Raw genomic sequence first — 70,570 nt, 5'->3', positions numbered from 1 at the left:
AGAAAAAAGAAATGAATAATTTACAATTGAAACCTGCAGTATTATAAGGAATAAGCAAAGCATATTATCATACCTAACAATGGAGTCCACAGAAGCAACATTTTTCTTTTCTAGACTTAGCAAGGACTCTTGAGCATTCTTCCATTGTTGTTCACCCATTTTTGCCTTGTTCAAACTGCACAATTTGGCTTGGTATTAGTCACTAAACTAGAAAAAATCAAATAGCAGCACCATGCCAAGACCAAAGTTTAAATCCTTATATCAGTATATGTACCAATTCTGAAGAACCTCCTCCATGTCTTTCTTTCCACATTCCACAGCAGATGTATCTTCCAGGTAATGAGATTCTGTCTTTTCCATGTGAATTGTCCATTTTGCTTTGATAGAAGAAGTAGAATCTTGCATGGTTGACATTTGTTGCTGTAGCTTGTTGGTTCTGCTAGTTGCACTCTCCCGAAGGTCATTAACTGCTGTTTGGACCTAAATATAGATGCAGAATGTTATTAATGCGAAGCTAAATAAAATGTTGTTACTGGAGTAAACCCCAGGAACCAAGGCATGAGGAAATCACTGCAAACTTGAGAACAAGACATACCAGTCTTTTCTTCCTAGCATTTGAACTTGCCAGCAGCTCTGCCACTTTTTCTAGCAACTGCCTTTCTTCATTAGCAGCACACTCCTACAGATATATATAAGAAGGAAAAATTTAGAATGCAAAAAAAAAAAAAAAAAAAAAAACAATACTAATAAGATAAGGCTACTATCAATGAGAACATCAGTTAGAAAAGTTGCTATCACGAGCCAATCACCTCAAACTTTTCTTCAAGCTCAGACAGTTTCTTATCATTGACAGTTTGTGCTTCTTCCACAATTTGGCTTAAACTGGATGCATGCGTGTCTAGAGTCTTGAAGAAGTCCACAGTAACTTTAGAAACTGACCGTGCCATTTGCACTGCTCTGGCATGAGCCTGTTATCAATCAGAGACCCAATTTTTACTCCAGAAAAGAGAAATTTGATTTAATTTTCAGAAAACATAGTAATTGAACCATGAAAGGAACAATGCACTACGAACCTCACGCTGCTGTTGTGCATGTGCGCTTAGCTTCTCCTCTTGCTTGTGAAGATTACTTTGAAGATCATTAAGTAATTCATCAGCTTCTGAAGCAATTCCTTTGAAGAGCTGATCATATAAACAAAGTCAAATACAGAAATTGGAAGAAAAAAAACTGAAAGCTAAAATCTAGTAACTTAATACTTACATCCTCCACTGCAGAAGAGTGGTTAGAAACTTCAGAATTTAGATGACAAAAAGTTGACTGAGAATTTCCTTCAAGGTCCACCGCTATACCATCCAGTGTCTTGATACCAGAACCATACATTTTTTTCAGCTTTCCTAGTCTTCCTCGAAGTTCTTCGGTAGCCTTCAAAAGGTATACCCAGAAAATTAAGTTGGGTTAGAGTAGACTGACACAATCAGATATCAGGAATGCATACAAAGACAATTAAGTTCATGTCTGGATCTTACCTCTGCCTTTGTGGATACAAATGACTGCATATCTTCTTCCATATCCTTCAACTGCTGCTCCTGTTGTGTCACTGCAACGGCCACTGTCTTATGCAAGATTTCAAGCTGTTGAGTTAGCTGTGACTGGAATTTCTGGACCAGTATCCGATTCCCATCTTCAATTTTATCCTTGCGCTCTGGATAACAAGCCATGATCAGCAAGAAATACCAGAAATTTCCAGAAAGACCTAAGAAATATATCCCAAATGATGATGCATACCAATTTTGGAAAATAAATTGGACACATCTGATGCAGCATTCTCTAGCTCTGCTCGAAGCTCAAATGCACGCTCAACAAGTGATTTCTCTGAAAGTTAACAAGTTATTGTTTAGTAAGATAGTTATTATCCAACCATACCGAATTACCGATGCACTTCAGTGTAACATCTAGACCTCATGAAATTTAAAACACATATAAACAAGAGTAAGTTAAGTGCAGGTGTAGAATTAAAGTCAGTACAATAGCCCTTTGATCCAAATTGGATCAAATATTGGTCTATACATACTATTCTGACTTTAAGAAACGCAGAGCAAGAGAAGTTGAAAGGGTAATTATCAAAATCTGGTCGGAATATTTAGAAGGTCCGAATATGTTCTTACCAGATTTGAGGAGATTTGATATTTTTAAAGTCAGTACAATAGCCCTTTGATCCAAATTGGATCAAATATTGGTCTATACATACTATTCTGACTTTAAGAAACGCAGAGCAAGAGAAGTTGAAAGGGTAATTATCAAAATCTGGTCGGAATATTTAGAAGGTCCGAATATGTTCTTACCAGATTTGAGGAGATTTGATATCAGAAATTCCTTCTCTTTAATGGTCGCATTTGCCTGCCGATGTTTTTCCTCAAGATCATCCAATGAATGTTCAGTTTCCTCGAGCTTTTTCTGCAAAACAATGTTATACATTTGAATTTTACCTAGGATGCGCAAAGAATGAGTAGATACTCTATAAGTTGATATCTTACCTCAGTTTTTTCAAGTTTATCAGTCAATTCTGCAGTCAAAAGTTGCTGAGAATTGTAAAGTTCCTGAAGCTCCATTGATACCTGCTCTTAGGTCACACCATATTTAATGTATTACTTCTTGAGTCACAACAATCTGAAATTTAAGCAAAGGAATGCAACCTAAATATACCTTGTCTTTGGATTCAGATTCAAGTTCCATGCGCTCTATCTTTTCCGCCATTGCCTAGGGTTAAAAAGGAAAAGAACAGTTAGGTCAGGGAGAAGAAGAAGTATTCCACCATTTAATTATATATATGGCAAGAACCAGACCTTCTTCTCGGCTTCTTCATGAAGATACCGATCCCGTGGTATATAGATTCCATTCTTCTCTCTTGCAGCATATACCTCTGAATGAGCATAAGAAACATGTCATACCCACTAAGAAAATCTTAGAGAGAGAGAGAGAGAGAGAGCAGTCAATGATGTAATGAGTTAAAAACCTTGCTTGAGACGATCAATTTCAGTATATAAATCCTTGATCAAAGCTGATTTCATCATCTTTTGATTAACCTATACCAATAAGCAACAAGAAAGCATTAGAAAGACAACAACAATAGACAATCCAACTATACAATTTGTGAGAACAGGTGAGTTGCCTTCTGACCTCTGGTTTATTCTTTATATTCTTGGCACGGTGTGCATAGTCCAAGGTGCTGAGTGTTTCTTCCAAACAATGGATGGAGGGTGATATGGTAGCTATTATGCATGTCTTTGTTTTCCCTCCTAAGGAGTCCCTCAATAATCTTGTTAGTTTACTATCCCTGATATTTAACAATGTCATAGTAATTAACTTACTTTCTGGGGCTTACAAATACAGTCAAAACCTGAGGCAGTTGTTGAAAATATAAAAATAGTACCTATATGGAATATGACCAGAGTGCTCAACTAGAGCATTTATGACACGACCAAGAGTAAGCAAGCTTTTATTTATCTCTCCAGCTTCCCTTGCTCTGCCCTGCAAGTGGAAAGTTCTTTCAATTAGATGAAACTTCTTACCCTATCTGACAATCAATGAAACTTTTTCCTTTGCTTTATCCTAATACACTGTTTCTAAGCCTTACATCTCTTGCACCAGAGCGAGAAATGTTCTCTGAACCAGCAAGGTCAACAAGATTCAGCTTCCCACACTTGATCATTTCTTCACCCTCTGGAGTACATTCCTTAATGTGGATTGTGATTGAAAATATAGAGTGTGAACGACTACTTTGCTTGTTGAGAAGAGTCTCAGCTGTACGCCTTTTTGCAGATCCTTTCTCCAAGATTTTATAAATTTCATTTGCTGTGCACACTATCTCTTCTTCCAAGCCTCTCACAAAAACACCACCTTTTCCATCTTCCATGAGAGCTATCGGTTTCTTAGTTTTTTCATCTATAAACTTTGTGCTCTCCTCTAAAGCCAACAGATCAGTTATCTCCTCATTATACAGCTCTAAAAAAGTGACTTTCATGCTATACTCAGCAACCTGAGCTTCTAATATGTCAAAAATTTGTTTCACAGCTCTTGGGATAACACCAGCATCACTTGGAAACTCCCCATTCTACAAATTCACAAAACTCGATCAGCAGGTGATGCAGAAAAATTCAGAGCAGAACATATAGTTTAATGCCTAATAAAAGTCAAAAACACGGAACCTTCTTTCTTGCTCCTCCTTCCATTGTGTACGTCTTTCCCGTCCCTGTCTGACCATACGCAAAGATAGTGCAGTTATACCCCTCAAGTACTTCGTTCACAATAGGAGACACAGCCTGATCATACAATTCCTTCTGTTCTGATGCTGGACCAAAGACCTAACCAACATTATCCAATTTTCTTGTCATTTCCCATGGCAAAAATAGAAACGAAAGGTAGCATTACCAGTCAATCTACTCCAGTTTTATCTTTCACTAAAATTTGCATCTTTTTTTTTTTATAAGGAGGCACCTCTGTTCTGCCGGAATTTAAATTTTGCTTCGTTTTTTACAAGAGTTTAAATCTTGTATCTTTAGGAACAACACAAAAACCCATTGTTCTCATAAGCCAAGAGACCCTAAGGGCAACAATAATTCATACCAAGCAGTTTCACTTTTCTTAATTTCTAATACACGAACCTTATCGAAGGCAAAGGTTCTATCAATCTGCTTGTTAGCAATATTCTGAACTGCAGCCACTTCCCTTCTATTCTCATTGCAAGAAATCACAACCGGCGTATGTACCCTAGTTTCATCTTCACTCAAAGGCCTACACGAAATTGCAAAATTCAACTCATGAGCTCATAACTCCAACAAACAACAAACAACAAACAACACACACCTCATTCAATTCATGACTCCAAAACAACGACTCACCTGCAACGCACAAGAACCTGCACATTGACGCCCTTCTCTTTCTCATGCCTGTTCGTCGAATTCGAATCCGCCGATCGCAGATCTCTCGCCGACTTGTCGCTCGACCGCGGCGTCTGCGACGGCGATAGCGACACCAATCCTCCTCCTCCTCCTCCTCCTCCTCTTCTCTGCTGCGACTCCATACCTCCCGGAATCCCTAACCTTCAGTCATAATCAAAAACACCGCAAATTTGAATCAGTCAACGCAGCTCTGATTCAAACCAAAACAAACGATCACAATGCAACTACGAATTCACACACACTGTAAAACCAAAACTCTACAGAGATTCACAGATGAGATGGAGCAGCGATCGAAACCGAAATGTAGAGAATCAAAAACCGAAGCGTCAAAAACGAAGAAGAAGAAGAAGTAAAAAATAAAAAATGAAACTTACTGCGATCAAATCGGAGGGCCGGCCGGCCTGCGAGCACGATTGCGATGTGTGAGAGATTCTTGAAGCAATGTCGCCGATTGCGATTTCTAGAGAGAGAGAAAGTAGTTCTAGAGAGAGAAAGAGAAGAAGAGACTGAGCACTGTGTCTGAGTGTGAATGAGAAAATGGCTTTATTTTAATCTCACAGAGAAGGAGCTGAGAGAGAGAGCGAGGTGTGAGAAACAAGAAGAGGACTATTGGGGGGTTTGGATTTGGATTTAAGAGCGGAAAAATGAGATTAAATTAATTAGTTTAATTAATACTGATATTTATATTGGAACAATTCTTAGAGAGACGTTACGTTACGGGGCGTTTGAAATTGTAAAGGGGGACGGCAGTTTGACGCCGTCAGAAAGAAAGATCCGTTTGTTCTTGCTGGGGAGAGAGATGAGGATAGTAATTTCCGACCGTTATAAAATCGACAAAGAGGTCTCACCCGACTTTGATCTCTTTTCTTATTCAAAATATTTTGAAACGTTTGAATTTATGGCCCTGGCTCTACCAGGTATTACGGAAATGCCCCTCCTCCTCCTATTTATTTATTGAACCTGTTTTCTACTTGAGTCTTTATATAAGTGTCCATTTTTCAATTAATGTGTGTGCATTTAAATAAGGAAAGGAAGAGTGGGTTTTTTTTTTTGGTAAGGACCTGAGGTGGGGTCCACTGAATGAATTAAAAAATTTGGGCCATTCAATTATTTGTCACAAGGTCTACATAATTTGTTTGGGTTTGTTGTGCTTCCCAACAAGAGAAGACACAAAAGGGAAAGAAAGTTTGAACTTGATTGTTAAAATTTTGAAAAGTGTAAATTGTATAGGTCTATAAGAAAGTTGCTCCCAACTTTATGGAGACATCAGAGATAGGTGGTGGTGACTTGATTAATAAGTAATTTGGTAAAAAATGTGAAAGTTGAATGTGATTTAAATAGATTCAGGCTTTTTAAAGTATAAAGTTTAAAATCCAAAACATGAAATCTTATCAAAGTTAACTGCAGTGTAGCACTACTACTCATTTCAACATATTAGAAGGACTAGCTAGAATGAACTAAAAATTAATGTAATCATAAGCTACATGAAGAAAAATTTGTTGATAGAGAAACATATATAAAATGCTAACTCAAACGAGGGAGAGAGTAAATGAGAAAGATGATAAACTTTATAGTATTTCTTCTATTTTGCCACATAACTGTTTCACCAAACATGTATTCGGATTAACAAGCTTTTGATGGTATATCTAGTATATTTTATATTTAGGGGACCTTTTTAAAATAAAGACATGATAAAAAAATTTAAATAAACGATTGGATGACTCATCCAGTTTAAATTTTAATGCATCAATTAAAATTTATAACCATTTATGTAAAGTTCTTACTTAGTCTGTATTCTAACATCTTTATTAAAAAAGGCTCAAATGCATATTACCATTAGACATACAATACATAGAGATTCTTACGTAGGACAAACGTACCACGTGGCTGGTAGGGCTGCCCAATTAGTAAACATGCAAGGAGATGTTTTGGGTATTTCATTTTAATAAGTAAGGATAAATTCGGAACTCACTTAAAATTTCTTGAATCTTGATTGGACTGCCCCACCACCACGTGGTATGTTTGCCTTACGTAAGAATCTCTCTACAATACAATACTCATTTATTTTTGGCAAATTATGCATACAAAGACCAATAAATTTCTCAATCCTAACATTTTTCATGAAGCATTAAGTTAATTTATTATGATCGGTTACTATTAATTCTTCTAGTTATCAGAGTTTTAGTTTAGTTTGATGGTTAAAAACTCTTACATGTGAAGTTCAATGCCTAAAACTATTTTACCCTTGTATCAGAAGTTAGTTCCCAAGTGCCCCTTCCCCATTTATCCTTGTACAAAGATTAGTAGTTAAACATAAGTTAAAACTATCTGCCCTTTATATTTTAAGTTCTACTACTTTTTTCTTCAATGTCAATAAAAGAAAATATATTTATTTCACATAAAAATAATAATATAGTTGGAAACCAAATTATGATTCTAGACTTTATAAATGTAGACAAAAGTGTATACCAAAAGCAACAATTTTTTTTGTCAATTTCTTTACCAATAGTTCACTCAATAATTCATTAAGCAATTCGTGGATTTGTTTAGGTAAAGAAGAAGAAGAAGATGATGATGGAGAATAAGAAGAAGCTCCACGAGTCACTATTACAGTGATTAGCGAAGTGGGGTGAGTTAGTTAAAACGTCAAAAAATAGGGGCACGAAGGGAAAATAAAAAAATGGAGAAGATGATGAAGAAAAGGGGAAGACAAGAGTGGGTTGATATGTGGTGGCAAAGTTGCCCCACGTGATAAAGAGTGATGTTGAGATAGGCACATGGTGTTGGTGCCTAAACACATTGCCTTGTGAACACGAGTTGTGATGTCAAAATTATAATTGAAAACATTCCATTTCTAATTAATTTCATTTCCCCTAAAGTACTATATATGTATGTTTAAAGCTTCATTTTCTAAGTAGAGAAAGTGTATGAACTTAATTGGATCATTGTTTGTAGTAGGATAATTGGTTTGTCACCCAAAGGGTGACCATTGGTTGGTGCAATAGTGATTATTCGTTCCTTTCATGGAATATTGTACTAGCTAGCTAGAATGCCACTCTGGAATTATGAGGGATTTTTTTTCTTTTTTAATGCATGTACAAGTTATCAATACAAAACCTATACAGATTCTCTTGTTGTATTTTCCATGTTGATACTATTTTTTATTTATTTTTCTAAGAAATCTCAAATTTATAGATCTATGGTTTTATTTTTCATGAAAGTAAGACATACAGAAACACTTTTTTTTTTTTTTAATAAACACAAACACTTTTTAACATTTGCAAATTACACACACTTTTTAACATTTGCAGATTGAAAACAAACCGTCAACAAGTTCACTAATAACAAAAACAGAATTGAAAAAGCTTGTACTTAAATTAACCAATGTTACAATGCATTTTTGCTGTTCGTAGATTGACTTAGATTTTTACTATGAAGAACAACAACATTAACCCCAAACAACTTATGGGGTCATGTACAAATGCTAATCAAATGTTGATGAACCATCAATCATTAGCATGAGTGAATCTTGTAAATAGTTGAGTCGCAAGCCTGATTTGATAACACAATTGTTCACGCATGCCTACATAAAAAAAACTATCGGTTGTAGACATATTACTGAATGTTATTACTAAAATTGCTCGATATACTTTTTTTTTTAAGTTAAGAATTCATTTATTTAATTAATTTTAAAAATACATTAATCTAGCGATACATCAATATGTAAATCAAAATATGCTAGTGCTGGCACTATCCGACTATAAGAATGGCATGGAGTTGGTCAACTAATGGAAGTGGAAGGTATTAACAGATCTATTCCTGCTGTAATCTCAAAATGGATCGTCAACCAAATCCGGTGTACTTTCACGTTCTCTCTTTAGCCAGCTATGCTTTGTATCCAAATCACGTGTTAACTTCTTCACCTAAAATGAATGAATGGATTGCTCAACAAATCTCACAGTAATAAACAAAACAAAGTAAGCCAGATGTCATTCATCTCGGACCTGCACGCTACCCCATGTGAGCTTAACCCTATTGGATTGCCCCCATCTTCAGTCTTCTTCTTCTTCTTCTTCTTCTTCTTCCTTTCTTTTTCTAATTTGCTTTGCTCTACTGCACAGCCACTGTATCAGACTATCAAGGTAGCTAGGTTAAGTGGGACTTTTTACTTGGGTCGCACTCCATCTCCATCTCTATGCTGCGTGGGCTTTACTGCTCTCACTCTCTACTGACATGTTTACTACTTTGATTTTGATTCTTTCCACTATGGAAAAGGAAAATCATGCCCCATTGCCTCTCCTACTTCAACCACAACTAGTCGAGGAGTAAAGGTGTTGAGGAAACTGTTTGCATTGACTTGCAGGTTTGCAGGTCATGGTACTTTGAGTCTCGAATAATGCTACCTATAGTCCCACATGTTTGATGTTTTGGGGTGGTGATATTAATATCGCATATCTTACGTCTATATGATGAATAAAGAGAAAAGACAAAAATGAAAAATAAAATTTCGTAAGCGATTAAATTATATGAATATATTCTTTTATCAAAAAGTTCAGCGTCCATCAGCAATAATGTATGAAGCAAATAATGCTGGTTGCAATGGGGGGAAGAAAAAAATTACTTTAGCTAGATGAAATTATTACCATAAATTAAAGAGTGAAATATGTGTAATCAACTGATGCAGGAAAAAGTTTATGGTGTCGATGAAGCCCTAAAGCGCTAAAAGGCTAAATGAATAGAAGTGTCTCAAACTATAGCACTTTCACCTATCAACTGCAGGGATTTGGCTTCTCTGCTAGAACTATAATTTGCTAAAAAAAAACTGCAAGGGATGTACTTAAAGTGACTTCTTGATGCTTCTTGATGTGGCATCATCTTGCCCTTAAAACTATATCTGACGGTTGTGAGTAAAATCTAAGCACATTATAGCATGTCATATTCTAGCAGAGAAGCCAAGTCCCAATTGCAGATGCTATGGTTAAGATTAGAGAATTGAAAACACAGTACATGAAGAGAAAGTAAACCAATTAATTTTTGCTCAGAGTAAATTCTCCAAATTCAAAAATTAGTTGTCTACATATATGAACCTTTAGGTCCAACAATTCCATGACTTATGAATTAATTGTGCGATATTTTTAATTTATTTTACATTTATATTGTAGTATTTTAATTGTGTTTACATTGAGTGGAACAATGTAGTATTATTTTAGATAAACTTATTTTACCACGACTGCTCTATGACTATTAATAATTTTTATTTTTAATTTGGGTCGCAAAATCTAGTTCTCGGTTGAAATATTTATTTAAACAGCTTCTGAGTACTTAGGTTTTGTTAGAATAATAGTGCATGAATTTCCTAAAAGATAGGTGTACTATGGATTGTGGAGTTTTCTATTTGGTTAGAATAGGTTCTCTGTAAGTCCTAAAGAACGACTCTTTATTGACGACTCTATAGGGGTGTGTCGTTTGGTACTGCTTGCTAAATTATAAAATCAGGTTGACCTCTTTCGATTAAAAAAAAAAAGTTTCTTTATAATGATTTTAAATTGGAAATAAAACTGTCGTCATTCTAAAATAGTGTACAACCTAGTTAACAAGATTATTTCTGTTTAAGGAAATCTCTTTTATGTGTTTGGCCCAAACTCTAGGTTACTTGACCTAGTGGTAATAGGGTTAAATTAGAAGGATCTAGATTCCTATTCAATGTACGATTACTTTCCTTGTACGATTGAGATTCTATGCATTGTAATCCTCTATATAAAGAGGCCCCTATTATCAATGAGAAGACACAGCAAATTCCTCTCAAATTCAGTTTCTCTAAAACACGTTATCAGCACGAAACCCTAACCCTGAAAACCCTAATTTCGTAACCTTCAAAATCCTGAAACCACCGCCCCACATATCGAAGCCCTATTCCCAAGGAGCCCAGAACCGGCGGCGGAACCACCGGAACCGGCCGGAAAATCCCTGAACCGGCCGTCAGAAAAATCGGACCGGCCCCTGCCTTGTGCCTGCTCTGTGCCTGCCTTGTGCCTGCCCCTGCGAGCCCTGCCGAGCAGCTGTCGAGACCTGCCGAAGCCATCTGCCGAGAGCTGCCGAGACACCTGCCGAGTCCTGCCGAGAGCTGCCGAAGCCTCCTGCCGAGAGCTGCCGAAGCCATCTGCCGAGACCTGCCGAGAGCTGCCGAAGCCATCTGCCGAGACCTGCCGAGAGCTGCCGAGACACCTGCCGAGACCTGCCGACAGCCCCTGCAAGCCTCCTGCCGAGACCTGCCGACACCTGCCGACAGCCCCTGCAAGCCTCCTGCCGAGACCTGCCGACAGCCCCGCACGCCCCTGCGCAGCCACTGCCGACAGGCCCTGCACATCCCCTGCAGCAGCCCTGCACAAGCCCTGCAGCAGCCCCGCACGCCTCCGCAACTGCCCTGCACCAATCTGCCTAGCTCCGGCCACCACCTCCGGCCACCTTTTTCCGGCCACTTTTCCGGCGACCTTTTTCCGGCCATCTTCAACGACTTTTCCGGTCAAGATTTCCGGCCATTTTTCAAGGTAAACTTTTCTAAAAGTTCCCGTTTTTGAAGTTTTTCAATTTCTTCTTCTTTTTCTCGGGGACTTCCAACATCCCTTCTTCTACCCCCCCTTTCTTCTTCATAGGGGAGACCAAAAGCCGAACTGTGGGGGTTCGTGCTCACTCCAAGCTTAGAGCTTGTAGAGTCCTCCAAACTTAGAGTTTGTTGAGAAGTTATGATCGACCACAAACACATCATTGTTTCGATCTAATCCAACCCCTCTTGGAATCGAATTTCTTGGAAGCGACTACGCTCGGAAATTCCTAATTTCTTGAAAGCGACTACGCTCGGAAATTCCTAATTTCTTGAAAGCGACTACACTCGGAAATTCCTAATTTCTTGGAAGCGACTACGCTCAGAAATTTTATATGTTTTCGTGGTAGCCTTTCACGCTCCGAAACTAACCCTAATTTCTTGTTCTCTTTTAGGATGAGTAACCTGAACAAATTGGACTTTGCTCCATTGGGAACAACTGGCTCTGAATATCACAGGTGGGTTCGTGATGTACGCCAGCATCTCAAGGACGATTGAATCCTGAATACGATTCTCGAGCCTAGCCAGGACGTGCTAACTGTTGAGCAAGCTCAAGCTTTGGAAGCAAATAGAGCAGCCTTAGAGGCAAATCAGGCGAAAGCCATCATCCTAATGACTCGTCATATGGATGATTCGCTCAAGTACGAGTGTATGAATGAAGAAGACCCCAGAAAGCTATGGGCCTCACTCGAAGAAAGATTTGGCAATGTCCGTGACTCCCTGCTTCCTGACCTAGAAGTGAGATGGCATAGCCTCCGCTTCTGTGATTTCAAGTCAGTTCTTGACTACAACTCGGAAGCACTTCGCATTAAATCCTTAATGGAATTCTGTGGTAAAGAGATCACAGATGCGATGTTGATTGAGAAGACTCTCTCTACTTTCCCCGTCTCTGCATTGATGGTTGCTAAGAACTATCGAATCGATGTTACTGCAAGACGAATCACAAGGTTTCATGAGCTCATTGGAGCTATGAATGTCGCTGAAAAGCATGACAACATCCTTGTGAAGAACTATAATTCGAAATCCGTGGAAATAGAGCATATTCCGGAATCCAATTATAGTCGCGCCCCTAAGAGAAGGCGCCAAGAGCGAAACCCTAACCTTAGGGATACCTCAGGACGTTCTGGTCCATATAATCGCTCTACTTGGGAAGGTAATCGCCAAAATAGGCAAACACGTAACCGAAGAGGTCAACGTGGAAAGAGAGAGGGAGGCAACGCCTCTGGCCATGTTGGTGGCGCCACCAACACTAAGAGCCATCTAAATGACGCTTTCAAAGCGCCTCAATCAATGGAGTTCAAGCAAAGAGATGTATGTTCTCGATGTGGAGTATCTGATCATTGGACACACATTTGTAGAGCTCGTGAAGAACTTGTCACTGCCTACAAAGCATATTGTGAAGCAAGAGAAGCTCACTATGTGGAACAAGAAGATCAAGAAGATGATCTAGAGTGAAGGGTTAAAGACTACGAATCTGGCTGGGATCAATAGATCGCCAATTCTGTTTAAGTCTTTATTTTCCAAGAGATGTAGGCAATTGCCATATTATTTTTGTAGTAGATGCCTATGGTTTAGTCTTTCTTCAAAGTAGGCGTACTCAATGTAAATGTGATGTCTAGGAAGGTTTTGAGATAAGTGGTAATTAAGCGAGCTTTGCTCCACCGACATCTCTCTACTCACCTGGTCACATTTGCGTTGGAATTACCGAAAGAAGTTAGACTACTACCATTGTTTTGCATTAGCTAGCATTTGGATTAGATTCTCCTAATGGTTAAGAGACAATGATGTACTCCGTTGGCTTATGAATAAAATTTTGAGTTCTTTTCATTATGACTCCATTTTGATTCATGAGCATATTACTTTGTGACTACGATGGCTGGGCCATCAGTATTAATTCAAGGACATGGAATAGCTCAAGTTCTCCTTGCCAAATGGCACCTTGATTAGTGTCACAGAAACTCTCTACGCTCTTAGGGCAACTCGCACCTATGGATAGCCAACGGATTCCATGCGAAAATGCATGTAGAGAACAGAAATGAGTTCCTTTGCAATGCCTCTAATGATTGCGAACGAAGGCGCATCTTAGAGAAGTTTATGTGTCTCTCTAGTGGACTCTATGTCACTATTCGAGCTCTTAAATCCAATACAGTTATGAGAGAAAATCTCTTGGATTTAGACACATATTGGCTTTGTCTCGACAGGATAAGTCACCCTGGTCATGATATGATGATCCGTCTACTAAAGACTTCACATGGACACCATCGAGCGAAATGAAGCAAGAATCAAAAATTGGTTCCTGGACTTAGCAAGACCGCAATAATTGCAGCATCTGGCGCTGCAGCTGTCTTGGGGCGCCATATGGCCGCCCAAGTCCCTTGTGACAACGCCATATATGGCGCTACCCATGGCCATGTCGCCATGGATGTCAATCCCCATGGTTATAACGCCATGGATGCCACTTCCCATGGTCATGACACCATGATGGGTGATGTAGTCACAAACTTTGCTTCAATATGCGTTTCAAACGCTCAGGCCCAACCAAAACTCTCATTAGTTGCTTCTAAGGCCTCTCGCTCATTTTACAAAGCCATTTCCTTAGGAAAATTAGGACTGAGACCGTCCTATGCAAAGGATATGAAAATACTCATTATGTTCTCACATAGAATCCGTAGGGATTCTGTGGACTGATTCCACCAACTTGCGGACGTTTAAATATCTCATGATGTTGGTTGATATGCAAACACGCTGGTCACGTGTTGTGCCATTATCCACTTGTAATGCTGCTTATAAAACACTCCTAGCACACATCATATGACAACGGGCTCACTCCCCGAATCATCCTATTCAGTCAATTGGATTTGACTATGCTAGTGAGTTTACATCGAAGACTTTCGATTGTTATTGCATTTGGGACTGATGTTGGACATCATATTCCCATGAGCACACCCAAATGGTCTCGCGGAAACGACTACGATGGTAGTCCGGACATTGGTAATGCGCACCAACCTCCTTATATCCGCTTGGGGTGATGCAATATCGCATGCAGCTATGCTAATTCGTCTACGACCCACTGCCACTCAATCTACCTCTGCGTTACAGCTAGTGACTGGGTACAAATATCGTACTTACGCATATTTGAGTATGCCATTTCTGTGCCAATTGCGCAGTCACAGCGCTCTATGATGGGTTCTTACAGACGAATAAGCAACTCAGTTGGATTTGAGACTCCAACAATCGTCCGCCACTTCATGCCCTTGCATGGTGATCTCCTTCCCGCTAGATTTGCGGATGTCACTTTGATGAGACAGTTTTCCCGTCATTAGGGGGAGATAAGAACACAGATGTTCAGCAGGAACGACAGGAATTGTCGTGGCCTGTCCCCACTATGTCTCATCTCGATCCCTACTAAAGTGACGAGATCACACAAATATGCTGCAAACATGCCTGCAAGGATGGACGTCCCTACGAGAGGACGTAGCGCCACCCTACACAGAGGTAGGCATGGCGCCAACGCCATAGAGAGTGGCACTTTGGCATTACAGGCCATGGCCCCAGCTAGAATGCATGGGAGGCCAGTGGGTTCGAAGGATACTTTGGCACATTCCAATCCTTTGATCATCGACACTCAAAATCCGTCTCATGAGTATCTTCCGGGTTATGGTTATTGTTGGGGGACGCCTCAACGTTAGAACCCTATTCCTGAGAATATAGAGCTCTATGAAAATTACACTAGTGTACATGAGACGTGGGATAGAAACTCCATCATAATTGATGATGTAGTTGCGCATGAGTTTGTTGAGTCCGATGATATCGAACCACGCTCCGTTGATGAATGAATGCCAACGTAGAGAGATTTGGCCTAAATGGAAAGATGCGATCCAGGTTAAGTTGGATTCTCTAACGAAGAGGAAGGTTTTCTGAGCTAGTGATGCCAACACCTCCTGACATAAAACCTATTGACTAATGGGTCTTCGTTAGAAAGCGTGATGAGAAAAAGAGATGACAATCTCGCCTTATGGCGCAAGGCTTCTCACAAATCGCCCTGGAATCGACTACGATGAGACATACTCTCTCGTAATGGATGTCACTACACTCCACTACCTTGTCAGTTTGGTAGTTTCCGAATAACTGAACATGCAGCTTACAAATGTGGTCACTACGTATCTCTATGGGGATCTAGATACGGAATATACATGAAGGTTCATGGTGAACTTCATTTACCCAAGTCAAGTGGCTCTAGACCACGGAGCGCGTTTACAAAGAAGTTGAAACGCTCACTAATGTGACTGCTTGATTGGGAAGGGATATGCCCACGCGTTTCTATAACAAGTTTCGGATTCTATCGCGGTTCATGTTGGACATGATCTTCATTAGAAGCCCTTAAAAGAGTTAAGGGAAACCGCTGAACACTAGAAACCCGAGTTTGAGATGAAGGATTTTGGGAGAACACGATTATGTCTCGGTTTGGAACTTGAGCATCGTGTTGATAGATGCTTAGGCATTTTGACAAGGTCAAGCCTTCAAGCACCCCCATGATCGTTCGTAGTCTTGATCCTGAAAAGGATCATCTTCGTCAAAAGGATGATGACGAAGATGTGCTAGAGGCAGAAGTGCCTTACTTGAGTACAATAGGCGCATTATTGTACTTAGCTCAATGCACAAGACCGGACATCTCATATGTTGTGAACTTGTTAGCTAGGTATAGCTGTGCGCCAACGCGATGTCATTGGATTGGTGTAAAAGATATCTTTTAGTACTTGAGATGTATGATTGATATGGGCTTGTTCTATCCCTACAGAGAGATGATGGATTCGGACCCATCACATACCAAGAAAGCCGCCGACACTAGCTTGCGTCCCCTCCCCCCATCCCAAAACGAAGTTAGCGTTTTGGAAGGTTTTGCTGATGCTGGGTATCTCTCTGACCCACACAAAAGTCATTCCCAAACTGGTTAAGTGTTCACCATGGGTAAAGACTGCGATATCTTGGAGGTCTACAGAAATAGACCCTAGTCGCTATATCTTCGAACAATGCAGAGATCATTGCTCTTCACGAAGTGATTCGTGAATGAATATGGATTGGATTCATAGTTACGCATGTTCGAACAATTGTGGTTTGAAGTCTACCATAGATGAGCCTACGAGCATTTAGGATAATGCAGCTTGTTTTGAACAAAAGAAGCAAGGCTACATCAAAGCGACAACACCAAGCTTAATCAGCAACAACAGACTCTCCTCAAGATCAAAATGAACTAGGTTCGATCTGAGGACAGTGTGGCAGACTTGCTCACTAAGTCATTGCCTAAATTCCACTTTCGAGAAACATGTTGGTAGCATCGTTTACGGAAGTTATCCGAACTCCTATGACCGTAGTCATCAGGGGGAGATGCAGACATCAGGGGGAGATGTCTACATGTATGGTCTCGAAACGTGAAGGGTGTGTTGTGCTCTTTTTCCCCTTCGACCGAGGTTATTTTTGTCCCACTGGGTTTTTGTTACTCGGCAAGGTTTTTAACGAGGCAATGAGAGAAGCACCGCGTTTGGGCAACACAAGGGGGAGTGTTTAAGGAAATCTCTTTTATGTGTTTGGCCCAAACTCTAGGTTACTTGACCTAGTGGTAATAGGGTTAAATTAGAAGGATCTAGATTCCTATTCAATGTACGATTATTTTCCTTGTACGATTGAGATTCTATGCATTGTAATCCTCTATATAAAGAGGCCCCTATTATCAATGAGAAGACACAGCAAATTCCTCTCAAATTCAGTTTCTCTAAAACAATTTCTTCTTTTTCTTCATAAAAGGGTACGTAACCAGGCATTTAATTTGCCAAAAATTTGACAAAAATCACAAAATTTTCTTGTCAAAGTTCCCAAAATGATAGTCTAGAATTTCTAGAAATAGTGAAATATACATGTACCCTTGTTTCAAATGCATGCACCAACTTTCAGTAATTAAGCCTAGAAAAGGATAATATGCTAATAACTCTGACACATTCATATGCATATACACCATATGGTCTATCTGTTAAAGGAAATGATATGACATGTTTAATACGTACCACACACTACTGATGATATAAAATGCAACAAAACATGAAAGGAAAAATAGTGGGTCAGCTCTAATATTATTGCTTGTAAGATAAAAAAGATGAGGTCCCATGATTTTATCTTAGCCTATGCTTTTGTACATCACAGCAAAATTCCCATCATTATATCCATGTTACCTAGTAATTATGTGGTCACACTCACACAGCCCGAGTTCAATTTCAGTAAAGAGAGAAACATGATTAAGTATACAATATAGAAGGGCAAAATCAAACATGATTAAGTATACAATATAGAAGGGCAAAATCAAAAATCATTTTAAACACATTAAGTTAGATTCTAACATGCAAAATAGTTTTCTAAAAAAGAAAAGAGAAAAAGAAAAAGAGGGGAACTGGCATTGCATCCCACTTTATTCTCCTCCCATAAACTTTGCAGAAGGGCATGTGTAAAAAAGAGCTCTTCAACTTCATTGAGCTAAAAAGTTAATGAGCGGGAAGAGAAGCTACTCTCTATCAGAGCCAGGTTTCGATCCTGGGACCTGTGGGTTATGGGCCCACCACGCTTCCGCTGCGCCACTCTGATTGTTGAGAATGTAATCAATTATAAAATATTTAACTATCCAAATATCACCACCTTAGCAAAAGTTGTGGGCCAAGTTAGTGTAACTTCTATAGTTGGATTGAGAGAACTATGAATCTAAAAGCCCAAATTTCTTTTCAGTATTTGTTTCGTTCTAACTTCTGACTAGGTTATTTCCAAAAAAAAAAAAAAATCAACATGAAAAATAGAGGTACAATAGTATGACACTGAAAATTACATTATAGAAGAGACTACTATTTTGTCATCTGCTACTCCGCCAAGACAAAGATCTACATGAACACAACGTACAACTACTGCTTTGCACACAACCAGATCAATTAGCTTATTCCACAGATATGCATATTCACATCGACTACCCTTCACACTTTACACTATAAGTAGAGCAGCTTACAATGTTCACTTCACACATATCTACTAAGCCACACAAATATAGTAAACTCAGCAGCAATGGCACTTCCAAAACTTAAGCTTATCATCACCCTTGTGTTCATTCAAGCCCTCATCATATCCCACACATCGATCCAAGCAGCTCCAGCAAACTCAGATATCTTCCGAGAATATATAGGAGCTGAATTCAACAATGTCAAGTTTTCTGATGTCCCCATTAACCCAAATGTTGAGTTCCACTTCCTTCTCTCCTTTGCCATCGACTACGACACCTCAGGTTCTTCACCCACCAATGGAAATTTCAACGTCTTTTGGGACACCGACAACCTCGGCGCCTCTCAAGTTTCAGACATCAAGAATGCCCATTCAAATGTGAAAGTTGGCTTAAGCTTAGGAGGGGACAGTGTCAATAGTGGCTCTTGTTACTTCAACCCTTCCTCAGTTGATTCATGGGTTTCTAATGCTGTTTCTTCACTCACAAGTATCATCCAGCAGTACAATCTAGATGGGATTGACATTGATTACGAGCACTTTAAATCCGATCCCAACACCTTTTCCGAGTGCATCGGAAAGCTTATAAAAACCCTCAAGGACAATGGTGTCATCAAGTTTGCTTCCATTGCCCCTTTTGATGACGATGACGTTCAGAGCCACTACTTGGCCTTGTGGAAGAACTACGGCCAGTTGATAGACTATGTGAATTTCCAGTTCTATGCTTATGATCAGAGCACCACAGTGTCTCAGTTCATCGATTATTTCAAGACTCAAAGCTCAAACTACAATGGTGGGAAGGTCTTGGCGAGCTTTAGCACCGATGGGAGTGGTGGATTGTCCCCTGAAAATGGGTTCTTCACTGCCTGCCATAGGCTCAAGAGTGAACAAAACCTTAATGGTATCTTTGTTTGGTCTGCTGATGATTCCAAGAAAAATGGTTTCCGCCATGAAAAGCAATCCCAAGCTCTTCTGGCAATTCCACACTAGCATTGACACACAGTCACGCAGTTGATGATTAAGATTCAGGACCTGGGATTGAGACGTTCCAGGGTATTGTATTAATACCATGCATGTACTTTTATCTAGTAGTTATACATATTTCGGAGTATCATCTATACATGTGTGCTAAATGTTTATTTATACTATGTTAAGTTTAAGTATAAGCATTTCAAAGTGTTCAACGCTTGAAATATTCTTTTCATATATAACACAACCATCAAAGAGAAACAGATAATTCGGTCACCAACTGTGAGCTATGAAGTTTTAGCATTTACCATCAGAAAATGGTGATCACAGATTCTTTTCTGCAATCACTTGCTGAATACAACCTGATTCCTTAAATATGCTATGGCTTGTTTACTGCTTCTTAAATTACATTAAAAGGTATGGCAGCAGTTTCATCCAATCACACATTGAGAGAATTATAATACTGGCCAGTTATATATTAATTGGAAGGTCTAAATTTCATTAATAACCAAATTATCTTTTAATTAATTGATCTAAAACACATTACCCTCCTGCCTAGCTCACACCTCATTCTCTCTCACAAAGGTTCGTCCATAACCATATTTTCAACATGGGCTTGACAAACCACTAAAGGATCCACATGAAATTGAAAGTATTTGTTCGGCATTTTTACAGGATCAACATGAAGATAAAGTATAAGTAAATGTCAAAAGGATATTTCCACCGGATTCTGTTTGATGATTTCGAGTGGTTGGAGGGCTATATTCCAGGACTACGTTAATTACAAAGACAGTTCCAAGCACATTCCTAAAAGAATTTATAAAGGGTGAAGCATGTTGTCAAGCTTAGCAATAAGCTCTATATGGATAATCAATCCCAGTTTTAGATCCACTGACATTTTTGAGTTTGAAAATAATACAGAGATTGACTACAATTTTCCTTTATTTATTTTTTAATTTATCTGATACAACATTGTAAGAGTTTATCTGATGCAACCAATATATGTGGCAACAAGTCAGTAATAGTATTAGTACCTGAGAGATTTTCCGCTTCACATAGAGAAAGAATTGTCTGATTGAAGAAGAAAACAGAGACTGCATGACCACCTGATATTATTAAATGGACTATAGCAACTTCAATTGTCATTTTCTTTTCCTGCCGAGACAAAGATATCCATGAATAAAACTTAAGGTAACCCCTTGGAATTTCTACATAGACATAATCTGTATATTCATATATCATATTCCATACTGCACAGCATTACTAGAAGCTCACAGTGTTGTTGATCATAGACACACAAACCAAGCTAGTACTATCCAGTAGCAATGGAACTTGCATTTCCATAGAAGACGTACTACTATTGCTAAATGTATGTTGGTTATTTTTGAGAAATGTACTAGTGTATCCATACAATGCCTGTGTTATTTTTGTAATCAGATTGTTGAAATATCATTCATCTAGAAGTAGAAGAGTTTATTGCAGAGAAGTCATGAGATACACAATTTGAAAGCTCTGAGTCCCTTCCTCAAGCAATGAATAAAGCCCTACTCCATTAAAGAGAACTTTGCAAGAGCATGAGCGACTTCGTTTCCTTCCCTCAGACAGAAGGAATAGACAGCATATATGTTGAACCAACCCCCCCCCCACCAGGCCCAACAGTAGTTCTTATCCTTGATCAGTCTCACTGCTTCAGATGAGTCATCTCAATGATTAAAGAGAGGAGATTGCAGTCAGTAGAAGAATTGGCTCCCTGCAGAATGGCCACAAGTTCAGCTTCTAGAGGACTACCCTTACCAGTCCTTAGAAAGGCTAACACATCCATTAACTCTACCTTATGGTTTTCGATCACTGCTCCAGCCCCTCTCCATCCAGCTAAAGCTCCATCAGTATTAAGTTTGAATAAATGTTCAGGAGGAGGTTCCCAGATGACCCTACTTCTGCAGTTAAGTTTCCAGGCTTGGCGTTTTCACTGTGCAATTCTTGGTGGTAGTTTACAGCTCTGTAAACAATGGATTTCTACCGCTTCGCCATGAAACACCTCCTTTCTCTCTCTCCACAACAACCAACAAATATGCGCAAAGAATTAAAAATCATATTTGCAAAGATATAGAGAGCCAACAATGCATCTAAGGGTGTCAAAGGTGCAGCAGCTCCAAAGTTCCTTGTGATACTTGGAAGTTTCTGCTTCAGAGATTCAAATCAAACTGATGATGAATTTTTTAACCATGCCAATAAAGCAGGATCTACTTTACCTTTAGACAATAGATCAACAATCAATTCCATGGTCGATGAATCTGCAGATAATCCCCTCTCCACCATTTGTTGAATAAATCTGATAGCTCTTGGTATCTCATTGTTATTGATAAATCCTTGGATAATTGTGTTATACGTCCAACCATCTGGAGAACAGCCTTTTTCCTCCATACCTCCAAGCAATGTTTCTGCTTCACCAATTAGGCCCCGAGCACAAAGTCCACTAATCATTATGTTATATGTTCTCACCTGAGATGGAAGTCCCTTTGATGATAAGCTGAAGAAGAGGTGTCTAGCAGATTCAAGTTTTCCAGCTATGCACAAACCTTCAATAAGAATATTGTAAACTACAATATTTGGCTCCACCTTCTTGTCTCCCATTCCCATTTCTCTAAACAATTCTATAGCCATATCAAGTTGTTGGTTTTTACATAAGCCATCCAGCAAAACGGCATAAGTTTGAACATCTGGAAGTTGGCCACAACCTTGCATCTCTGAGAACAACTTCTTTGCATCTCTTATCCTTCCCATTTTGCAAAAACCATCCATAAGGTGTGTTATATGTAACAGTATCTGGAAACAATCCCTCACGAGACATTGCCTCAAATAGCATCACAGCCTCATCGATATATTTGTGCTTACAATATCCGTTTATCAATATGGTATAACTATGAGCATTCACCATTGAGCCCTTGCTAGCCATTAGATCAAAGACCTTCCTTGCCTGGTCCATCTCTCCTCTCAAACAGTATCCATCCATAAGTGCACTGTATGTAACTGTATTAGGTTCAATATCTCTTTCCATCATCATTTCAATGACGTCTTTTGCTTCCACGACCATCCCCTCCTTACAGAGTCCATTTACCAATACACTGAACGTTACATGCATCAGCGATTAACGTGTCCTTACAAAGACTGTCAATGACGGTGCTATAGACACCTAAGTTGGGCTTACAATCTGGAGATCGTTCCATCTTCCTGAGAAGTTGAATTGCTGCACTGCTGTTGCCCTTGATGCACAAGCCCTTTATTAGTGTGCCAAAAGTAACCACGGTGGGCTTACAAGTACCTCCTCCGTCCACCATTTTTCTGAAAATTTGTGTAGCCTAGCTCGGCGACTCTATTCCGGAGAAGGAAGCCATTGATCAAAGTGGTGAACGAGGCGGCATCTGGTTCAAGACCAGATTTGAAGAATCGTCCCAAGACAGATAAACCAAACCCCATATATGGTTCAAATGACAGTAGCAGTTGATGATGATATTTAGAGTATAATGAGTAGGTGCATTTGATCATACAAAGCAATGACATCCGAATAATGCTTCAATTTCACGAGTTGACCAAACGGATAACCCAAGGCAGAGGACGCCTTTGAAGCATTTCATCGAACAGCATCCTTGAGATTACTCACTGATTTGGGTATTTCTGGGTCTCTCAAATGCTTCTCTAGATTTGATGGGTTTTGAGGGTTGCGAATGAAACGAGGCTAAGCTATTATTATTGGAGAAAACAACAGGAGTAGAAGAGTGAACCTCTGCAGCTGTAACTATAGCAACAAGAAGCAGTGCTCCGTAGCATAATCAAGTCTGAGAAACAGACACATACTCGTCAATACCCAAATCTTTATGTGTTTGGTCCCTAAAAAGCCCACTATTTTTTTGTTCCTGACGCCTTCAAATTTTTTTTTTTTCCCATTAAAATTTAAAATATACTCGAGATAGTAAGAATTATTTATTTCTTTTGGGCTCAACTATTGCTTTATGGTTTATGTTTTTACTTTTCCAATAACTCCCTATTTTTGGGCAGATAGTGGGCTTCGGCCCAAGAAAGGCTGGCTAGGCTTAGTCAGCATAAGTCTGCACGATTATGGTTTCTTTTTACACCAAGTTAATGACTCTCCTAGAGTACCACAATTGAGTGCATTGACGAAGGGAGATTCAAGATAGTTTTCTTAGTGTAAGCTGAGATTTGTAGTTGTGTAGGCTCTTGTATAAGTGAGCTTCATTGTACTAGTGGATGGTACCCGTATTCCCTTAACTGCTTGACCACTGATTTAGGGTACAAGTATATAGGGCTTATTTGTATGTGCCGTTCTGGCTTTGAGATTAAATGAAATCTCTATTACTATGTCAACAAAAAAAAAAAAAAACAGTAAGAATTATTTTTTAATTAAATTTAGCTAAAATTGTTAAATATAGCTATTGATTTAACAATATTGTTCCAGCAGTAGTAGTTATTTGTAAATAATATACTATATTTTATCGAATCATAAACTGACATGTGGACAAAAGAGGAGAGAGAAATATAACTTTTGCTTTAGGTATGCATGATTATTTAGCTAAATATAGCTAGCTAATTTAGCTAAAGCTAAATTTAACTTAGCATCTATTTGTTAACTTAAGAGTGACCTCTTTGAAATAAAAAATCGACGAATTATACCAAACTTAATTGACTGAAAATTAATCGAAACCGAACTGAATGAGTCGGTGAGTTATTAAAATCAAATCAAATTAATGCCTGGGCATAGATTTTGAGTAACTAATTAAATATATTGAAAAAATTGGAAGTACATGATACATGCAGTGTAGATTGGTAATTACGGTATTAGAAGGATCGGTTTGAAGCTGAAATATATTACTCCCAAATTTAAAACTTTTAGTCGGTATGAACCATGTTGCCACTTTACAGTTCGTGTCATTCTAAATCATTTGGTTCTCTATACATATAAACTAGATTGCCCCCATAGTCACATACTGCCTTGGTTCAGTATGAAACGTGTATAATTTCGGTTTTGTGGTTTTGAATGCCCACCCCTTAGATGGGAAAGGTAATTGTTACTCTGCTAATGTGAATAAGATTACCTCAAATTTGTCTTCTGCTACTCTGCCAATACAAAGTTCTGCATAAACACAACGTACAGCAACTGCTTTGTGAAAACAACCAAATCAATTAGCTTATCTCCGCATAACCCCAAATGTGCATATTCACATTGAGTGCACTTCACAGTATATAATTGGAGCAGCTTGCAATGTTCACTTCACTCTATCTATACTAGCAACTACTCGATCAGCAGCAATGGCAGTTCCAAAGTTGAAGCTTATGATCAGCCTTGTATTCATTCAAGCCCTCATCACTTCAAACCAAGCAGCCCCATTAAACTCAGATATCTTCAGGGAATACATAGGAGCTGAATTCAACAATGTCAAGTTTTCTGATGTCCCCATTAACCCAAATGTTGAGTTCCACTTCCTTCTCTCCTTTGCCATCGACTACGACACCTCAGGTTCTTCACCCACCAATGGAAATTTCAACGTCTTTTGGGACACTGACAACCTCGGCGCCTCTCAAGTTTCAGACATCAAGAATGCCCATTCAAATGTGAAAGTTGGCTTAAGCTTAGGAGGGGACAGTGTCAATAGTGGCTCTTGTTACTTCAACCCTTCCTCAGTTGATTCATGGGTTTCTAATGCTGTTTCTTCACTCACAAGTATCATCCAGCAGTACAATCTAGATGGGATTGACATTGATTACGAGCACTTTAAATCCGATCCCAACACCTTTTCCGAGTGCATCGGAAAGCTTATAAAAACCCTCAAGGACAATGGTGTCATCAAGTTCGCTTCCATTGCTCCTTTTGATGACGATGACGTTCAGAGCCACTACTTGGCCTTGTGGAAGAACTACGGCCAGTTGATAGACTATGTGAATTTCCAGTTCTATGCTTATGATCAGAGCACCACAGTGTCTCAGTTTATCGATTATTTCAAGACTCAAAGCTCAAACTACAATGGTGGGAAGGTCTTAGCGAGCTTTAGCACCGATGGGAGTGGTGGATTGTCCCCTGAAAATGGGTTCTTCACTGCCTGCCATAGGCTCAAGAGTGAACAAAACCTTAATGGTATCTTTGTTTGGTCTGCTGATGATTCCAAGAAAAATGGTTTCCGCTATGAAAAGCAATCCCAAGCTCTTTTGGCAATTCCACATTAGCATTGTACACAGAGAGTCACACTATCCCTGCTGCTATGTAGATGATTAAGATTCAGGACCTGGAATTGAGACGTTCCAGGATATTGTATTAGTACTATGCATGTACTTTTATCCAGTAGTTATATCTTCTATACATTTGTGCTAAATGTTTATGAATACTACATTATGTTTAACTATAAGCATGCACTTTAAGCATTCAGTTCTGTTTCAGCTTGTTCAAGGCTTGAAATATTCTCTTCATATATAACACAACCATCAAAGGGAAACGAATAATTCGATCACCAACTGGGAGCTATGAAGTTGTACCAGACGCCCAGTACAATCAGAAAACGGTGATCACAGATTCCTTTTTGCAATCACTCGGTGAATACAACCCAATTCTTTGCTTATGCTATGGCTTGTTTACTATTCTTCTTAAATTACATTGAAAGGTATGGCAGCAGTTTCATTCAATCACACATTGAGAGAATTATAATGTTGGCCAGTTATGTACTAATTGGAAGGTCTAAATTTCATTAATAACCCAATTAACTTCTAATTAGTTGAGCTAAAACCCATTTCCCTCCTGCCTAGCTCACACCTCATTCTTCTCTCACATTTCATCCAGCACCATAATTTTCAACACTAATATTATTATTCCACAAGATATGGTAAAAACGACCCAGCAAGTCCACAAAAACCAATCCACTATACCAATAATGCTTCTGCTTTTGCGTTGGTTGAAAATGTAGATGGAATCCCTATTGGTCCTAAGGCTAAGGGAGTGAATTACATCTACATACTGCTTTGACATCTAAAGCTCCATCAGTATTAAGTTCAGGAGAAGGTTTCACTACTTCTGCAGTCAAGTTTCCAGGCTTGGCGTTTTCACCGGGCAATTCTTGGGTAGTTTACAGCTCTCTAAAGGATAATCTCTACCTATACCTCCTTCAGAGAAAACATAGATGCACATTATAGTGTTGTGATCATCATCACAGATAGTACAACACTTGAGAACATCACCACGCACAAAAGATAAAGGGAAAACCAAACCTTTATTTCCTCAAAACACAACACAGAAGCCTACAAAAAATTCAGAATACCTTCACCAGAAAGCCTAACACAGAAAACGAAAGCATTAGTAATTCCACATTAGTATTGTACACATACAATTCCCTGCTTTCTTATGTACATGCTTCAAGTTCAGTCTGTGGATTTGAATTCCAGGCTAGGGTAATGTACTAGTACCATTTCCTTTTATTTTCTAAAGCAATGAGACTTCCATTGTAATAGAAGAGTAATACTGTAAATTGATGGATAAATAAATAGCACTTATACATCCAAGGTTTTCAAAGATGCAGCATTTTTTGTACCAGAAGAGAACAAGATTCAACAATTTTGAATTTTCTTATAATACTGTAAAGTTCTGTTAGATTCTAAATAACTTCATAATGAATTTTTAAAGAAAGCCAACAAAGCAGTATCTACATTATCTCTAGACAATAGATCAACAATCAATTCCATAGTTGATGCATCTGCAGATAATCCCCTCTCCACCATTTCTTGAATGAGTCTGATAGCTCTTGGTATCTCATTGTTATTGATAAACCCTCGGATAATTGTATTATACGTACAATCGTTTGGAGAACAGCCTTTTTCTTCCATACCTCCAAGCAATGTTTCTGCTTCACCAATTAGGCCCCCATCACAAAGTCCACCAATCATTATGTTATACGTTCTCACCTGAGGTGGAAGTCCCTTCGATGATAAACTGAAGAAGAGGTCTCTAGCAGATTCAAGTTTCCCAGCTATGCACAAACCTTCGATAAGAATATTGTAAACTACAATATTTGGCTCCACCTTCTTGTCTCCCATTCCCATTTCTCTAAACAATTCTATAGCCATATCAAGTTGTTGGTTTTTGCATAAGCCATCCAGTAAAACAGCATAAGTTTGAACATCTGGAAGTTGGCCACAACCTTGCATCCTAGAGAACAACTTTCTGGCATCTTGTATTCTCCCCACTTTGCAAAAACCATCTATAAGAGTGGTATAAATAATGGTATCCGGCACCAGTCCCTTACAAGACATTTCCTGGAAAAGAGTCACGGCATTTTCGATCTTTTTATGCCTACAATACCCGTTTATCAATATGTTATAACTATAAGCATTGACCATTGAGCCCTTCCTAACCATTAGATTGAAGACTTCTCTTGCCTCTCCCATGTCGCCTCTCAAACAGTATCCATCCATAAGTGCACTGTATGTAACTGCATTAGGTTCAAGATCTCTTTCAACCATCATCTCAATCACGCCTTTTGCTTCCACTGCCATCCCCTCCTTACAAAGTGCATCTACCAGGACGGTGTAGGTGTGCACATTTGGAAAGATCTTTTTACTGACCATTTCATTCAACAACCTCATAGCTTGTTTCCACTGGCCTAATCTGCAAACTCCATGAATTAAAGAGGTATAGGTAAAGACGTCTGTGGTGATACCCTTACCGAGCATTTCAGAGAAGAGGTTCATTGCATCAACAATTTGTGCATCCTTACAAAGGCTGTCAATGATGGTGTTATAAGAAACTACATCAGGCTTACAGTCTGGAGATAGTTCCATCTTCCTAAGCAATTGAAGAGCTCCATTATTGTTGCCCTTGAGGCACAAGCCCTTTATTAGTGTGTTGAAGGTGACCACATCGGGCTTACAATACTCTCCCTCCACCATTCTTCTGAAAATTGCTGTTGCTTCAGCAACTCTACCCGCAAGAAGAAAGCCCTTGATGAGAGTATTGAGGGTGGTGACATTTGGTTCGAATCCACATTTGAAGAAGTGACCAAAGACAGATAAACCAAACCCCATTTGGTTCAAATGACAATAGCAGTTAATGATGATAGTTAGAGTATAAATATCAGGATGGATTCTCCTCAAACCCATTTGTTTATACAAACCAATAACTTCCAAACAGTGCTTCATTTTCACGAGTTGACCCAACATTTGATTGAAACGGACAATGGAAGGAAGAGGGTGCCTTTGAAGCATTTCATCGAACAGCTTCAAGGCATCCTTAACATTAGAGACTTTGAGCATGGGTGGGTCTCTAAAATGCTGCTCTAGTTGGGTAGTGATTCTAGGATTGATGGGTTTTGAGGGTCGCGAATGAAACGAGGCTAAGTTATTAGTGAAGAAAAAAACAAGAGTAGAAGAGTGAAGACCTCTGTTGCCATAGCAAGAAGAAGCAGTGCTCCGTATCATTCTGAAGTCTGAAATAGAAAGAGAGATATACTCGTCAGTACCCAAATGTAATGTGGCCAAGCCGCACTTCTTTCTTTTTTCTTTTCTTCGATTCTTCTTTAAAAATCTAAGACACACTCACCTAGCAGCTCAACTAAACTAAGGGCTAGTTTGGGATTACTGCGACTTTTTTAAAAAACGGCTGCTGCTGTGTTGTGAGAATAATCAGCTGTGAATTAAAACAGTTTCGTGTTTGGTAAATAATATTTTTAAAAGTGCTGTCAGTACATAAAACAACTGCAGAGTGTGTTTTAATCCACAGTAGCTTCTAAAAGCAACCTCTAGGCTGCTTCTAAAATCTGCTGCCAGTGACCTATAACTTTTAATTAAAGCTGCTTTTTATTTATTTACCAAACACAATAAAATTTAAAATTTTGAACAAAAGCTGATTTTTTTAAAAGCGAAGCAATCCCAAACGGGGCCTAAGCTCAGACAAAAAAAACAAAAACAACTAAATTAGGTTATCATCACTTAATTAGAGCACGTTCACCTATTGTTTCTGGTGTAGACTAGGTCTGGAATAAAAAATCAACGGATTGTATAAAACTTAACTAACGAATTTTTTTTTTTTGAATCGAAGGAGGTCAACCATTTATTGAAATTGAAAAATTACAACAATACGATGTCAAAAGACATCACGAAGGGAATAAAACAGTACGAAAAGAAAGGTACATATGAAATATAAGAACTTAATAACGCGCGAGCAGCAACGTCGAGACTCAGTGCTGATTTTACACTACGGATTGCAGCCGTGTAGTGAATTGAGTAGTCGGTGGTCTGACTACCTATCGAACTCCAACGCACAAATTGACAAAAATCAACTTGGCGTCGGCATGAAGGCACTCTCCCACCTAAAGATCGAAGCCGGCCAAGGGTGTCAGAACATGGTCATGTTGGCAGACGATCTTTCACGAACAAATACCATAGAATTGGGTCCTGGATCCAATACCAGTAAATCACAGGAGCCCCAATCCATTCTAGCAAATCATAAAAAGCCCAACAAAGATTGTGGACCGCAGTCCAAAACCAAACTCCACCCGGATCCCAGATCCGGCTCCATTTGCCAAGCCCACTCGGATCCTAGATCCGGATCCTGATGCCAACGATCTGGACAACAGCGCCGTCAAACGCGCCCATATGACCTGCAATGGAGGAGATTGCCAAACTACTATAGCCATCTCTGACCAACAAATCACCGCCATTGAAGTCCCAACAAGCCGACACCACCTCTCGGCCATCGCCACCAGAACCCAATCCCCTCACCTCGCACCAGGATTCGACGTTCTTCAACCCCGTCCCGATAGCGTCGTAGTCCTAGAATTATAGAGAGATACCACCGATCCCTTCCAAAGTAGATGAAGATCCAAACCCACCGGCAGAAGAAGAAACTGGGTTCCCACCACCCTTATCCTTCAACCATCTATCCGCCCAAGCACTAATCACTACCGCATCTACAGCGAGACCTCGCCCCAAAACCCTGAGATCACCGGGGCTGCTTCCCGGATCCCATTCCTCCCAGTAATCACCGCCTACCTCCGATGGTGTACCAACAGTAAGTTGGCCCACCGACACAGCCCCAGCAGCGCCCAAACTCCGCTCAACAGACTCACTACCTCCGAAGACAGCGAAGACGAAGATGAAGTGGCAAAAACCTGAAATTTTCTCCATGAATGGAGTAGGTATAGGTCACGACGAACAAGAAGGGCCGCCGCACCACAAACCTAGCAGAGCGTCCTGCTAGGTCTTTAAAAAAACAAAGAAGTTTAATTAAGTGTAACTAACGAAAAATTAACTGGATCCGAACTTAATGAGCCGATAGATTATTAAAATTAAATTAAATTTGTTGATACTTGTGGTGTAGATTTTTTTTTTTTGATATGAATAGAACTTCATTAATAATGAAATGATTACAATGAGTTATGGAGTATCAATCTAAACTTATTCCCCAACATGGTAGAAAAGTTAGAAAGTTACCCACACTAGACTTCACACTGAAAGTCCATATTGACGCACTCATGAAGCCATATAGGCCCGACTCTAAACAAAAGAAAGGCTGACTAAGTTTTAAATTGTTGATACTTGTAGCGTAGATTTGATTAAGCTAATTAAATAAATTCAAAAATATCAAAATATATGATATTGGTAACCCATGGGTCATTGATCAGAGCTACACTGTGTCTCAGTTCATCAATTATTTCAAGATGCAAAGCTCAAATTACAATGGCGGGAAGGTCTTGGCGAGCTTTAGCACCGATGGGAGTGGTGGATTGTCCCCTGAAAATGGGTTCTTCACTGCCTGCCATAGGCTCAAGAGTGAACAAAACCTTAATGGTATCTTTGTTTGGTCTGCTGATGATTCCAAGAAAAATGGTTTCCGCTATGAAAAGCAATCCCAAGCTCTTTTGGCAATTCCACACTAGTATTGACTATTGAGACAGAGTCACGCTACTCCTGCTGCTATGTAGATGATTAAGATTCAGGACCTGGAATTGAGATGTTCCAGGGTATTGTATTAGTACCATGTACTTTTATCCAGTAGTTATACATATTTCAGAGTATCATCTATACATGTGTGCTAAATGTTTATTAATACTATGTTATAAGCATGCACTTTAAGCATTCAGTTCTGTTTCAAATTGTTCAAGACTTGAAATATTCTCTTCATATATATAACACAACCATCAAAGAAAAACAGATAATCTGGTTACCAACTGTGAGCTGTGAAATTTTCCCAGTACAAACCAAAAATGGTGATCACAGATTCTTTTCTGCAACCACTCGGAGAATAGAACATAATTCCTTAAATATGCTATGGCTTGTTTACTATTCTTCTTAAATGATATTGAAAGGTATGGCCTCAATTTCAGTCAATCACACATTAAGAGAATTATATACTGGCCAGTTATGCATTAATTGGAGGTCTACATTTTATTAATAACCCAATTAACTTTTAGGATCCTAACTTTTAATTAATTAAGCTAAACACATTTTCCTCCTGCCTAGCTCACACCTCATTCTTCCCCCACAGTTTATCCATCAACATAATTTTTAACACTAATATTATTATTCCACAAGATATGGTAAAAACGACCCAGCAAGTCCAGAGAAACCAATCCAATTGGTATACCAATGCTTCCGCTTTAGCATTGGTCAAAAATGTAGATGGAATCCCTATATATTGGTCCTAAGGCTGAAGGAATGAATTACATCTACACTTATCCCAAAGGTCTGCAAAATATATTGGAGCTCATGAGGCAAAAATACAGAAGTTCTAAAATCTACATTACTGAAAATGCAATTTTTTGGGCAAAGAACGATAAACGTGGGCTTGACAAACCACTAAAGGGTCCTTGCAGAGTTGAAAGGATTCTTCGGCATTTGTACAGGCTTAACATGGCAATAAAGAATGGTGTGAATGTCAAATGATATTTCTGCTGGACTCTGTTTGATGATTTCGAGTGGTTGGATAGCTATATTCCAATATTTGGGCTTTACTACGTCGATTACAAAGACAATCTCAAGCGCATTCCTAAAGAATCTGCTCAGTAGCTCCTTAAATTTTTGAAGGGTGAAGCATGTTGTCAAGCTTAGCAATAAGCTCTAGATGGATAATCAATCCCAGTTCTCTATCCAGTGACATTTTTCAGTTCTCTTTTCCTAAAGAGACTATCTGTCTCCTTTCAAAAAAAAAGAAAGAAAAAAAGAGACTATCTGTCTAGATTGATATGCATTTGTGGAACACACAAAAAACTCCTATTAGTATCAGTTTATTATAATTGGTATAGGTAGCCCCAGTAATCACTATGACCATGAGGAAAGGTAGCCCCAGTAATCTTAATTATGATTTATTAGTGAGACATTTTTATGAAAAGTATGTTATGCTGATGTTGGTCTCTGGCAGTACAGAAGACTAAGGTATAGATGGGACTGTAATTAATTTTTATGACTGATGTTAGATGTACTGTTCTCAATCAAAGTATGAATTTAAATTGACTTGTGCAGTCACTAGTTTGTGGTAATATAGTTTGAAGAATTTTTTTCAACTGTAGGCAGTACTTGAAATTGAAAATTCTTTAATCAACCTACTCCTGTATGAATACTGATTCCCCTCTATAGTTCTACCCAAGTAAAGTTAAAAAAATAAAAATAAAAAAAATAAAAAAAAAAACAGGAAGAAGATTCTACTGGTGACTCTTTTTTTTTTTTTTTTTTTTTTTTTTTTTTAAGAGTTTATCTGCAATAACCAATATATGTGGCAACAAGTCAGTATTAGTATTAATACCTGATAGAGATTTCCCGCTTCACATAGAGAGAATTGTCAGATTTACCTCAATTGTCATTTTCTATTCCTGCCAAGACAAAGATCTCCATGAACAAAACTTATGGAAATCCTTAGCACTTCCACATAGACATAATCTGTCTGTGTGTGTGTGTAAGATTCCATACTGCACAGTATTACTAGAAGCTCACAGTGTTCTTGATTGTAGACTCACAAACCAAGCTAGTACCCTTCAATACCAATGGAACTACCATTTCTATAGAATGCTACTGCTAAATTTATGTTGGCTAGTTTTGAGAAATGTACTAGTATATCTATACAATACGTGTTTTTTTGTAATCAGATTATTGAAATTCCATTCATCTAGGTAGAAGAGTTTATTATGGAGAAATCATGACTCATGAGATATACAATTTGAAAGCTCTGACACCCATCCTCTAGCCATGCAATAAAGCCCTGCTCTATATATTAAAGAGAACTTTGCAAGAGCATGAGCGACTTCGTTTCCTTCCCTGTGACGAAAAGGAATAGACAGCATTTTATATGTTCAACCAACCAGCCCACCAGGCCAAACAGTAGTTCTTATCCCTGATCAGTATCACAGCTTCAGATGAGTCATCTCAATGATTAAAGAGAGGAGATTGCAGTCAGCAGGAGAATTGGCTCCCTGCAGAATGCAACAAGTTCAGCTTCACGAGGACTACCCTTACCAGTCCTTGAAAAGGCCAACGCATCAATTAACTCCTTATGGTTTTGGATCACTGCTCCAGCCCCTCTGCATCCAGCTTTTGTTGGAAAAATATGGACTTAACATTATCTGATATGCATTGAGGTTAAACAATTGATTTAACTAAACATGAATAACAAGAAGTACATAGTTATGATTCTAATTCCGGTTATCTATTTGGGTGTATATCTCCTAGTAGAAGTAGGGAACTCATTAGCTAATTAACCTGATTAGCATTAAGTGTTGTGATAGAATTAAGCCTCTCTAAGTAATAGACATTCAGTCGGTTTTAGACTCCTTATGGGATGAGTCTAACTCGTGGTTTTGGCCAATATAAATAGGGAGCAAAGTCCCTGTATTCATCACCAGTTTTTGCATATTGTTCAGCCCCATTCTGAAGCTTCTAGTGTTGACATACAGAAGACTTTCCTCTCGAGTTCTGCTACTGCTATTCATCCTTATTCTAGTTGCTCAAGATGTCTAACCTTGGTCAAGTTGTTTCTGCAGGGATCCAGAGCGTCATTGATCCAGGTGGAGTCCTAGTGCAGCTAGGAAAGCTATTCTGCAGATTATGTGATTGTTATGCAGCTGGTTTATTATTGTTCTTGATTTGTGTTGTATGATTAGATCTTGTGGTTGATGTGTTTTGTTGTTGCATCATGTAGATTTAACAAATGGTATCAGAGCCTAGGAATTTCATAAAACACATATCATGCGTTTTTTGTTTTGGTTCAGAAAATTCATATTGTGAAAACTATTTTCTGAAAAATAAAATATATTTTCTGTTTAGACTAAAGCAGGCCTTAAGTGTTTTTAACCTGGTTTTAATACTAATCCAATTCATTAAATAAGCCCAAACCCGAGTACAGAATTTATATTATTTAAAGAATGTTACCGTTAGAATATAACGGTCACATTGTGCTTTAGGGATCGGATTAATAAGGCTTACTGAGATGAATTCTCAGTTATGGCGATTCAAGACCCCTTTTTAGAATTAATTGGATCATGAGGAAGGGTTGGAAATTGCTGCTTGTTTTCTTTTGCTTCCGCTATAAAATAATTGTTGCAGCGCTGTAGCAGAGGCCAAGGTATGTTCATTGGGAATCCCAGAACTTGTATTTCAATTTCTGCATATGGAAAGGGTTGTCATATGGATTACTGTTTAGCATATGGAAATGGTTGTCATAATCATATTTGGAATGTTTGATCATGCATATTGAAGAAATTCTGCATATATGGTTGAATGCCTCACTGTGATCGTGTGATGAAAAGTGTGGAATTGAAAATGATATGATTACTGTGATGGTATTATATGATGATTTTGATTGAGTATTGTTTGTTTTTAAGTATGCTATGGTTTTTAGTTAACAATTAGAAATAATTCTCCCACTTGGAAAATCTGCAGTATTGTTATTTTCATGGCATAGATTAATAAGTTCATACAGAAACTGAGCATATGGTTATTAATTCTAGTTTTGATATTCTTGAAAGATTGTATTGGTCATTTTGCACAAAGCAAGTTTTCATTATCACTCTTCAAGGATTTTAAGTTTTAACAAAACTGGAACTTGTGTTTCTACATTTAAAATTGCACTTATATTTTGTCTTCCAAAGAAGTTGTTCACTGTGTAATTCTGAATGCAGAACAGCATCATATGTAATCACAACTATCTATTTAGATACCTTGAAGCTTTTCTTATCCAAAGATTTTGACTGGTTCAAGGAATGACTGATTTTTGTTAAATGCAGTATGGTGATTTAGAACTTTAGGATGTTGAGTTTTATGCCACAAAGGTGTTACTTGATGTTATTACAGTTATGGGGTTTTATGGAAAACTAATCATGTACCTGCTAAAATTTTAAAGCTCATGACTGCTCTTGAATTTTATGTCTTTTGCTTTATTTTGGTTGTGTTATTCAAATACATGATTTTGTTTTAAAGATTGACACAAAGATAAAAGTTTTACTGCAGAAATCTTATTTTCTTTATTTTTCTATGTTTTTAGGTCTAAATGTGGTCACTATAGGCCAAATTCAGTTGCTTAATGGATGGAATTATAAGAAGTGGAGAAACCAAGTTGAATTTTATCTGTCTATGGATCAAAATATGGATCTTTGCTTGATTGAGGAACAGCCATTAGAGCTAGACACTGAGAGCACAGAAGAAGATAGAAAATACTATAAGGAGTGGTATAGCTCCAACAGGAAAGCCAAAAATGTGATAAGGACCTCTATGTCTGACACAGTTAGGGGCTCGATCATTGAGCCAGAGCTTGCCATGGATTTCCTAGAAGCCATAGGAGATAAATATCAGGAGAGTGACAAAGCTGAGGCTGCTAGGCTATCCAAAAGATTTAATGAGCTGGAGTTTTCAGGAAAAGGAAGTGTGAGGGAGCACATTATGGAGCTGATTGACCTCAACTCGAGGCTGAGGGATTTAGACATGGGAGTTAAAGACTCTCAGGTAGTGCATGTGGCACTTCAGTCATTGCCTAACACCTACAGTAACCTGAGAACCTCCTACCATGCTCAAGAGTCTAACTGGGACTTGAACAAGTTAATTTCTATCTGTGTAGTAGAGGAAGAGAGAATCAGGAAGGAAGGCAGACCAGCTACTGCAGTCAACCTAGTTGAGAAGCCTAAGTGGAAGAAACAGAACAAACTTAAGGCCAAGAAGACAACCACCACTAAAGTACCTGGCAAACCTGCAGAACATAAAGCTGAGAAACCTTTTAAGTTTAAGTGCTATTTTTGCAAGAAAATAGGGCACATGAAGAGAGACTGCAGTGGTTTCAAGGCTTGGATGATAAAGAAGGGAGAGTCTTTTCCAAATTTTGTCTTTTCTCTAGAAGTTAATTTTGTTAATATAGCATCTCACTCTTACTGGTTAGACTCAGGCTCACCTATACACATTACAAATTCCTTGTAGGGTTTAACAAACAGGAGGACACCAAAGAAAAGTGAGGTCCAAGTTTGTGTGGGAAATTGTTCGAGAGTAGCAGTTAAGGCCATTGGGACTCTGAAGATTGATTTAGGCTTAGGAAATTTTCTTTTTCTAGATAGTGTTTATTATATTCCTTCTTTGAAAAGGAATTTGATTTCAGTAGGTCTTTTAGTTAAGATTGGTTGCAAACTCATTATTGATTTCAGTGGAATAAAGTTATTTCAGGGTTCAAATTATCTTGGCTGTGGTGTGTTTATGCATGATTATTTGAAATTAGATTGTTCTGTTGCTCAACAGGAGATTATGTTGATTGAAAATAATCAAAACACTATAAAGAATAACACTGTCACAGGTACAAAGAGAACATTGTTCAATAATAAGTCTGCAAATATATGGCATAGAAGATTAGGCCATATATCCAAAGAAAGACTGAAAACAGTCGAAAAAAATAAAATTTTACCTGCATTGGATTATACAGATTTAAATGACTGCATTGAGTGTTTTAAAGGGAAATTGACAAACTACAGAAAGAAAAAGGCCTTAAGAAGTCAAAACCTATTAGAACTAATACATACAGACATATGTGGTCCATTTAAACATAAAACTATCTGTGGAAATTTTTACTTCATCACATTCATAGACGATTTTTCCAGGTACTGCTATATCTATTTACTGTCAGAAAAATCACAAGCTCTAGATGCATTCAAAATTTATAAAACTGAAGTTGAATTGCAACTAGAGAAGAAAATTAAGCTAGTGAGATCTGATAGGGGAGGGGAGTTCTATGGGAAACACACTGAAGCAGGCCAGCAAAAGGGTCCTTTTGCACTATATTTACAAGAAAATGACATTGAGGCTCAGTACACAACTCCCTATAATCCTACACAAAATGGAGTAGCAGAGAGGAAAAATAGGACATTATTAAACATGGTGAGAAGTATGATGTGCACTACAGGTCTACCTATATTTTTATGGGGTGAAGCTCTTAAGACTGCAAATTATATTTGCAATAGATCACCTAGTAAATCAGTAGACAAAACACCTTTTGAGTTATGGTGTGGAAGGCAACCTAGCTTGCATCACTGCCATGTGTGGGGATGCAAGGCTGAGGCAAAGTTGCCAAATGCACAGACACAGAAGCTTGAATCCAAAACAGTCAGTTGCCATTTATTGGCTACTGTGAGAAATCTAAAGGCTATAAGTTCTATGCAGCTCAAAATTTTACCAGAACTTTTGAAACTCATCAAGCAAAATTTCTGGATGAAGGATTTAGTAATACTAACTTTGAAGACTTGTCCTTGGAGTTAGAAGAAATTACTGAAAATCAAAATTTACGGAATATCTTACCTTTAATTCAATCAAACAATGCAGATAATGCAGATACAGAAACTCCAAGCCAAATCAAGCTTTAGAAGAACCAGTAGGCTTAGAACCTCATATAGATGAACCTATGAATGATGTCAATTTAGAAAATAATCCTGCAGAAGAACAAATTCCACCTCAGCCTAGGAGATCCCAGAGAGAGAAGACCAGTATATGGGGAAGATAGTGATTTTGTAGTGTACCTGCAAGAAACTGATATCCTAGGTGAAGATAAGGATCCTTCAAGCTTCAAGCAAGCTATTGAGAGCCATGAAGTTGAAGAATGGCAGAAGGCCATTAAGGCTGAGATCGAGTCAATGAAGCAAAATTCAGTATGGGAACTAGTCAAACCAAATCCAAACCAAAAACCAATAGGCTGCAAGTGGGTGTTTAAGACAAAGAGAGATGCAAATGGTAATATAGAAAGGCATAAAGCCAGGCTAGTAGCTAAAGGTTTCACACAAAAAGAAGGCATAGACTATACAGAAACTTTCTCTCCAGTTTCAACTAAAGACTCATTTAGGATCATAATGGCTTTAGTAGCTCATTATAATATGGAACTGCATCAAATGGATGTGAAAACAGCCTTTTTGAATGGAGAGTTAGATGAGGTCATATATATGAAACAACCCCATTTCTAACTGTTATTGACCTAGTTTCTCAGAGCTAGGGTGCGATCGGAAACCTAGGGTTTCTTTGATCTGAAAGGTGTCTGATGGCCATGAACGTGTTGTTCTGGAATTGTCGAGGGATTTGTAATCCTTCCACTAGGTGTGCTTTGAAGATGTTAATCTCCCAGCATCAGCCGAAATTGGTATTTCTTAATGAAACGAAAATCAGAGATAGAGAGGAGTTCAACAGACTACAGCGTAACCTAGGGTTTGATCATGCAGAAGGCGTGATGAGCTTTGGGCTGGCTGGGGGACTGGGTTTGTTCTGGAATGACGATGTTACACTCAGAATACGGCAGCCTTCTACGGCCCGTTTTATCGATGCAGTGGTTGATGAGGGAAATGGCCTCTTGCGGTGGGGTTTCACCGGTTTTTACGGCAATCCAGGTACAGCAGATCGTCATGAATCCTGGGATCTTCTCCGGGGTTTGAGTGACGACGACAGCTTACCGTGGGTTATGCTGGGAGATTTTAATGAGATCTTGTTGGCCTCGGAGAAGCTGGATGGCAGACCACGACCGGAAAGTCAAATGCGAGGTTTCCGAGAGGCGCTGGGATATGCGGAATTGGTGGACCTTGGGTATTACGGATGCCCGTTTACTTGGAGTGATTCGGAGACGAAGGTTAGGTTGGATAGGGTGGTTGCTACGGCGGAGTGGTCTGATAGTTTCGGCCATTCTCTGGTGATCCATCTGCCGCTAAGCAAGTCGGATCATATTCCGGTTTTGCTTTGTATCAGTGCAGTTCCGGTTGTTTCACAGAGGAGATATCATAGGTTTAAATTTGAATCGATATGGTTGAAGCATGAGGACTGCCATGAGATCGTTCAGCAGCAGTGGCAACGCCCTGTTCTAGGGCAACCAATGTTTCTGGTGTCCAAGAAGATTGCTAGAACCAGTATTGCGTTAGATGCTTGGCAGCGCAGTGTTTTTGGTGATCGTCAAAAAGCAATATCGGCGACTCGTTCACTGTTGGAGGAGCAAAAAGCTTGTCAGTGACTCCGGAGTTCTTGGCAGAGAGGGGTACTTTGATGGCACGTTTGGAGAGTTTGCTATCAGAGGAGGAATTGTACTGGAGTCAAAGAGCTAAGGTTTCATGGCTTAAGGAGGGAGATCGTAATACTGGTTTCTTTCATCGTAAGGCTTCTAACAGGAAAAGGAAAAATTTCATTGGTGGTCTTTATGATGATGCAGGGAACTAGACAGAAGATGAGGATGGTTTGGAAAATGTTGTTGTGAACTATTTTGAGGAAATTTACAAGGCAGGAATTGTTGATGATGGGGTTTTGGAGGAAACTCTTCAGGCTATTTCTCCTTCAGTTACAGACGAGATGAATATTTCTCTTTGTTCCCAATATAGTTGTCAGGAGGTGAAGGAGGCTTTGTTCCAAATGTATCCCACAAAGTCGCCTGGACCAGATGGAATGCCACCTCTTTTTTTCCAACATTATTGTGAGAGTATAGGTGATGAAATTACCGCTGCTGTACACAATTTTCTACAGACTGGTTAGTTGCTAAAACAGATTAATTACACGCATATTTGTCTGATTCCTAAGACTGCTAACCCTGAGACTATGTCAGATTTGAGACCAATTGCGTTGTGTAATGTAATTTATAAGTTGTGTTCGAAAGTTATTGCGAATAGGTTGAAGTTGATTCTGCCTCAAATTATTTCGCCTTTTCAAAGTGCTTTCATTCCAGGCAGGTTGATAACTGATAATACGTTGGCAGCGAATGAGCTAGCTCATTTTATTCATAATAAACGAGCTGGCGATGAATTTATGGCATTGAAATTGGATTTGAGTAAAGCCTATGATCGATTGGAGTGGGGGTTTCTGCAGAAAGTGATGGAGCGCATGGGATTTGCTCATAGTTGGGTGCGGATGATTATGCAATGTGTCTCTTCTGTCCGATATTCTTTTCTGGTACGAGGGAAACCTCGGGGTTATGTGGTACCTTGTAGAGGATTGCGACAAGGGGACCCATTGTCACCATATTTGTTTCTTCTCGGAGCAGAAGGCCTTTCTGCCTTGTTAAAAACAAAGGCTGATCTCCGGGTGTTGCCAGGTATTTCTATTTGTGAGGGAGCTCCCATGGTTAATCATCTTCTTTTCGCAGATGATAGTATGCTGTATGCGAATGCTAGTTTACAGGCTTGTCAGGAAATTGGTAATGTCTTGAAGGTATATGGTAAAGCATCTGGTCAGCAAGTTAATTTCCATAAGAGTTCTGTTACGTTTAGTAAAAATGTGGATCATGTTACTCAGTATTTGCTGGCTAATTTTTTGGGAGTTCCGGTAGTGGAATCCCATGAGAAGTATCTTGGTTTGCCTACGTATGTTGGTAGGAATAAAACTAGTACTTTTCATTATATTCAAGAGAGACTGGATCAGAAACTTCAGAATTGGCAAGGTCGGCTTCTTAGTGGTGCTGGCAAAGATATTCTGATTAGGGTGGTAGCTCAATCTTTACCTACATATGCTATGAGCTGCTTTCAATTAACAAAAAATTTCTGTGATGTTCTTCAACAGAGATGTGCTCGATTTTGGTGGGGAGGCTCTAATGAACAAAGGAAAATTCATTGGAAGTCTTGGCAATTCCTCTATCGTCCAAGGAAGGAAGGAGGTTTGGGCTTCCGAGATTTACATGCTTTTAATAGGGCTACATTAGCTAAACAGGGCTGGCGAATTGTTCAACATCCGAATTCATTGATTGCTAGAATGTATAAGGCTAGATACTTTCCAGATTCTTCTTTTTGGGAGGCTGAACATCATCCATCACCTTCGTTTTCTTGGCGGAGTATTTATGAGGCTAGAAGTGTTCTGGTCAAAGGGGCACGTTGGCAAGTGGGAGATGGGAATGATATCTTGCTTTCGGACCCATGGCTACCTAGAGAGGCACCATTTCGATTATTACCGGTTCAGGGAAGCAGAAATGCACTTTGGAAGGTCAGTAACTTGTTGAATGATGAGGGTTGCTGGAATGAAGCATTGATACGACAGGTTTGTCATGTTGATGATATCCCTTTTATTTTGTCTATTCCTTTGAGTAATAGAAGGGTTCAGGATCGTTGGGTGTGGCACTTTGATCCCAAAGGTTTGTTTTCCGTTAAGAGTGCTTACAGGCTCTTAATGGAGGAGGAGATAGTACAAGCAGTGCCTTTGCAGACACAAGATTTATGGAAGAAGCTATGGTCAACCAATGTACCAGGTACGGCTAAAATTTTTTTGTGGAAGGTGTTGAACAATTGTTTACCTACTATAGATAGATTGATTGAGAAACAGGTTCCTCTGGAGATAAGGCCTTGTGTTCTCTGTGGAGTAGGGGAAGAGACAATTGAACACTTATGTAGGCTTTTGTCAGTATGTGAGGGGAGTGTTGGATGTCGTGCCTGGTATAGTACGGACGACTTTCTCTTCTGATGCTCGGTTGTTGTTGTTTTTGGAGTGGATTGGGGGTTGTGCTTCTCACTTGCCTTCCAATTTATGGGCAGCTTTTGTTTATAATTTGTGGGGTATTTGGAAGGAGAGAAATAATAGAGTCTGGGATAATAAACGTATGGAGGTGAACCAGGTGGTGCTACTATTGTCGGCTCGTCTCCAGGAGCACCAGAGGCATCAGGGTAAGGGTCAGGGTGGAGGGGGTCGGCGAGTAGTCCCTTGGAAACCTCCTGGTGCAGGGTGGGTGAAGATTAATGTTGACGGTGCATTTCATAAAGATACTGGTACTGGGGGGATTGGAGTCATTATCCGTGATGATATGGGGAAATGTTTAGGAGGCTATTATGCTCCAGTATCTCATGTTTCTTCCCCAGAACAGGTGGAGGCATTAGCAGGGAGGGAGCCAGTCTCACTTGCTATTCAGCAAGGTCTCTCTCCGGTGATTTTTGAGACTGATTCTCTTACTCTTTTTCATGCAACAAAGCAGAGAGTCATTCCCCATACTTCCTTTATTGGTCGTATGTATGATGACATTACCTTTCATCTTCAACAGATGTCGGGTTCTTACTTTACTCATGCTTATTGTCAAGCCAATGTTGTGGCTCATACTTTAGCTCGTTTTGCTTGTTCTTCTGCTAGTTCTTTGTTTTGGGGCCTAGAGCCTCCATCTTGTATTACTGATGTACTTTCTAAGGAGTTTACCTCCTGATTTATTTGAGTTGACAGTTTCTCTCAAAAAAAAAAAAAAAAAAAAAAAAAAATATATATATATATATATATATATATATATATATGAAACAACCTGAAGGTTTTGTGAAAACAGGAAAAGAAGATCATGTATGCAAACTGAAAAGATCAATTTATGGACTTAAGCAGGCTTCTAGACAATGGTATAAGAAGTTTGATTCAGTGATTTCATCTTTTGGCTTTTCAGAAAATATTGTAGATGAATGTGTATACATTAAGACAGTTGGGAATAATTTTATTTTTCTTATACTGTATGTGGATGATATTCTTTTAGCTAGCACTGACATTAAATTGCTTAAAGATACTAAATCTTTTCTGTCTAAAAACTTCGACATGAAAGATTTGGGTGAGGCATCCTATGTTTTAGGAATTGAGATTAAGAGAGACAGGGCACAAGGCTTATTAGGCTTATCTCAACACAATTACATCACAAAAGTGTTAAAGAGATTTGGGATGGAGTCTTGTGCATCAGGTGATGCTCCTATGACTAAAGGTGACAAACTGTCTAAAAACAAAAATTCTAAAAATGGGGGGAAGATGTCTGATATGGAAAGCAAGCCTTATGCTAGGTTAATTGGTAGCCTAATGTATGCACAGGTCTGCACCAGACCTGATTTAGCATTTGCAGTTGGAATTTTATATAGGTTTCAGTCTAATCCTAGTCATGAACACTGGGTTGCAGGAAAGAAAGTACTTAGATATTTGCAAAAAACTAAATCTCACATGTTGGTTTACAGACAAGTTAAAAAGCTTGAACTAGTTGGCTATACTGATTCAGACTTTGCAGGTCATTATCCAGATTCTAAAAAGTCCACATCTGGTTATGTCTTCATGCTTGCAGGAGGGGCTGTTGCATGGAAAACCATGAAACAGTCATTGATTTCAACCTCCACTATGCAGGCTGAGTTTATAGCCATTTATGAAGGAGTCTGTGAAGGCTTGTGGATCAAAAATTTCTTAATGCATACTAAAGTATTAAATTCAATTGTTTCAGATGCATTGAAAATATTTTGTGATAATGAGGCTGCAGTATTTTTTGGTAAAAACAGTAAAAGGTCCAACAACTCTAAACACATAGACTTAAAATTCTATAGTGTTAGAGAAAGAGTGAAGCATGGTGAGATAAATGTTTTGAATATTGACACTGAATCACAACTTGCAGATCCTTTTACTAAAGTATTATCAGTTTCAAGTTTTCAGAAGCATACCAAGAACATGGGAATTCTATCTGATTTGGAGGCTTGAGTTCAGTGGGAGCCAATTTTAATTTTTAGAATTTATTTTGTATAATAGGATTCTTGTTTCAGTCATTGTCGTTTTTGGTTTTGCTTTTAATTTTTGATACTGCAGTTTATGAATAAAATGAGGTATTTCATATATGTGTTCTTTTGGTTTTAGCATTACTTTAATTTTTGCAGTCTTGCAAATTACAGTTTTTGAACTTTAAAATATCAGTGTGTGTTATCAAGTGAACTTTTCTGCATTGAGGAATTTTGCAGCTTCAGTTTCAGTTTTCAGTTAAGCAAATACCAGTTCACTAGTGTTTCAGTTTTTGCTGTCAAGATTTTGAATTGTCAAAGTCATTATGTTGGACTGAGAGCATTGGATTTTGCAGGTAGATATACTTATCCAAATTTTGCTCTTGTTATCACTTTGAGCTTATGTAATTGCAGAAATTCGTGTTAGTGATCTTTAATCAGCCTGGTTATTTAATCATAGTTGGTTTGAGGTTCTACATTATTTTCTGCAAATTGACCAAGCTGAATGAGTAATGAGTAGTTATTTATTTCAGTGCACACTTTAGTTTGTTATTTATATCTAGTTATTGGTTCAGTTGTGAAGCAAACAGACAATGTTAGTCCAAGTGGGAGATTGTTGGAAAAATATGGACTTACCATTATCTGATATGCATTGAGGTTAAACAATTGATTTAACTAAACATGAATAACAAGAAGTACATAGTTATGACTCTAATTCCGGTTATCTATTTGGGTGTATATCTCCTAGTAGAAGTAGGGAACTCATTAGCTAATTAACCTGATTAGCATTAAGTGTTGTGATAGAATTAAGCCTCTCTAAGTAATAGACATTCAGTCGGTTTTAGACTCCTTATGGGATGAGTCTAACTCGTGGTTTTGGCCAATATAAATAGGGAGCAAAGTCCCTGTATTCATCACCAGTTTTTGCATATTGTTCAGCCCCATTCTGAAGCTTTTGGTGTTGACATACAGAAGACTTTCCTCTCGAGTTCTGCTACTGCTATTCATCCTTATTCCAGTTGCTCAAGATGTCTAACCTTGGTCAAGTTGTTTCTGCAGGGATCCAGAGCGTCATTGATCCAGGTGGAGTCCTAGTGCAGCTAGGAAAGCTATTCTGCAGATTATGTGATTATTATGCAGCTGGTTTATTATTGTTCTTGATTTGTGTTGTATGATTAGATCTTGTGGTTGATGTGTTTTGTTGTTGCATCATGTAGATTTAACAGCTTTGACATCTAAAGCTCCACCAGTATTAAGTTCAGGAGGAGGTTTCACAACTTCTGAAGTCAAATTTCCAGGCTTGGCATTTTCACTGAGCAACTCTAGGGTAGTTTACAGCTCAGTAAAGGATAATCTCTACCGCTCCACCAGGAAACATCTCATTTCTCTCTTTCCACAACAACCAACAACTATAAATTATCATGCCAACAAAGCAGGATCTACTTTATCTTTACAAAATACATCAATTATCAATTCCATGGTTGATGCATCTGCAGAGAACCCAATCTCCACCATTTCATGAATAAGTCTGGTTGCACTGGATGTCTCATTGTTATTGATAAACCCTTGGATGATTGTGTTGTAGGTACAATCATCTGGAGAACAGCCTTTCTCTTTCATTTCTCTTAGCAACTGTTCTGCTTTGTTCATTAGGCCCGCATTACAAAATCCACTAATTAATGTAGTATAAGTTTTAAGGTCGGGGTGAAGTCCTTTTTATAATAAACTGCACAATAGATCCCTTGCAGCTTCGACGTATCCAGCTTTGCACAAACATTCCATAAGAATATTGTATAATTGAAGCATATTATATCATATGATCATGTAAGCCTTTTAAAAAAACCTATTTAGTCAAGAATGACCATGTTAAATATGTATGATATAGCAACATGGAGTATTTAGTGAGCAAGCAAGTAGAAATAGGACCTCAGCTGCTTTTGACAGCTAGTTTGCAAGACACATGCTTGTGTGAATGAAAAAATCATACGGTTAAAAGGGAGACTAGGTGAGAGTATCAGATGCACGACATATGGGCATATGCCTAAACATTGTAATTTGTACAATTTGGTAACTAATCTCAATATTACATGCTTATATGTTCCTGAGTTGATAAGAATGCCATATATGAACCCAATACATATATATAGATGGATACTGTTGGAGAGGAAAGATCCCACATTGGAAAAGTGACAAATAAAATATAACTTATAAGTGGGTGGATCTCACCCAATTGTACCGAGGCCTTTTGTGATTAAAACCCAACACATATCAGGTGGTTAAGTTGGGACAGTATCAGTACAATGGTGGGCCACGGGCCACGCTTGTCGCTGTTTAACATGGTATCAGAGCGGGTCCTTCTCCAATTGTGTCTCCACGTAGGCACGTATCATGAGCCCAAATTGGGGTTTCCTGTATTGCCATCGAAATTACCAAGTGTCCAATGTGGGCCTTGGATTGTATCGACCAAGTCTCCGAAATGAGACGTGTGTCCCAATTTCCAATGTGGAAATTGGATTAATTAATTTCACTTGCAAACCTAGAGTTAGGTTGCACGTGAGGGGGCGTGTTGGAGAGGAAAGATCCCACATTGGAAAAGTGACAAATAAAATATAACTTATAAGTGGGTGGATCTCACCCAATTGTACCGAGGCCTTTTGTGATTAAAACCCAACACCTATCAGGTGGTTAAGTTTGGACAGTATCAGTACAATGGTGGGCCACGGGCCACACTTGTCGCTGTTTAACAGATACCAACACGTTCACGTGCACCGATCTCTACATGGCATTGAATATATTCCTTTACTTAATAAAGTAGCATGTACATGAGGATTGAGGGCACTCTATATAATGAATCCTATTATATTGAATTGTGGCACCTGGTGCTTCACTAACAAGCTTGAGTGTCCTTGAACTGAGTATTGAGACATGTGGCCAACATACATGAATTAAACAGTACTAGTGTTAACAATAGAGACCAAGAGATATGTGTGTGTTCAGTATTGACGTGTATCATGGTACAACAGATAAACTATGAGAGAGCAGAAGCATATGGTGCTTGTATATCAGTAAATGGGGAAGTAAAGATCGAAGGGAGACTTAGCTTAAAGTCTGCAACGAGCGTCATGAATGAGAGAACGCTGCGTCAAGAACGAGCGTCAAAAGGAGCTAATGGTCGAGTGTTGAGTGTTGACGAAGGATGCTTGACGAAGTGCTGAGCTTGACAGGCCGCGCTAGCTTGACGAATCAATCGGGGATGATGGAGCTCGTTGAGCTGACAGAGCTTGGTTGTGTGCGTTGAAGAAGGATGGAGCAGGTTGACTTGCACCAGCGGGTGCCGGATAGTCTGTGAATTTGAACCCGAAGAGGGGTTGCGTACATGTGCTGGTTCCCGGATGGTGACAAGTTCTGTTGAAAGACCGGTCCCGGAAGGTTTGGCTGTGCTAGTTCAGGGGCGACCAATGTTATCCGAGGAGATGAGTTGGGTTCGACCCAGGAAGGGCTTGCGTGGAAGCTTGCCCCGATGGTTTATGATGGGTGGTGCCGGGAAGGTGGTGATGATCACCGGTATGCTGAAACGAACAGAAACCCATAGCTTTTCTTTTCTCCTCCTTTTAACCCCGAACGAGTGTCTCTGATGCTTAGAGAGCAAGAGTTGGTGAAGGAGGCCAGCGGATGCCATAACTTATCTCCTGGTTGAGTCACCAAGAAGTGAAAAAGTTGCGATAGTGGTTGCCAATGAAGCCAACGGGAAGAGCTGCAGTGATTGATGGGTTATGACAGCGGGATCAAACTCCCGACGGCTGTCCAAAAGAGATCTCGGTGGCTAGGATCTCCTTCCCTTTTTTTTTTTTTTTATTCTGGTGGAGATAGCGGGATGAAGAGAGCGGTAAGGAGACTTGGCCCGATGAGTCAGCGAGAAGAATATGGTCCCGGGAGGGTTTGAGTTCATGGGTGTCCAAACAAGATTTGGCCGATGTGGATTTGTGCACGTATCTGCTGACTCATCGGAGGCCCAAAGAAGAGTCTAGCTTGGTTGTAGAATTGAGAGTGCGGGGTCCTGCGCTTACCTGCTGACTCATGAGAGTCCCAGAGAAGAGTGAGGCTTGGAAGTGACCAAGTCATGCCAGCACCATGTTTGACTCAACGAGGCCTAAGTTGCTTGTTGTGTGGTGCTTGGTAAGGGTCATGGACACTGCATGCATGACCTCGTTAATCTAGGCCTGCATGAGGGTATCATGGGCAAGGTGAATATGAACAGGAAGAGCAACATGACCTTTTGTATCGATTTCCACATATGGCACCAATGTTTCTGAGTGAGAATACGGGAACTAAGTATGAGGCAAGATAGAGGGGGAGAGAGAAATGACACAGCATGTATACTGGTTCACCTTGCCTAAGAGGCAAGGCTACATCCACTTAGAGATTTCACTATGAGTGAAGCTAAGTAGCCTTTGTAGTATACAAGTGTGGGGATCATGGACCCATCCTATTCTAAGAATGGGTGGACTCCCTTTATAGCTAAATAAGGCTTCCTCCCATTTCATATTTCCGATGTGGGACATAATACACATATTTGCTTCTCTTGAAGACTTTTGGAGAGCATGGGAGGGTGGCCTCCCGGCGAGATATCGGCCAACCTCCACCATAGCTCAGTAGCTCGGGCGTCGGTCTACCGGATGCATGCCATAGGCGGGGCTAGCTAGTCATGTCACAGAGACCACCTACGAGGTCGTTACTTATACTTGGAGGTATGTAATATAGGCGGTATGTACAAGTGTATCCTTACAAAGGCTGTCAATGATGGTGCTATAGACAACTAAGTTGGGCTTACAATCTGGAGATTGTTCCATCTTCCTGAGCAATTGAATAGCTGCAGTATTGTTGCCCTTGATGCACAAGCCCTTCATCAATGTGCCAAAAGTAAACACATCGGGCTTACAAGTACCTCCCTCCACCATTTTTCTAAAAATTTGTATAGCCTCGGCAACTCTATGGCAGAGAAGGAAGCCATTGATCAAAGTGGTGAAGGTGGTGACATTTGGTTCAAGACCAAATTTGAAGAATTGTGCCAAGACAGAGAGATTGAACCCCATATGGTTCAAATGAGAATAGCAGTTGATGATGATAGTGAAAGTATAATGAGTAGGGGCAATTCGCAACACTCACATTTGATCATACAAAGATATTGCTTCCGAATAATGCTTCAATTTCATGAGTTGACCCAATAGTTGAGTGAAACGGATAATGGAAAGGAGAGGACGCCTTTGAACCATTTGATCGAACACCTTCAAGGCATCCTCCAGATCAGTGACTACATTGGGCTTTGAAGGTGGGTCTCTAACAGTAAGCTTCCCTGGCTAGGTTCTTGTGGATTTGGTATTAGGCTTTGAAGGTTGAGAATGAAAAAGGTTGAGGAAAACATCAAGACTAGTACTAGTAGTAGCAGTAGTAGTAGAGTGAAGAAGAGAAGGCATACCTCTAACTATAACTGTGTTGGTATAACAAGAGGCACAAGTTAATTGAATCATCTTCAGTGACTATGACCCAATTCAAATGGTGCTTTCCCTTCAGACCTCAATTCGGTGATCAGCCCTTCTCGTTTCCTCCATTTTATATGACTCTTGATTTTTTATTTTATTTTAAATTTTACCTAATAAAGATAAGTTGATTAATCTATTACTAGCCTCTTAATGCATCTCTTAATACATGCATATAATATGCGCCCGTAAATTAACTTGTTTTTCTATTAATTTTTATATTGGTGGTGAATTCTATTCAGATCTCAAATGTCCAACTTGCTAAGTGAATCATAAGATGCTTTACTTGAGATTGTCTTAAGATCTCGGCTATTAATTTGATGAAAACAAAAGAGAACAGCTTAGCATATTAGCACATATATGTAGTTTTAGTTTTTCAGATGGCCTAAATAAATTTAGAAAAATAAAAGATACTTGCATAAATCAGTAGAAAAAACAAGATAGTGTGAAACCATAGATTTCTACGACATAATCTAAACCCTTTACAATTTTCAGAAAATCAAAAGAAAAAAAATACTCAACTCTTTATTTGACCAAAATACTCATTAATTGGCTTCATCGGCTGGGTGAGGTTTGAAAATAAAAATAGGGAGAATTCCACAAATAGTCACTCAACTATGACTCATTCGACATTTTGGTTACTCAACTTTCAAATATATCATTTTGGTCACTCAACTATTACTTTGTCAATCACTTTAGTCACCCAAGGAGCATTTTATTTTTTTTTAATCACTTCTCCCAATCATTCTAATACAGATTTCTCAATTTTTCACAATTAGTTGGACGAAAATATCATTAATATTGTGGCAAATAATTTTTTTTTTAATGAAAAAAATTAACGAAGTGACTAAAGTGAATAACAGAGTTAAAGTTGAGTGACCAAAGTGATATATTTAAAAGGTGAGTGACCAAAGTATCGAATATGTAAAAGTTGAGCGACCGTTTGTGATATTCTCCCATAAAAATATAAAGGGAGATGATATAAAACTAAAACTCTTTTAAGAACAAATAAAATTTAAAAGGTACTATCAAAACATATACAAAATTAGGGTAATAAATTGAATCTATGATTTAAGCACATAGTAGGCGTCTAAATGAGGCAAAATAGTGAAAATACCCCACAAAAGTAAAAATTAAAACACAAAAAAGGAGAGGAGGTTGATGCAAAGATGCACTAGTACATTACTTAATTACTATATTTATCCACACTAGTTTACAGTACTATGCTCTTCTATTGCAATTTGAAGTCCCACTGCGTTTGAAGATGAAAGGAAATTACTAATACATACATTACCCTAGCCTGGAATCCAAATCCAGAGACTGAACGTATACATAAGAAAGCAGGGAATTGATGTGTACAATACTAGTGTGGAATTGCCAAAAGATCTTGGGATTGCTTTTCATAGCGAAAACCATTTTTCTTGGAATCATCAGCAGACCAAACAAAGATACCATGAAGGTTTTGTTCACTCTTGAGCCTATGGCAGGCAGTGAAGAACCCATTTTCAGGGGACAATCCACCACTCCGATCGGTGCTAAAGCTTGCTAAGACCTTCCCGCCATTGTAGTTTGAGCTTTGAGTCTTGAAATAATCGATGAACTGATCGAGACACTGTGGTGCTCTGCTCATAAGCATAGAACTGGAAGTTCAAAGTCTATCAACTGGCCATAGTTCTTCCACAAAACCAAGTAGTGGATCTGGACGTCATCGTCATCAAACGGAGCAATGGAAGCAAACTTGATCACACCATTGTCCTTGAGGGTTTTTATAAGTCTTCCAATGCACTCGGAAAAGGTATCGGGATCGGATTGAAAGTGCTCGTAATCAATGTCAATCCCATCTAGATTGTACTGCTGGATGATACTTGTGAGTGAAGAAACAGCATTAGTAACCCATGAACAAGGGCGGATCCAGGATTGAAACCTTGGGTGGGCTTGGATTTCTTAAACAAAAAAAAAAAAAAGCCACAATTTTATATGCATTGATGCACAATGAAAGGAAAAGAAAAAAGCACCTCGGAAGGCAGTAGACTCAAGCTTTTGCCATTCACTTAATCCCCTCGTGTTCCAGTTCGTAGTTCCAATTCATAGAATCATAGTGCCATTCACAATTAAACAAACAAACAGAAAAAAAACCTCCTGTTTGAAGTACAAACTTGATTAGCACAACACTTAAATCAAATAATCATTTAAACATTTAAACCCACAACAATTGCACAGCAGAAATAACTCAGCCTTTTATGTTTAATTCATTGAGGTTTCTGTTTATCGTTAACAAGAGACTGGTGTGTTAATGTTCCTATGACTATAAATATTTGAGTAGATATATGTGTATATTACTATCTAGACTCTAATATGTTTTGCTACCTTTGCATTTGCGAATACCAGATGCAGCTCACCTGGACCCAAGACCCTAATAGTTACTTATCTCTCTCTCTCTCTCTCTCTCTCTCTCTCTCTCTCTCTCTCTCTCTCTCTCTCTCATTTTTCTGGGTTTGAAGATTGATTTGTGTTTTCATAACATTTATTGAACTGGGTCATCTTGGTTTTGGTACAAAAGTTCATAATTCAATGTTGGATTAGTAAAGGTTTGATCTTTCACTTCCACCGGCCACTGATGGACCTTGATAAGAAAACAATCAATTAATCAAAGTATCAAACCCACTTACCCACATCAATTAAACATTTAAACTCACATCAATTAAACAATAAATTGCAGATTTGCAAAACAAGGAGAAAGAGAGAATGCACCAGATTTCCAGACCAAGAGAATTTGACCGCAACCTTCATTCTTCAACCCACCAAATCTTCAATCCAATACAACCTACGAACATGAATTTCACATCAATCCTTAACCCTATAAATTGCCCCCAAATTGGATTGATTCAATTAAACAAAATCTTACATTGAATTCATTGCCCCAAATTGAAGAGGGAGAGTAAGAGAAGTAGATACGACTTGATGTTGATGTCTTGATCTCTGAGAGAAGTGGAGAAGCGGAGAATGGCAGAGCTACAGGAGTTTAGAGGAAGAGGAGGAGAGACCAGTTCGTCTATAGAGGGCGTAGTCGAAGTCGAGTGAACTGGTGTTTAGAGGGCGTAGTCGAAGTCGAGTATACATCTAATTTTTTTTTTAAGCCTAAAAATCTCGGACGGGCTCCAGCCCGCCCAAGCCACTACCTAGATCCGCCCCTGCCCATGAATCAACTGAGGAAGGGTTGAAGTAACAAGAGCCACTATTGACACTGTCCCCTCCTAAGCTTAAGCCTACTTTCACATTTGAATGTGCATTCTTGATGTCCGAAACTTGAGAGGAGCCGAGGTTGTCGGTGTCCCAAAAGACATTGAAATTTCCATTTGTTGGTGAAGAGCCTGAAGTGTCGTAGTCGATAGCGAAGGAGAGAAGGAAGTGGAACTCAACATTTGGGTTAATGGGGACATTGTCAATTGTTGAATTCAGCTCCTATGTATTCTCTGAAAATAAAATATCTGAGTTTGATGAGGCAGCCTCTATTGAGGCGTGGGATGTGATCATGAGGGCTTGAATGAACACAAGGGTGATCATAAGCTTGAGCTTTGGAAATGCCATTGCTATTAAATTGGAAGAGGGGTGGTTCTAGATTGGGGTGGGTAGTTTATGAGTGAAGTGAACACTACTGTAAAAGACCTAGTTTTATAGTGAAGTCTACTCCATGTGAATATGCAGGTTAGTTTGGTTATGTGGATTAGTGGAGATAAGCTAGTTGGTTGCCTTACGTTGTGTACAAAGAATTGAGGTAGCACTACATCTAGAATGCGACATATTATCTCTGGCTCGGATGGTACGCAATGACAATGTTGCAGGAATTATCCAAGAAAAAAAAATCTAAATTGGTTATACGAAAACATCAAGATTAAGAATCTAAAAAGAATAGGTAACAAAATTGGGCCCAATACCTCAGAATTATTTCATCAACAAATTTACTTTTTTAAACAAAATTTTTAAATATGAAATAGTTTATAATTATTAAGTGGCGTAGTGAAAATGTGGTGGACCATAACCCATAAGTTTCAGGTTCCAATCCCGGCAGAGAAAATTTTTTTTTTTTTTTTTTTTTATATTTATACAACTAAAAGTTCAAATATGCCAACAACTCTGGTGTAGCTTATACAAATTTTTAGATGCCGGTGAGCTGTGACATGTTGATAAGTTATAATTCTAATATTGAAAATGTTATATGTAAGAGTGGGGCGGGTTAAGGTTTTTTTTTTTTTTTTTTTAAGAAAAAAAAAATACAAATCTTTAGATATTGAGATTCTAGGTTTGAATCTTGGCACCGGATTGGAAAATAACTTTAACTTTTTGAGATATTTTTTTATTTATACAATTTTTTTTTTTTTTGAAATAGAAGTTGAAATTCATTAGATCAACTGCCAAAAGGCTATAGTATACAAAGCTTACATAAGAAAGCCAAATCAACAGACTACCATATCCAAGCTATAGCAAACTAATACAAACTCTAAGGCGCTCACTGATTTGCAAGCCTATACAAAAATGATCAAACATCGCCCTTTACGGAAGAAATATATCGACCAAAAGTCTAAATATATAATCCTAATCTGAATGGTTGGTCTTTTTTATTTATTTATACAATCAAAAGGCTAAGCGTGATTCTAGTCAGACCTCCCTATTTGCTCTTTAGACCTCCTTTAATATTTTTGAGGACCAAATTTTCAATTTTGCCCATAGTATTTTCTCTCTCTGCACCTCCTCTACCCCACTTCACACCACTAATTAATCTCCAATTCTCCACCAGTGACGGCATGACGCCATTTTATTGCTCAATGCCGTCTCTAGTTTCACGTTATGATCGATAATGATGGTGATTTCCTGAAGATATCAATCGGTAAACTTTTAGTAGAAGATCATGGTTGAAGACCACTTGGTTATGAACCACAATGGGGTTGCTGGGTTTAAGTGGTGTTTGGTTTTGAAGGTTCTCATTATCTATCTACTTACTTTAATCAATTTTGTTGTGCATTGCTTAATTATATATCTTGGAAGTTAGAACTCAATCGTAGAATTCAGAGTGAGAAACACTTGATTAAAGGAAAGTAGTTCTACTATTTCTTCCGAGTTATGAACCTCTGTTTGGAAATGCACATGGGCATATGGAAGTATTTGATTCGTTTCTATCTAAGAAAAGTAATTCTGAACAAGAATCATGCCTTTGATTGAAATATCTTCAAGTTTCACCACCACTCATCTATATAGATTTTAATTTAATTTGACAGCGATGTTGAGACCGACAGAGGAGAGATAGTCGTCGAGGTCTTGCTGGATTAGGAACTTTGAGAGTTTTTTTTTTTTTTTTAAATGATAAGGATAAATTAGGATTTTAAAATTTTCAAAAATATAGAGAGGTCCAAAGAGTAAATAAGGAGGTCTAAACAGAGCCACCTAAAGTCTAAATATATCGACAAATAGGGCTGTCAATGGGTCGTGTCGGGTTGGGTTCGTGTCGGGTCAAGGTATTTATCGTGTCGCATGAGACAAACCCAAACCCAACCCATTTAATAATCATGTCAAAAATTTAAACCCAAACCCAACCTATTTATTAAACGGGTTACCCGTTTCCAACCCGCTTAACCCATTTAATAAATAGGTCGTGTCGTGTCAGACAAAATGACTCATTTAATGGTTAACAATGCGACCCATTTAACTAAAAAATACATAAATTGATTAAATTCACTAAAAACTCCACAAGACGAAAAATATAAATAATTATATATAATTCATAAATAATTAAATCCAATGATTATAAAGCAAAATATTTCAAATTGTCTAATCCTATGATCAAATACTCCCAACGTCCAAAATTTCAAGATGAAGTATAGTATAATCGGGTTATACGGGTTCACTTCGTGTTGGCGGGTTAACCCATGGCCGACCCATTTATTAAATGGGTCATGGTGGGTTGACTCACGGCTGACCCGCTTTTTAATCGTGCGGGTTCAACCCGCTTTATTTTGTGCGGGTTTCGAGTCGTGTCATCGGGTCGTGTCGAAATTGACAGCCCTATCGACAAATGCACAAAAAAAAATATGTTTACAATCAAAAGTCACCTTGTTTTTACTTTTTACTTTTTACTTTTTGAGACCCTGTTTTTCCTATTATACAATCAAATATGCCAACAAATTTTGTGTAGCTTATACAAATCTTTGGATTTTGAGAATCCATGTTTGAATCCTAAGACCAGAAAATCTTTTTTACTTTTTTAGACCCTTTTTTTCTATATATACAACTAGATCTGGCAAAACACAGTGTTGTGTTGTATTAAGTTTATTTCATATATTTATTGTGGAACACAATAATAAACCGTTAGGCTAATGTGTAGAGGCTGCTAAAACCAAAATTAAACCATTAAATTTTGTGTTAACCGTTAAAACCCATTAAAATCAGAAGAAAAAAATTATAAACTTAGGGTAACATATGAAGCACACATAAATCTCATACAGTCGAGGTACCTTTTTCTTTTTGAAAGTTGAGAGTTGAGATTGTTGTTGTGAAAATTGAGAAATGGGTTATTGTAATACCCTGGAAATTCATTATAAATTTCTTGAAATTTCTTAGAATTAATCAAGTGTTCGTTTGTACGATTTTATGGTTCGAGGATGGAGCAAAAGTGTTTTGGACGAATAATTATTCGAAACTCAAAGTTTTAGGGGGGGTACGAAGTTTGACTTTTTATATGTTGGGTTTCTCTGAAAACTTCCTTCACAAAAGCCGTAGAGCACGTCGATACGAGTTCGTGGATATGTAGAAAGCAAAAATCGGAGTTTGTACCAGAAAGTTATGGTCAGCAAAATTTAATACTATTTTCAAAAAATTTAGTATAAATATGGAATTTCCGAAAATAGTTTCATAATTTCTAGATTTTCCATTTTGGGCAAGTTCTGAAAAATTCCAGAAACCTCTGTTCTCTCTCCTCAAAGCGCTCGACCCGACCCGGACCCGCAAACCAGACCCAATCAGAACTCCCAACTCCAGCCACCTCCGGCGACGGTACCGGCCCAGTTAGACTTAGACCAACGTCGCCTTCCTCCTTGTGGTGGTGGCTTGCACCGACTCCCACCCACGGTGGCACATCGAGGGGGCGAAGCTAGGAACGATCGAACCCGACAGGAATTTCCTCCTCCGGCGACTGCAGGGCTTCAAACCAGTCTTGTTCTTCTCGTGGGAGCTTCCTCTTTCGATCCATGGTGGTGGTTTTGAACGATTTGCACCGGAGAAGAGTCAACTAGAGGTGAACAGTGGATTTCGGCTTGCGAGCTTGATTCCGGCAGATCTAAGCCGAACCGGCCAAAACCTCAGGTATTAAAGTTAATCATTGTAGTATAAACTCCATTTTGGACGGTTGGATTGTTATGGTTTTGAGTTTGGCCGGTGGTGCTTGCGGTGCACGTGCCACCGGCTGTGGTGGCTCGTAGTGGCTCGTCGGGCCATGGCAGGGGCAGTTCAATGTTTCATTTATTATCTACTCGTCGATACAAGTATTTTGATATATGATATGTAATTTTTGGAGATCGTATGAATATGTTAGGGTTTTTATATGTTTTGATTATCTTAGTTTTCGATCCGTAAGGATCGGACTGTTGGATCGACTTGTAATTTTGTCATATCGATCCTAGAAGTATTTCGGAGACCTTGGGTGGTCTCAGATGAAGTTTCACCTCGATTTGCGTTACTTTCGGGTTTTAGTTCAAATGAGGGATTCGAACTTTAATCGCTTTGTGATTCGTTTACTAAGTTGAGACCTATTTTACTTAGGTGATTGACGGAGAGTGTTCTATACTTTATCTCAGATGTAAGAGAATACGCAGCAGGATTTTGAGGTGAGTAAATCTCACGAAGTTCATTTATGAACGGAGTTACTTTATTATTGAAATTATTTGTTAAATTGTGAAATTGTTTTGAAAATAAATATTTGTTTTAAATTATATGAACTTGATATTCTACGGTTCATAGGTAAGTAAAATGAAGTTTTATTATAAATATGATTTTTCACAGGTTTTGTAGTTATGAATTATAGTTGATATTAGTGGCAACCCTGAGTGGATGACTATGTACACACACACACACACACACACACACACACACACACACACACATATATACATATATATATATATACACACACACACACACATATATATATATATGGAAAAATTTCACTTTAGCACCCTGATGTTTGACCTCGACATCATGTCAGTCCCTGCTGTTTAAATTTAATCAGTAACACACCTAAGGTCTCACTTTCGGTCAACCGTGCCCAAAATTTGGTCAGCCTTCCAAATTGGACGTTAAATGATGAGCTAGCTCCGACAAACCCAGCAAGTGGGCCCACATGAAGGGGTAAATTCCTAATGTGCCCCTAATGGTTCGCAACTTCGCATCAGCCGTCCTTCACTCCTCATTCTCCACTGTTGTCTTCTTCTTCCTCTTCTCTGGTCACCACGCCCTCTTATACCGCCTCCTCCACCGCATCCAAACTCCAACACCGACACCACTATACCACTATCTTCAACCCAGAAGGAAAAAGTATGGGTTAATTTGAAATGGGGAGTACGGTTCCAGTGCAGCACTACAATATGAGATCGCCGCTGCCCAATTCCTTCATCGGCAGCTCTCTACACGACCTCAGCTCTGTCGGTTCCCACTCCACCAAGCTCGAATCGAATCGACCGTCGATTCCCTCAACCCAGAAAGTAATTCGGCCCGACCGTCGGTTATGAATCCCAGCACAAACCCACCACCACCACCAAACCCGCCACAGTCCCACCTACCCTCTACCTCCTGCGACTACCACCCGAAGGAGAATTTCCTACTTCTGTCAGTCATGCCTCTGCGAACGACTCGCCGTTTTGCACCCTTCAACCACCTCTGCTTCCTCCTTATCCAGAAAACCACTGACTTCTTCCACCGTCATCGCTGCAATTAAGGCCATTTTTATACCAGGGCCGGAGAAACGGCTCCGATAGAGGGTCGGAGAAGTCCAGGGCTTGAAGTCATTGGAGGAGGAGACGGACCAGGATCGGAGAAAGAGAGAGGCGGAGAGGGCGTCATTGATGGAGGAGGTGAGAGCGGCGTCAGGCTTAAGCGAGGCGGAGACACGTGTGGGAGCGAATCTGAGGGTGGAGGTTTGGGCGGAGAGGCGGAGAGACTTGAGGAGAGGGAGAGATGGCGAGAGAGTGAAGGCGGCGGTCTGCATTTTCGAGGCTCAGACGTCGAGATCTCAGCGCCGGAGAGAGAGTGAGAGTGAGAAAGGGAGAGAAGAGCCTCGAAGAGTCCGTTGAGGCAGAGAGAGGGGTTGGTTGGCTGGGTTGGTGGAGCGAAGTGTGTATTTGTAAAAATGGAAAATGGGAAATTAAAAATAGGAAAAGAAAAAAAAAGTGTTTGAAATGACCTTTTTAGCCCCAAAAGTGGGCCCCTCCGTCAAAGTTAACGTTCAAATTAGATGGCACAGTAAAAATTGGACACGGCTGATCGAAATTGAGACCTCAGGGGTGTTACTGATTTTATATATATATATATATATATATATATATATATATGTATGTATGTATAGATCCTATCCAGAGTTTAGGGTGAGGTTAGAGTTTAGGGTCACTTTTCGGTCTCATATCCACATCTCTATTGTTCAGTTTTTAGGTACTAATGTATAGATCATCTCTGCAAAATTTCAGTCAAATTGATGATCGTTAAGGGCCTTAAGGTGTTGATAACTGTCTTAAAGCTAGTACGGTTCAGGGTGGACAAATTCAGTTCGTCTATTGGTTTATGTGAGCTAGATACCTTAAAGATCATCAATTTAGCTTAAATTTTGCAGAGATGATCTATACATCAGTATCTAAAAACTGAACAGTCAAGATGTGGATATGAGACCCAAAAGTGACCTTAAACTCCAACCTCACAAGTTAATTTCAGAGTGAGACCTCACTCTAGATATGATCTGTGTGTGTGTGTGTGTATATATATATATATATATTTACTTAATTTATATTTATATTGGTGAAATTGTGTGTTCAATTCACAATTGTTGTGCAATGTAATGTTGAGGAAAATAAATGAGTTTGGAAAGGAAAGATTGTTTGTCGGCTTTGAGTTTTGAAAGAAGTAGTTATGATTTTGGTGATAGTCTTGAGTTGAGGAAACAATATTTGGGAAATGATTTTGTTATTGTTTTGAGGTTCTTGGAGATGAGGAAACAATATTATGTGATAACCAGTGTGGTGATCTGTGAGATGATCTGCGTGATGATTTTGCATAAATGATGTGGATTGTGGTTGTTGAGTGATTGGTGTTATCCATGGTTGAGTGTGTATTGTTTTTAGTTTATTTCTATTATTGAATTGCTTGTTTTCTTTCGTAATCTCGTGAAGTAAATTATATGCAGGAATTACTGTTTTCTAAATTGATTTGATTTTAATGTAATCTCCTGAACTAAACCATATGCATGGATTACTACGATTTCTATTTTTTGATTTTAATGTAATCTCCTGAACTAAAGTATATGCAGGGATTACTATGATTTCTATTACTTGATTTTAATGTAATCTCCTGAACTGAACTATATGCAGGGATTACTATGATTTTGGATTGTGTGCTTTTTGGTGATCTTCTGAACCAATTTTCGAAGCATGAATTACTGGTTTTATTTATTTTAATTTGTGAGTGCAGTTGTGGTTAAGACTCGTGGTGAGTTGAGAAATGTTTTATCACGTCATTGTGGTGATAAATGCTTCCTGTCGAAAGGAAATAAGAGTGATTTCTTCAATTTGTTATAGAGATTTCAAATGATTTGATTTGTCATGGTGGTGACTTGTGTTTTCCTTAAAAAGAAAAGGATTTCAATTTTAGAAATAATCGTTGTGTTGATTTGTTTTTCTTGAGTCGAAAAGTATTTGTTGTGGTTATTTGAGTTTACTCATACGAGCTTGCAAAAGCTTACCGGGTTTGTTGTTTCAACCCGGTGCACTATTCCATGGTATAGGGGTTATTGTGCAGGTCAGAGTAACCGTCGTCGAAGCTGAGGTTTGTTGCTGTCATACCTTGGACGTGGGAGTGTACTTTTGGTTTTAGTCTTCCACTGTGTAGTGAGTGTGTATACTTATTGAATTTTTATTCAGTTTAATTTGTAAACTTTCTGTGATGTAACATGTGACTCTAAAGAACGAGTCGGTATTGACATTTGTGAGCTCGGTTTGTTTTGTTGCTTAGTTTAAATCAAAAAATTTCTAAGTGTTTTTTTGTGCTTGTTAAGTTATCACGTTTCGGATTTGAATTTCTTTATTCAAAATTCAGGACGTGACAGTTACGATGACTTAGAGAGATACATTATGGTTTCTAATGTATATTAGATAGAGAAACTTAAAATTTACAAGAATAACCTAAAAATGTAAATGGTTCTTATCGTGTTAACGAATTAACACTTAATCAAATAATTAAAATTTGTGTTCTTAATATGGTAACTATATATGGAACCCTAAACAAACCTCAAACCAAATCCTTATAATTTCATTCGTGTTCGTATTGTGTTACTGTATCGTTTGCAATTTTGTCAAGTCTATGTACAATCAAAAGTCCAAATATGTCAAATATCACCTTCATTTATAGAAGTAGAGATTACCCAATAAATATAGTCCGTACCATTGCTCATAGCCGAACCTGACATGAGGATCGTGAGTCAGCCGTCTCAGGCCCAGTTGCTCGTCAGGCCTAATTTTTTTTTTGGGGTATTTAAAAAAAGGGAGCTTCTATTCATACCTCTAAATTTGGCATTTGGACCTCCCTACTTAATAGACCTCCAACTTATTTTTACAAATAACCAATTTACTAGCTACACCTCTCTAATTTTCCTATAATGCCCATCGTCTAATAAAATCAATAAAAGACCTTTTTTTTTTTTTTAGATTCTATTCATACTTTCAAAAATCAGTAGTTGGATCTCCTTCAGTTTTTGAAGATTTGGAATTGCAGCAATTTTTTTTGTTTTTTTTTTGGAAGTTCATCCTCCATATATGAGTAACAGAGGTGCTAGCATTTTTTCAATGAATTGTCGACTCTTGGTTATCGTAGGCAACAATACCATGTTTGCTCATCATCTCGTATAAATGTTTTCCAAGTATTATTTTCATTGCATTTAGGTGCCATTGTCCCTAAACTAATTCTCTCCTACTTGTTTCCATAGCAGCTTGAAATGAACATGCATGGTCCTTTTTTTTAGATATGTATGGGATAGTGGAGGAAATTACAATAATCAATCATGAGTCTAGTGCATTCTCCATAGATTTATATCAGATGGTCGAATTTTTCATCATATCTATAGAATAGTTCCACATAAAATTGCTCTGCACTGATGATGTGCGGGAAGATCTTGTGGACAACTACCCATTGCTGCGTTTGTCATATAGACGTGCTGGAGTACTGCTTTTTGTCGCCACTCGTTCACATATTTGATTGCATTCAGAATGAGTAGGGCTTCATCAACTGAGGTGTCTTTGTATTTCCCATTTTCTCTCCTTTTTTTTTTTTTTTCATAGCGTAGTGATAGATCTTGTATATTGTCAGCTATGTGAGCAAGGAAGTCTATCACTTTACGAAGACAAAGTCAAATTCAGAAAATTTTGACTTCAACGTTAAATAACATTTGGCGATATATATTTTAGGGTTTACATTGAAGGAGAAAATTCTTCCCAAGTTAAAGACTATTATTGTTCATAGAGATAAGAAGAGATTTTTTTTTCTTTTCCTTATTTGTGTATTTATTGGTAATTTGACATAAGTTGACAAAATCAACTATTACTCGGAAAAAGTGAGAGGTCTAAATACCACTTTTGGAGGTATGAATAGAAGCTCCCTTAAAAAAATTATTAAGTAAATAAAATGTATGTTTTTTACCAAACAATAAATTGGTTTAGTTAGCAAGTAGCATTCATTTCTTTTATGTTGCCCCTAGCCTAGGTTCGAATCCCCTTTTAGTTGTGTATTTATTTTTCTTTTCAATTTTTATTTTATTTTGTATTTTTTTTTTTAATAAAAAATGTAGGCCCATTTTTAATTTTTGCCTCAAACTTCAAAATCTCAAGTCCGGGGGCCTGTCATTGCCAAAGTGACAGATGAATCAAATGTCACACAAGCAAATTAAAGCCAAAGTGACAGATGCCAAGTTGGTTCTTTTTGGGCGGTGCATTGTCCCAACTCCATATCTAGTCAGCTCCCCTTTGATGACACCCCATGATTAGAGACCTAACCAACTAACTACGTCTCTGAGTTGAACCTTATTTTCAAGCAAGGCAAGCAAGCTAGGCCAACAAAGTCCAAGACAGTAATCCAATAGGTAGAGCTACCTGATTACTTCGACTACCCGTCGTCGACCTCGCTCATTGTTCATGTATCTTCTAGTGTGAAAACGACCAATAATGCTTTGACATGCTGCCTTATCTTGACGTTCGCTTTGTTCTCTCTTATCGTAAGGGTCAAGTTGCCACTAAATTTAGGACTGGGACATTAGTAATGATCGAGGTGAGGGTTAATAATTGGAAATGACATTGATGTGGAAACTCGACGGAGTTTGCGGTTAAAAGTGCTTCTGTGTGTAGCACAAGGCCACCAACTATAATGTCGGCTTAGGTCAAACATACCTATTACTTCCCATGGAATATTATCGATTATCAGGCTTGACTTTTGGAATGGACAACTAAGTTATTAAGGCATATGTTTACTGGGAAAAATTTCTGATAATATTTGCTCAATTGTGTAGAGTTTATGTAATTGTCTAAAATCTCCTAAAAAAAGTGAAGATCCTGATTCAATAGAGAAAGTGGACGGAAGAAAGAGAAGTGTGAAATAAGATTCAATGTTTAATATGTTTATTTAATGTTAATATGTGATTAGTCTAATAGTAGAGCGTGCTGGTAGTTGTGCTTTTAGGCTAGGTTAAATTGTCAATTTGCTCCCCTAACTTTCATCATGTTGTCAATTTGCTACCTTAGGATTTATTTCTGCTAATTTGCTATCCTAGGATTCCCAAATTAGCCAATTTGCTACCTATTGGTCAGATTAGCTAATTTCTATTAATTTTTCCGTTCAAACATTAACATGTGCTTATTCTTCAATTTCATTCGACTTAACGCAACCGTCAACAAAAATGAATTCTTCTTACCTTCTTACCCAGAGCATATCGATGAGAGATTCAAATAGAAGTTGAAAACCCCGCAATAGAAAATGATTTGTGGCCTCAATGAGGCCTAAGATTTGTGGCCTCAATCCTAGGTGTCATGCCATGTCACCTACACACATCACCTATTTGTCAAATCATGCCATGTAATTCTTGAGTAAAAAGGCAATCTTATCATTCCAAAATTTAATGGCTCTAAATTATTTTGGTTTTCATCTAAAAATAAAATATATTATTTTGATTTTTTTTTCTTTTTCTTTTTCTTTTTTTCGTTATATATATATAATTCGTCAAAAAAAAATTATATACAAATATGTGTTTGTGTGTATAAATATATATATATATATATATATATATATATATATATATATATATTCACAAACATATATATATATATATATATATAATTATATATGTATATAATTCGTACAGAAAAATTTATATATATATTCGATGTAGAATTAATATGGTATATATATATATATATATATATATATATATATATATATATATTAATGTCATAATTCTAACCCACAAAATTAAAAAAAAAATTGATTAAAAAAAAGTCAAATTTAAAATTGATTCCACAAAAATGGAAAGAAAATATATTAATATCTTAATTATAACCCATCAAATTTGGTAAATTGAAGTAATATTAAACTCTTTTAATAAATGAATTTAATAAAATTAATGGAAGATTAGTTTACCTTACACTAACAAGTTAATTAGACTATTAGTGCGTATTCTATGGTTTCATTAATGGTAAAGGCTTGAGGGCAGCCGTACTGGCCCTTATTTAAAAAAAAAAAACATGTTAATTAGAATAGTCAAAAATTAAATTGGATCCACAAAAATGGAAAGAAAATGTATTGAAATCGTAATTAAAACCTATGAAATCTGGTAATTGAAGAGGTAAGAAAATATCATTAATAAATTGAATTGATAAAATTCTAGATTCCATCATTTCAAAATTTCTCGATAATTTAATATGGTCTCATCCAAACGCAACATTAGGAAGTGTTCCTTAAAGGTCAAGTGAGACTTCATTAATACAACTGTTCGTTTATTTTTACATGAAAAAACAATCATAATGTTATTAATACTATGTAGAAATTCAATGAACAATAGGTGTATAACACAACAATAATCAAAGAAAAAGTGCAATTAAGGAAGGTGTAAAATAGAAGTCATCGTCCACATTAACATTAAAGTAAGCTAACATGTCTTACTCGAACAAATAAGTAATAAGTAGCTAATAATGAGCCAGTAAAGTTTACTGGGGACTTTTCTCTAATGACATATTTACACTGAAATAGAAATCATCATCCACACTGAAATTTAAAGTCAGCTAACATATCTTACAGTAACAAATAAGTACTGAGTAGCCAATGATGAGCTAGTAGAGTTCACTGGAGACCTTTACCTAATGGCATATTCACACTTAAATAGAACATCATCTACTGAAACTGAAAGAACTAACATGTCTTGCACGAACAAGTAAGTATTAAGTAGCCAATGATGAGCTAGTAGAGTTCACTGGAGACCTTTACCTAATGGCATATTCACACTTAAATAGAACATCATCTACTGAAACTGAAAGAACTAACATGTCTTGCACGAACAAGTAAGTATTAAGTAGCCAATGATGAGCTAGTAGAGTTCACTGGAGACCTTTACCTAATGGCATATTCACACTTAAATAGAAGCCATCATCTACTGAAACTGAAAGAGCTACCATGTCTTGCACGAACAAGTAAGTATTAAGTAGCCAATGATGAGCTAGTAAAGTTTACTGAGGATCTTTTCCTAATGGCATAATTACACTAAAATAGAAGTCATTATCCACATTGTGTTACAGTAACAAATAAGTACTAAGTAGCCAATAATGAGCTAGTAAAGTTCACTGGGGACCTTTTCCTAATGACATAATTACACTAAAATAGAAGTCATCATCCACACTAAAATTTAAAGTTAGCTAGCATGTCTTACACGAACAATAAGTACTAAGTAGCTAATAATGAGCCAGTAAAGTTTACTGGAGACCTTTCCCGAATGGCATATTCACACTAAAATAGAAGCCATCATCCATTGAAACTTAAAATAAGCTAGTGTGTCTTGCACGAACAAGTAAGTACTAAGTAGCCAATAGTAAAGTTCAACGGGGAATCTTTCCCTAATAACATATTCACACTAAAATTGAAGTCATATATCATTCACATTGAAATTGAAAGTCAGCTAAGTACTAACATGTCTTATACGAACAAAAAAATACTAAGTAGCTAATAATGAACAAGTAGAGTTCACTGGGAACTTTTTCTAATGACATATTTACACTAAAATAGAAGCTATATATCATTCACATTTAAAAATCATTATTGTCTATTGAAAAATTTGGGATCAACAAAACAAGTATACTTTCAAAAATTAATTTCCTCATGTGCAATATATTGTATTCCATATTAAGCAATTTCTTTTCAGATATCAACTTCCCAATCAATTTAGATATCTAGGTTTTTAATCACCAAATTTTATGAGTTAAAATTACGATTTAAATACATTTTCTTTCCATTTTTGTGAATCCAATTTAATTTTGACTTTTCAAATTAACTTGTTTTTTTTTTTTTTTTGAAGTTTGGACGACAGTAGTAACCACACACACACCCTCATGCAGTGTATCCCAGCGTAGCCGGACTAATCACTGCATCGCAGACGCACGAACCTTGGTGTTTAATCAACCTAGGTCCCTCAAATCTGCTGGCCACGGGATGGAGCTGGGATTCGAACGCTAGACCTGGGGGTTCCAGACTAGGCCACTCGACTAACACACCACACCACGTGGTTAAATTAACTTGTTAATGTAAGGTAACTAATCTTCCATTAATTTTATTAAATTTATTTATTAAAAGATTTAAATATTACTTCAATTTACCAGATTTCATGGATTATAATTACGATATTAATATATACATACACACACACACCACATTAATTCTCCATCGAAAATATATAAATTTTTTGGACAAACTATATATATATATATATATATATATATATATATATATATATATATATATATACACCCATACTTTTTTTTGAATATGTATAATGAAAAAAAATCCAAAATAATGAAAAAGAAAGAAAGGAAAAAAAACCAAACAATATTTTTTTTAGAAGAAAGTTAAAATAATTTAGAGCCGTTATATATTCAACAACATATATATATATATATATATATATATATATTCACAAAAATATATAAATATAAATTTGTTTAGACGAATTATATATATATATATAATAAAAAAAGAAAAAGAAAAAAATAATATAATATATTTTTCTAGAAGAAAACTAAAATAATTTAGAGCCATTAGATTTTGAAAGGATAAGATAGTCTTTTTATTCAAGAATGACATGACATGATTTGACAAATTAGTGAGGTGTATAAGTGACATGGCTTGACACCTAGGATTGAGGCCACAAATCTTAGGCCTCATTGAGGCCCTATATCATTGTCCTTTCTATTAATTTTTCCGTTCAAACATTAACATGTGCTTATTCTTCAATTTCATTCGACTTAACGCAACCGTCAACAAAAATGAATTCTTCTTACCTTCTTACCCAGAGCATATCGATGAGAGATTCAAATAGAAGTTGAAAACCCAGCAAAACAAAGATAGTTAAGAAATCTATTGGGTACTCCAGCATATACCAAATCTCTAAAAGATGTTGGAAGTCTAGGTTTCAATTTGGGGAAATTGAGAACTTACTGAGTGCAGTCTTTGGAATAGTTTGTATGTCAATATGGTGCACGAGGAGGTAGAGTTAGCAGAGGAGGTACACGAGGAGGTAGAGGCAAACAGACTAGTGCACGGAATCAACAAGAAAGTCCTGCACCACTAGCAGCAAGTAGTAGGGTGATGAAACCACATGTATGGAAAATGCTTCTTTCATGTTTGATTGGTGCTTTTAGTTTGTTTTTTGTATGAACAAATTAAAAGCACCAATACACCTTCATTAACACTGCTTTTCGGCAATTAGGGTTCTTAGCCTGAAAACTACAATATCTAGCATGTAATTATACGTGCACCTATTCATTGACATTGTTTTTTGAGTGGGAGTTGACGCAGCGCCGATCACGAGATAAAAGAGAGTAGACAAGCGTCAAAACCCTAGAAGGATAGATACCTGTAAAAACCAGTGAAAGTAGAGAAAATTCTCTGATTTTATTAAAATTAGTATGATAAAACTTATATCTAATACAAAGCATGACCGGTGCTTAAATAGGCATCTAAGTCCTAATCATAACAGAACTAGCTAGAACACATAAATAAGCAAAGTATATATCTATTCCTTGTGGACTAAGACAAGGAAACCTAAATTAAATTGGAAATAATATCCTAGATTCTAGAAGACTACCAAACTTGCCTAAATTAAACAATGTTGCTGAAGTTACGCCAATCTGTATTTGAAGTCCAAACCGAGTTTTCGCTCGAGAAACCCGATATATCCTAAAGAACCATTTACGAGCAATTCCACCATTAAGAAGCCTATTTGAAGATCAATTTTCAATCTTCACATAGTTCTTCTTAATATTACGACACTTGATTCTTTTTAATATTCCTTCTTGAAACTAGGTAGAATCTCATCCTACATTAGGGAGACAGAAAGCAAACCATTGAGACTTCAGTTTCGTAAATGACAGTGACATTGACGAATATCTAAAAATGCAAGGGTCTGATTTATCCCTTTATCATTATAAATATACCTTAAGTTGTTCATAAATTAAATTATACCTAACAGAGAAGGGATTTAATCAAAATTGACTGAGAAAAACCCGAAGCAAAAACTTTCGCCATTCTAGGGTTTTCCTAGGGCTGCGATGCCGTCGACGAGCTCTACGATGGCTACTGGTCCCTAAGCGTTCATGGGAGGCCTAGACACGGCCTCACTGCCCCCTCCACTAGCCCCTAAATCACACCCTTTTGCATCTGTCCTTTCCAACACAACCAAGTCTACTATATCTCTCAGTCAACTACCATCTCCTATTGTTCGCGGGGATAAGATTTATGTTAAGATCAATAATGAATCCTTATATCATGAGCAATTGAAGCATTTCAAAACCAATCTTATTAGTCATCTACTTCTACGTAAGGGTTTTAAATTTCTTAAGGCTGAGGCCCTAAAAGGATTGCTAGCTGCTCTCTAGCAGCCTTCAGAGTCATGGAGTCTAGTGCCTCTCGGTAATTAAAAGCTACTTTGACATTCATTTTGCCACAGAAGAGGATCTGCGTAGGGTATGGAGTGGAGGTACTTGTACTCTTCCTGATGGAATTTTTTGTCTAACTCAGTGGAAGCCGGATTTTATTTCAGGTTATACCCTTTTGCAAACTTACGCTCAAATTTGGGTTAGGTTTTATGGTCTGAGCCAAGATTATTGGTACCAACAACATCTTATGGAGATCGCCCAGGGCGTGGGAACTCCATTGCAAATTGATAAAGCCACAAAGGAACGGCAATTCTAGTATTTTGCTCAAGTCTTGGTAGATGTTGATCTTGCAAGTGAATTACCATCTTCTTTGATGGTTGAGCGGGAAACTCATTGCTTTCCAATTGAAGTAGTTTATGAGAATATGTGTACTCACTATGGGAAGACGTGGGTCACATGGCTGATCACCGCAGGCACTTGAAGATTGCTGAGAAGCCTTCTAGCATTGTAAGTCAAGAGTATCATTGCCATCCTTGCAAACAAGGAAATTGATGCAGTGATTGATAATAATTCTAAAGCATCTGCTCAAGATATTGGTACAACTACTCTGGAGGACCCTAAGGTTCATACTACTAATGAGGATGATGATGTTGACAGTGATGATGAGATAAGTGATGAAGATGTGAGGCATTACTCTGCGCCAAGCTCCAATATGGAGCAAAAGGCTTACAGTAGTGCCCAGCCATCCAAACCCCTTTCTCCGCATAGTGGTCAGAGTTGGCATGATATGGTAGAAGAGGAATATTTGATTGGCCAAGTAAAGTTATGTACATGTCATGCTCCACTTGGGTTCAAACATGTTGCCACTTTAGCCAAGGATGTCTCATTAATTACTATTCGTGGGGTTAATGGAGGTACAGACAATGGTTTCACACAGAAGAAACAAAGACGACAAGCTACTCAAGGTTTAGCTCGTTAAGCTCTTTATCCGAAGCGGGACAGAAAAAAAAAAAGTACAATCAATGAAGGTTCTTTATTGGAATATTAAGGGAGTGGGAAACAATGAATCCCAATCCAAGCTTTCTAATATTTGTCATATTCACAAACCAGATTTTGT

General features: G+C 38.1%; 3 protein-coding genes, 1 non-coding gene and 2 pseudogenes across 4 annotated transcripts in view; 2 read left to right on the top strand and 4 right to left on the bottom strand.

Annotated features, from left to right (window-relative positions):
- The window catches only part of LOC133729077 (kinesin-like protein KIN-5D), a 6,773-nt gene extending 1,214 nt beyond the window's left edge, over positions 1-5,559 (bottom strand). The window contains exons 1-20 of the mRNA XM_062156549.1: positions 5,333-5,559; positions 4,899-5,099; positions 4,662-4,791; positions 4,206-4,361; positions 3,635-4,111; positions 3,431-3,528; positions 3,178-3,334; positions 3,014-3,083; positions 2,844-2,920; positions 2,704-2,757; positions 2,535-2,615; positions 2,343-2,454; positions 1,786-1,872; positions 1,527-1,702; positions 1,261-1,422; positions 1,074-1,181; positions 810-968; positions 596-679; positions 275-480; positions 74-175 (exon numbers count right to left, since the gene is read on the bottom strand). Of these exons, the coding sequence (XP_062012533.1) occupies positions 74-175; positions 275-480; positions 596-679; positions 810-968; positions 1,074-1,181; positions 1,261-1,422; positions 1,527-1,702; positions 1,786-1,872; positions 2,343-2,454; positions 2,535-2,615; positions 2,704-2,757; positions 2,844-2,920; positions 3,014-3,083; positions 3,178-3,334; positions 3,431-3,528; positions 3,635-4,111; positions 4,206-4,361; positions 4,662-4,791; positions 4,899-5,080 (2,678 nt within the window). The 5' untranslated portion in view covers positions 5,081-5,099; positions 5,333-5,559. The remainder of the gene's footprint in view (positions 1-73; positions 176-274; positions 481-595; positions 680-809; positions 969-1,073; positions 1,182-1,260; positions 1,423-1,526; positions 1,703-1,785; positions 1,873-2,342; positions 2,455-2,534; positions 2,616-2,703; positions 2,758-2,843; positions 2,921-3,013; positions 3,084-3,177; positions 3,335-3,430; positions 3,529-3,634; positions 4,112-4,205; positions 4,362-4,661; positions 4,792-4,898; positions 5,100-5,332) is intronic.
- Positions 5,560-18,117: 12,558 nt separating this feature from the next.
- TRNAM-CAU (transfer RNA methionine (anticodon CAU)) lies at positions 18,118-18,189 on the bottom strand. The gene has a single exon. It is a non-coding gene; the product is annotated as a tRNA-Met (tRNA).
- Positions 18,190-18,609: 420 nt separating this feature from the next.
- On the top strand, positions 18,610-19,589 carry LOC133733113 (chitinase 2-like). Its single transcript, XM_062160719.1, has one exon. The coding sequence runs from the start codon at positions 18,655-18,657 to the stop codon at positions 19,573-19,575; it is 921 nt and encodes a 306-aa protein (XP_062016703.1). The 5' UTR covers positions 18,610-18,654; the 3' UTR covers positions 19,576-19,589.
- Positions 19,590-21,429: 1,840 nt separating this feature from the next.
- On the bottom strand, positions 21,430-29,070 carry LOC133730454 (pentatricopeptide repeat-containing protein At3g22470, mitochondrial-like; annotated as a pseudogene).
- LOC133728464 (chitinase 2-like) lies at positions 24,863-25,942 on the top strand. Its single transcript, XM_062155876.1, has one exon. The coding sequence runs from the start codon at positions 24,880-24,882 to the stop codon at positions 25,789-25,791; it is 912 nt and encodes a 303-aa protein (XP_062011860.1). The 5' UTR covers positions 24,863-24,879; the 3' UTR covers positions 25,792-25,942.
- A 22,121-nt stretch (positions 29,071-51,191) lies between the features above and the next one.
- LOC133733793 (chitinase 2-like) lies at positions 51,192-53,644 on the bottom strand (annotated as a pseudogene).
- Between the last annotated feature and the right edge of the window lie 16,926 nt (positions 53,645-70,570).

This window comes from Rosa rugosa, chromosome 2, assembly GCF_958449725.1.
Source record: "Rosa rugosa chromosome 2, drRosRugo1.1, whole genome shotgun sequence".
In the NCBI taxonomy this organism is placed as follows: Eukaryota; Viridiplantae; Streptophyta; class Magnoliopsida; order Rosales; family Rosaceae; genus Rosa; species Rosa rugosa.
The sequence above is the reverse complement of the archived record's forward strand: the minus strand, read 5'-3'. Positions and strand labels throughout refer to the sequence as shown.

Excerpts from the sequence above, each read along its gene's own strand:
- LOC133733113 (XM_062160719.1), top strand. The coding sequence starts at position 18,655 with ATGGCACTTCCAAAACTTAAGCTTATCATCACCCTTGTGTTCATTCAA.
- LOC133728464 (XM_062155876.1), top strand. The coding sequence starts at position 24,880 with ATGGCAGTTCCAAAGTTGAAGCTTATGATCAGCCTTGTATTCATTCAA.